The sequence below is a fragment of the Tachypleus tridentatus genome, chromosome 6, assembly GCF_004210375.1.
Source record: "Tachypleus tridentatus isolate NWPU-2018 chromosome 6, ASM421037v1, whole genome shotgun sequence".
NCBI lineage: Eukaryota > Metazoa > Arthropoda > Merostomata > Xiphosura > Limulidae > Tachypleus > Tachypleus tridentatus.
In genome coordinates, this window is record NC_134830.1 from 61,165,306 (window position 1) to 61,227,772 (window position 62,467).

Below are 62,467 nucleotides of genomic sequence, written 5' to 3' on the forward strand. Positions count from 1 at the left end.
AATTCCATTTGCTATGTCATACCTCTGAACTGAAGCTGGGTTTTCGGCGATTGCTGCTATAAAAAGCAAGTACCACGCGAAAATCAATGTGGAACAGGAAATGAGGGTGTCTATGTCTAATCTGATTCCAAATATTGTTTTTACTTTCAATTTACGGCTAGTAAGTTGTTAAGACATAAATACTTATTAAATATTAAGTTGTTAGAACATAAATACTTAATAAACGGAACTAGAGGCGCCGTGAAAAAAATTACTGAGACACTAAGGGCGCCGTGAACCGAGAAAATTTGGGATACGCTGCAGTGACTATGAAATGGTCTTGGCACGGCCAAGTGGTTAGATCATTCGACTAGTAATCTGAGGGTCGTGGGTTTGAATACCAGTCCAACCAAATATTCTCGCCCTATCAGCAGTGGGGTCTTTATAATATGACGGTCAATCCAGCTATTCGTTGATAAAAGAGTAGCTCAAGGGTTGACAGTGGGTGGTGATGACTAGCTGCCTTCTCTATAGTCTTACACTGCTAAATTAGGGACGACTAGCGCAGATAGCCCTCGTGTAGCTTTGCGCAAAAATTCAAAAGAAACCAAACAACCTTTATTGTTTATTGTTACCGTCAGAGCAATTATGATATTGTCATATATGCTAGGTAATGCACCCCCACTAGTACAGCGGTATGTCTTCCGGTTTACGCTACTACAAACAGGGGTTCGATTCCTCTCGGTGTCCTCGGCAGATAGTCGAACGTGGCTTTACTATAAGAAAATACACACATACCTCCGTAATGAAATTTGTGAAATAAAAACAGGAAAAATGACATGGAATACTTTATTATTATGCAATAATTTCTAACCTTGAACTGAAATAAGATAGAATGTATAGAACTTTAAACATTTTGAGAAAATACAGAGTCTGCATCGCTACTCTATCTTTATAATTCGCTACAGTAAAAGTTTAGATCAATTTATGAGTTTATTGGTACCTACCAATAACATTGTTATGAAAGTTTAGTAATATGAAATTTCTAAAACTATAATGAATTATGTATGTTTTTCTTACATAAGCTTTCTTATAGCAAAGCCACATCTGGCTATCTGCTATGTCTACGGTAGGGAATCGAGCCCCTGATTGTAGGGTTGTAAATCTGTAGACTTATCGCTGTCCTAGCGGGAGACGTATAATGAAGATCAGTGGGGATTTACTAATGATAAGTAAAAAATATTTTTTAATTTAGTTTCACAAATATATATATTTGTTGTTATATTTTAAATTCGTTATTTAAATCTTAAAAGTGAAATGGAAAAGAGCTCACCCATTTGTTTGTACCAACCCTAATGAAACCTGAAAGGCGAATCATTAGTTCAAATAAAACGTTCTTTTATAATTATCTGGAGTTTAGAGGTCGTTTATGTTTAACCTTTAATTAAAATGTGTAAATCCTTCCAGTATGCACTAAAGAATTTGAAAAACAGATTTTAATTAAAATATTATCAAACCTATTGCTATCTAGTGAGTAAATGGAAACACTTTACCTGTACAAATAAAAACCCAAAACTATGAAATGAAATGTAAAACTAATTCAGAGATATAACTGATAATTTGTAACACATAATTTATTCAATCTTACTTAGAATTACAAAGATAACGAATAATATCATAAATTCATGTTAAAACGTTATTTAAATGCGAGTTTAATCTATGACGTTTCTTAAGATTAACTAACCTAACATCAGTGTAATTTCCATGATGAATAATAAAAATTTAACCATAGAACAGAAGTTATAACTTTCGTTAAGTTAATTATCAGATGTTTTTCACATTATTCTGCAAGTTACTCTTTATTTGAACATTTAGAAACTTGACTTGAACTTTGTGAAAGTCGTAAACATTTTATTTGTAAATTACATTTCGGTATGTTATTATGTTGCTATAACACTATTTTTATAATGACTAAAAGTTCAATTTAACAGATTCTTAGAATTTTAAAATACTTTTTCCAAATATTTTGACTGATAAAAATACTACTACTACTGTATTTCTTTCTAGTATTTCGTAACATTTAAATATCTTTAAAAAATCGTAATTTCATAAGAAAAGTCAAAAACGAAATTAGGTACAACAGTGTTTAACTAAATCCTATTGCTGAGACTATATATACAATTTTGAACCGTATTCAGAGGGTAAAGAACTTTATTTGGATCTGGAATATATACTGCATTGTTCACATTTTAGTGAACTAACTAAGTTTTTCGTTAATTAGTTTTATTTCTCCTCTCCTGTACCGTTTTTGTTATTTCATGATGATGAGAAACTCATTTGAAGCAAAAATGTATTCTAAATACGACTAGTGTGGGTAATAAAATAAAGTACAGAACAACGTTTCGACCTTATTAGATCATCTTTAGGTTAACAAAAAGAGTCTGCAACTGACTTCTGCTGGGCTCACGTCTCAGGGACGAGAGCGTAAACAGGTACGAGATTGTAAGTGGCATAAAAATTAGATGCTAGGTTATTCATTAATATAGGTATAAAGGTGTTACTTTATATTCGTTTAATTTTAGTTGTAGTTCTTTTATAAGTAGGGCTTCTAAAGAAGAGTTTGTTTTCCTACCTAGTATGTTGGTGTTTTCAATGGTTATGTTGTGCTTATTCGATTTGTAGTGTTAAAAAAACGTGCGAAGGTGTTTTATTGTGTCCTTTGAATCTGCTTTCCATTTTTATGTTTGTTTCTCCGATATAGAAGTCACGGCAGTTGTTGCATTGTATTTTATAAATAATGTTGGTGTTATGTTTGTTAGAGTAGTTTTCACATAGTATTAATTACATACGAGACATACATTTTATTTGCCATTTGGTAATAAAATGACATTAATTTACACATTATAAGAAATGTACGTGTTTACATAAGATGCCATCATGTGTTATAATTGGTGTTGTGTAGGAAGATATCGCATTTAGGCTTAATTCCCAATCTGATAGTAACATATATTTTAAATATATTTAAGCAATTTTTTAAAATATTTGGATAAGCATAAAAATAGTAATTTGGTAATTTTCAAAGCTTTATTGATTAAAAGAGGAGCTAAATTTATACATTTATTTAATATATATATTTATTTATGATAACAGGATACGCAAAATATATATATTTTTAATACAGTTAATTATAAGAAAAAATAACTAAATGTTTTAAATATATTTATTTTTGATAATAGAATAACTATTTAATATATCTAATATATATTTTTATAACAGAAGGACTAAATGTTTAAGTACTCTTAATTAATTTATTTACGACAATAAATCATTTAAAGGTTTAAATATACTTAGGTCCGAAACACAGTGGTCATTTTTTATATTTGGGTGAATGTAAAATACAAGGAAGCTATTTCAAAGGTCAAATCTAATGGTCAATGAAATATTCAGTATTTTGCGTTTAACAAGACTAGATACATAGTTCTCTTGAACCAACTAACACAAACGCTACTATTCTGGTCATTGAGGTCATCCCAAAAATCAATATAAAATACTGATATTTCGAGATATCATACTCACAAACACACAAGGTTTCTATCGACAGAAATAAAACAACTTTGTTTCATTTTAGTAAAGAAATTATTATTCATACATTTAAACTTAAATAGAAGAGTGGTTAGGAGAAAATATAAAATAATTGAGAGAGTACACAAAATAAGATGATACTCTTTCAGTTATTTTATATTTATTAATGTTTCATCGTAAATTTGTATCTGAACATCTCAGTGTTTTTTTTTTTGCTTTCTTCTCCATGTACTGAGTTTGAGTTACTAATCCCATCTAAACCACACGTGGCGTCACTTATGGATCACGTTGATTTTTTGTGTTTTCGGTTGAATCATTTGACAGCAGTACCTGTAATATAAATTAAAATCATTGAATTTTAATGTACGATCTATTTTCTGAAACTGAACAAATAATATCAAATATTTTAAACTATCTAACTTCTGTTGTGATCTGAATAATATTAATCTCGTGTGGCTCTTGGTAAAACTGCTGAGATCCCATGGGATAAATCATTATCCCAGTTTTGACCAACTATCCGTCATCATGTACAACTTAAATTATTATCAACAAATAATATCTTGTCATGTATTATTGATTTTGAGATTAATGATATAGTACCCAGATTATTAATCTATGCGCGTAAACATTTTGCTAAAGCATATTCTGTAATAATTGGTATCAGCGATGTTTTCTGAATATTGTAGATTGACCCTTTCTGAACTTTTGACCATCGCTGTATGTCGAGCACAGTTTAGCCTTACTAAATAGTAAGCACAAAATATTTTTGTTGTAAAGTATAACAACTTCAGCAAGATACTAGAAATGCACTTAACCTTTTCTTTTGTAAACTATATTAAAAATATTACATACTGAACTGAAAGAATAAATAACAATATAAAGTAGAAATGACAAAAGTTACATGAAAGGTTGTGATTTTATCTTTTTTCTAAGCAAGAACTATCAGATTTCATCTTATATATAATAACACTGAACACTTACTTGTATCTGGCAAAAACGATAAAAATATATTTCATGAGCCTTGTATAAATTATAATTGAAGTGAAAGATAATGCATTATACGTGACTATAACATTGTTTCAAAATCTCAGTATATTTGTGAGGGAAATACCTGTTTCAAAACTAGTCGATAAATTAGTTTTTGAGCCTACAAACTGAAATCTTACATGATAAATCTAATTGTAAAATATGCATCGAAAATAAAATATTTTGCTAAGAACTCTTTATATTGGTAAACAGAAAACAAAACAAAACGTAAATACAATCAATGAAATAACAGGAGAACCAGATATTTTTGACTTAATCTAACGAAAAATCTGCCACATGTATGTGTTCCTTAGAATCTGTCAAAGTTTAAAATAATTCCTTGGTAATGTAAAATAGTGGCAGGCTATAAACTAGAGGGGCAAAAGTTTTATTGACCACAATTTCAGTTCAAAGTGGAGAGTGAATTCCTTTATCAATTTAAAGTCCATGATATGTTTTGTAGAGTATTTATATCAAGAAATGTTTCGTGTTTATATTAGATGACTTACTTTAGGAATGTTTTATTGACATTGGTTTATTATATTTGATTACTTACCTGCTAGAACACTTGGATATACTGTAGATATTACACTGGAGTGTACGTATATTGTAGAACCGGTTTCGTATTTTTAAAATGAGGATTTGTCAAGATAGTGAAGTAAACGAGGGATATTCATTTTAAAAAAAATGTTTAAACAATTTAAATTTGAAGATTCTTGTTATGGCTATCACATCGTGAGAATGAAAAACCTATGTTTACACATATTATATCGACTGGTGAAAAGGTTATCCACTTCTAATATTTACAAAAAACAAATACATCAGAATTACTTTATTGACTGATTTTTATTGCAAGTTTTCAATGAATGATTAGCTATAAATCTGAACAGATGATCTAATATCATAATCTACTATTTGAAGCTTGAAGATCTATGAAGACATTTCAGTATGCGTGGGAACAGTCTTATTTTCAGTTTGTGATTCTCCTTAAGTCCATTGGTGATAGCATACCTAAATGGAGACTTGTATTGGCTAGTATTATGCAAGAAATAAGCTTTATACGAAGATTAGTGAACATTTCTACAGAAAGGTAAAGATATTGATTACTTTTGTATTTCGCGCAAAGCTACGTGAAGGTTATCTGCGTTAGTCGTCCATAATTTAGCGCTGTAAGACTAGAAGAAAGGCAGCTAGTCATCACCACCCACCGCCAATTCTTGGGTTTCTCTTTTACCAAGGAATAATGGGATTGATCGTATTATTGTAATGCCCCCACAGCTAAAAGGGCGAACACGTTCGTGTAAAGGGAATTAGAACCTTCGACTCTTATATTACGAGTCGAGTGCTTTTACCACCTAGCTATAGCGGACGGTAAAAATATAATTATGTACAATAATAACAGTTAAGCATAGTTATTTATATAGACTTTTACAATCAAATTTTAGTAAAGTAAATGAACTTATAAATATAAATATGAACATTAAATTATTGCATATTTTGAGGTTTAGCTAAGGGGACTTTTTTTGGGCAAATATATGTTTTACACTACATTAGTTATAAATATGAAGTTGACAAATTACCAAAAAGCGTTTCACATATAAAACGACAGATAATGAAAAAATATATATTCCACGGAGTCAATTACTGAACCAAAGATTTAGCCAATAAACACAGTCTGATTTCTTAAACATCTTCTGACGTGAATGACTAGGATGTTGATTAAAAATTAATTAATATAAAATATCGTCAATATCTGTCAAAATATTAACAATTAAATCATAGCAAATGACGTGCAAATAAAAATACAATATATATATTTAATAGATTCTACATATGAAGATAAATTCTGTATGAAACATATATCAAAGTATGATAGCTTAGATTTTGCAGCGAAAATATTCTAGTTTCCTTGCAGAATATCTGTTGATTGACAAGAGTTTGCATATTAGTTATTTATATCAAATTTTAGTATTACCTGCATATTACACATCTAATTAATTATTCTTTAATTGATCAAAGTTAATTAGATATTAAAGACGTGAATATTACTACTATTTGCATATTACTTCATCAATTTAAATTTACATATTAAGTCTCTAATTCATTAATTAAACACATATTAATTTAATTAAATTGCATAGTAATAATTCAAATAAATGATTAACCTTTGATTAATGAAGAGTTAATTAGACATAAATTAGTATTTCATTTTCATAAGCATATTAATTACATGTTAGATCACTTTTAGCCTCCATAGTGACCTTATAACTAATTAAACTATAGATTCATGAGACAAAAGTAAAAGTTTATTCATGAAAACATGAATGGTGATTAGTTCAAAAGAAATTCTTATTCCGAAGAAACAAACACTTCAAAATACACTTGTTTGATTATGATTTATGATTACAATATTCCACCAATATTGTAAAATAAGTTTCTCATATCATTCTTAAGATAAGGGGCACAAGAGAACGTGTTATGTGATGCACATTGCTAGGAGGAAAATGGAGGTGGGGCAAAGTGTAGAATAGTGAGGTAATTATGATATATAAACTGTTAAGTGATTAACAAGCAAACCACCAGAGGGTATTTTAAATCATCACATATCACCTTGTCACAACATATGCTTTCATCATCAACTTTATGGTTTTTAGCTCAAAATAAAGAACACCATCAATTAATATTTCACCTAATTTCAATAACCTACATTTTACAGTTATACTGGTTTATTTACATAGTCCTAAAAAGGACTATTTTTTCATGTTAATCTAAGGTTTTAAATCTCCAAATATTTATAACATACAATAATGTAACCTAACAATCCTACTATTTTGTGCCACTTTATAACTAGAATATTCGAATTCTTACCATATATTCTATGTGCCATATTATAAAAACATAAACTATTACTTCAATTTATTTAGCTCTATCGTTTTATCATTATTGTCACTTTAATTGCTTTATCTCGATAAACAAATAATAATAATTAACAGCACGTTTATTTGGATAACATAGTTTTCTATATTATAAAGTCCTTAAAAGGGCTATTTCATAAAGGGTTTTAAGGAGGAGTTTGAACTCTAGACATATAAATATATAATGCGTTTTCCTTGATAATCTAGTGTAAACTGGCTTTATATTTTATTACATTAGCAAGTCTACATTATCCAGAAAAAAAAAAACTATTTCATATTGTTTTATAAGTAAATTATTTAAAGTCTACACGTACATATAACAAAAGTTTCTCTAATTATAATTCAGTACAGTTTTAACTTCATTGTTTGTGTTTAATCATATAGTATCACAATACCTATGTAACAATATAGCTCTATTTTACACTCTTATGCCTAATTTTTAGGCCATGTATGTTTATTTTTGATCCATAGAATGGTAGTAATGCTTTTATTTTTCTAAAACGTAAGACTTACTATAAAACAAAATAATATTCACTTAAGTATACTTTTAACTTTTTTAAATATAAAACAAAATACCAACACTTATCAACCAATAGGAACAATGAAAGTCACTATAAATGATAAGGCATGTAAGAGTTATAACTTTTTGATGTATTGAACAATTGAAAATAACAATTCTGTTTACTCTACACCACTTAAGCATACAAGTCTAAAATACATTTACTCTTTAACTAAATATATGCTATAATAAGCAATTGTTTCAACACTGTCACATATAACATGATAAAGATTAGTTCCAAAAGTAGCAACAAAAAAAAATTAAAGGATGAATTTAATTAATTTTATTCAAAATAACACAAAAACTAAAATGCAAAAAAGTAACGTTTGTTATAATTATAGCAAATTATTCATGTATGTTTAAATTATAATTACAACATTTAAGCAAAAGTTAAATGTTTTGTAAAATTCAGGTAGGTTTTATATTTTTCCTGAGTGACATAATTACTGTTGTTTCTTGAGTAATGATGCATAAAAATATCTATATAAAACTTATCATGCGTCAGTTACATTATAATACACTTTACAGCCCTCATGTTCATATGTATACTATTATCTATATGTAAGTATTTGTTTATTATCAAACCTTTTTAAATCTAATTTTTCATTTCTTGTTTTCTGATTCCTAATTACCTGTTTGCTTGTTTGTTTTGAATTTAGCGCAAAGCTACTCAAGGGCTATCAGCGCTAGCCATACCAATTTAGCAGTGTAAGACTAGACAGAAGGCAGCTAGTTATCACCACCCACCGCCAACTCTTGGGCTACTCTTTTACCGACGAATATTGGAATTGACCGTCACATTGTAATGCTCCCACGGCTAAAAAGGCGAGCATGATTGATACGACGGAGATGAGTTGGTAAAGTGCAGACAGTTTATTATATAACTTTGCGCTTGAACACAAAGAAATCATTATTTTGTATATGGAGTTATCAGTTTCAATATTAAAGTTTAAGCACAAATATACATGATTTTCCAGTTCTTAGGTGGAAATGTTTTTTTCTAAGCATTTAATTTGAAAAACATAAAGCATGCATCACAATGTTATGAACTTTTTAACTGATTAATGTACAGTTAATTTTAAGGTCAGGATCACTTTTTACTAATTAAACCATAGATAAAAAATATTCTGACCTCATGATTGATTTTTCGTTTAGCAATCATTTTTAGATTGAAGTATTATATAATTAAAGAACTAAAACATGGGACACAAAGCATGCACTTGATTATCCCAACTTAGCTGTAAGTGATTTTTAGTGAACGTTTATTGAAAAAGGGGGGAAAAGAAATATTAGATAAGGTTTATTTATTAATATATTAGTTAGAGGCTTCATAGTTTACGTTCTGTGTATAATACTACATCATGCTCTAGTTTTTCTAAATCTATTTCAGTTAAGTGTTAAAGTAGGAATATATTTAGGCTTAATTAAGGATCTGGAATTGAATGTATTATTCTCTGTAAAGTAATTCATTGATTAGTGCAAGTAAAAATTATTAATACTCAGCTCAGTTGTTTATTCTTTGATTTGCTTAATAGTTTTCAAATAGTAAATACAAAATTTGATCCAGTATCAAACTTACCATTTTATTCCCAACAGGTAGGTCAAGTTTGCTTAACACTGAGGGAGGAAGCCATTGGCAAAACTTTCCAAATACTGGAGATATCACCTGTGGATCTAAATACCCAGGGTCACTTTTTCCTGCATTTGTAAAAATGATACGGTGCTATGAAATAATAAAATTATCCCGTTTTGTATTTAAAGGAAAAAATACATCAGATTTAAATAACTAGTTTCATTTCTCTCCAAAGTGGACATGTTGAGTTCATTTTCTAGCTAATTTTAATTAAAAGTTTCTGAATTTGCCTCTTTTACCATAAACTGATGACCTAGTGTTATTTATTAAAAATTATGTTTCATTTTGAATAGCTTCAATAAAGATTCCAACATTCTGTTCTAACCTGATAATACTGTCACATAAAGGTTTATTTGTTCTTTTAAGGTTACTTACACTTTATAACGCTGTGTTTGTTTTTAAGCACAAAACTACACATAGGATTATCTTTCCTTTGTCCATCCCCAGTATTCAAATGGCTGAGCCACTGGTGAAAGGGTAATTTGAAAGAGTAATGTGCTGCATATGGAGCTACTTTCCATTTTGTTGTTGTTGTTTTGAATTGAGCATAAAGTTACAGAGTGGGTTGTCTGTGCTTTACCACCACGGGTATCGAAACACGGTTTCTAACGTTGTACGTCAGCAGACATACCGCTATACCACTGGGAGTCTTTCCATTGTAAATCGCCCTCTTTCTGGTAACTATGTTCTTCACTACTATTCAGTACCAAAGTTTTTATTGCAACATACTTCGGTAATGTTTGGAAAAATACATTTTAAACTACGTCTTAGCACACTCTCTACAGACCTTTCATTGTACCTAGACACAGTATTACAAGCCCATTCAAAGCAGTCTGCTTCTTTGACCACAATCTTTATGAAAACTGTTTTTTTATTATAAAGTGTGGCTGGAATATCTTAAGGATTTGGCTCGTGAATCTTCGTTAACTTTAAAACAACGTGAAGAATATTATTAAAGGCACCAAGAGATGCATGATTTTATCACAATGATTTTTTATATAGGAGGGTTTTCTTTCCTAAACACATTCTTCTACTCGAGGATGGGAACGAGTGCGAAATTTTTACTTTTTTCATGGAAAAACATAGTTGTGTGCGTCGGGCTTCTAATATATATATATTTTAATCTAACGTTTCTTTGAGTTCAATTTTTATTTAGAAATGTATATGGCTTGTAATGTTAAATTTGTATTGTGAAATTCAACAAAGTTGTAGCATACTCTTTAATGTAATAATCAGCAATATATGTGTATATCTAAACACCAGTGTATCGCTTGTATTGTTGTGCAGACTGAAATGTCTAGAATCTCTCCTCATGTCTATAATTGTAACCAATGCGTCGCGAAAAGAGACTGTGTATATTATTGGTTTGCTATAGTTGGTATACTATAACACTCAGAAGCTATAACCATTATTAAAGCATTTTAGTCGGAAACCACAGATATTTGACCAGGAACATTTATAGATGTCGAACATGATAAACCGTTTAACTTCAGTGGATTAATATCAGATGTTAGTATTTTTACAAAGCTGTTATACAGCTTTAGCGGATGTTACTGTCAATAGTATAACACATCTACAGTCTTAAAGTGCGGAAAATGATTTTCTGGAGGTAACGGGCGCAAATTACAGACCTCAAATTAATAATAATCTCTGGATGACGCTCAGATGACACCTACTTGTACGTAAAAAGTATGAAATACAGAATCGTGTATAGCATGTTGCGACTGGGGATTCAGTTTCTAAATACTTAAACACCAGTCATCCAATCATCCCACTTTCAACAATACTTATCTAATTATTATATCACTTATTTATTATTTATTTTAGGTAGCGGCATTTTGTTCACAAATTTCATTTATAGGTATCTTGAAAAATATTACCTGTAAAAGTTTTAGGAGATTATTAGCATATGAATTAAATAATTTAAAGACCCAGAGTTATCTATGATCTACAAAAATGTCTAAAACACCGTAGTAAACACTGTACGTTCGCTGTGGATTTAAAATCTACCTGTTTGTTAATACTTGATTAGAAATGTTTATACGTATCAATAATAATAGTTAATTTAATGTACTTCTATTATATTTGTACTGTTAAACAACGTCTGGGTGTCATAAGTATATATACTTATTGACATTAACGACATCTGGTGAGCTCAACTACCTAAGATACTAATTGCGTTTCTTCTATATGAACCACTAAAAACGAAGAATCTTTCCTCAGTACTTTCAGGAAGCTCGACTTTGTTGCAAGCCACTGTTGTAGTAAGTACTCAAATGAAAACTTGCTTGCATCTTATTCTAACGATCTATCATAATTCATAACAGAGATTTGTGATTATCTCTTTATGTTTGTTCAGGAGGCTCGTGCAAAACCACACCAGAGTTATCTGCGTTTGTCGTCCTTAATTTAGAATTGATAGATTAAGGGTAAGTAAACTAATAAACAATAGATTATTAATGTAATCGAAATATTGAATGTGGTCACATCTCTTACAATCCATTCACTGTCCAAATCCATAATGCAGTTTTGCAGCAACTGGACACGAGTCATAGAACCTTAGATGCAGAGATCGACGTGTTAACCTCTTACCCTGCCTGGTCCTTAGGTATGTGATAAATGGATACAGAATTATTTTTTATATGTTTTGTTCCATTGTTTAATAGAATATCAATTTCCTTTTGTACAGAAATCCCAAGAATATTTAATATATTTGATTGATGGTTGGTGCTGACTGTAATTCTTTGACTACATAGTTCATGTAAGTAATAGAGTAAAATTCTTCAAAGTTGCCCTCATATACAATCAAAACACAATATACAGACAAAGGAAGTTAAATAAAACTTTCAAAATGTAGTTGATAAAACGAAAGTTTCAAAAGCTAAAATCATACCTGTCAATAAGCTAATAATAATCCCTGAGAAGAGGACAAAGAAGACACTTATCAAGGTGAACCACATGTACGACAGTCGATAGATGGTTAGGATGTTTTCACTAAATAAAGTAATATATATATATATTAATAATGTTATATTTTTATAATATTAGATCTTTTTCTGTCCTGAAAATGCGTGTGTACTATTCTCTCCAAATGCGAATTTACACTTAATTGCAACGGATGTAAACATAAATCAGATGCAAATGTACTTTGGAAGATTTTTTGTACAACAACATATTAAAATACTATCGAAGTTTTTAAAAAATGTAACATAATGCTCTTCTACGACCAAGTAAGTTTATTTATTGATAGTGCTAAGTACGGTAAAGTTTAGTCCTAACTAAACTAGATCAAAAAACATAGGTTACAGTGTTATGTCTTTATCGAACATAGGCAATACTTAATAAAGGCTTAACTTATGTTAGGCCTAAGACAAGTGGACTTGCAGATTTTGGTGTCTACGACTGCAATTTATTTTTATTGTAGAAATCTTGTATTTGAATAAGTATTGTTGTAATAACGATACCAACTTGATCACAAACATTTTGCAGGTCTCTGCTATACCTGAATAATATTTAATTAGACTTCTGACTTGAAAGTATCTATATAAAATGTAAACATTTACTTATGTGAATAATAAATTATTAATTAATACATTTTATTTTGTTAATATATATATATAATTCATATTTATGCCCCTGTAATTCTCCATCTTATGCCTAGCTAAATATATATATTTCGAAAATGAATTATTATGCTAATTTCAACATAAATGGGAGACATAGGAACACCCACAATAGCATCTCTATATATAAAGAACTAAGCATTTCTTTTTGCAAACCATGTTTAAAATGTAGAAAGTGTTTATACTACAAAGAAAATAAGTTATAAAGTAGTAGTGGTGAAACGTATTCTGGTGTGATATGTACATCAACGCTATTAAAGCGCCCCCTTTATATTTACCGTACATATTGGCGTATAAAACGATATTTCAAGCTTTAAAAAATCTTTCAAAGCTGGAATTCGTCTTATACACCAGATATGAAATATGAACCTTTTAAACCTTGTGTACGGTAAGTTTATATTGGTAGATACGATACAGTGGGGCTGATTTTCAATGTATTGGTGACGGAATAAAATCAGAAGGGCAAGCCAGATCTCCACTGAAGAGTTCGACGAATAATAAAACTTATTCTTATTACTGTTCCACTCGCCAATCGCATGTTAACCAGTTAGATTTGATTTGTTTTGAATTTCGTGCAAAGCTACTCGATGACTATCAGCGCTAGCCGTACCTAATTTAGCAGTGTAAGATTAGAAGGAAGGCAGCTAGTCATCACCACCCATCGCCAACTCTTGGGCTACTCTTTTACCAACGAATAGTGGGATTGACCGTCACATTATAACGCCCCCATGGCTGAAAAGAAGAGCATGTTTGGTGTGACGGGGGTTCGGACTCGTGACCCTCAGATTACGAGTCGAGCGCCTTAACCATCTGGCCATGCCGGCCCAAATAGGCATCCTAACTAGCTAAAATCAGACTAATTGATGAACTTCTAACGTGTACTCCACTGGTACCGCGGTAAGTCTACGGATTTATAACGCTAAAATCAGCGGTTCGAGTCACCTCGGTGAACTTAGCAGAAAAAAAAAAAAAGAACATTTGATGTCAGATGATGTTGTGGATTTTGAAAAATTTTAATAACTCGTAACGATTTTAGTTGAAATTGTCGATAAAACATAAACCTATAAAATATATATGTAAAAACGGCTGGTTTGGGTTAAGAAAATTTGTACGTATATATTTTTCTCTACAAGTAGGTTTTCTCGTCATCACTGAAACCTATAAAATGTTTTAATCGCTAATAAAACAATAACCTTTAAAATAATATAATTACCTATACTGTGTATAAAATGATAATGTATTTATTGTACCGAAAGTATTAAATATATTCAGTAAGCATATACACTGTTTTCTTTCAAATACTAAGGACTATCAGACAGCAAATCCTCACAGGCTCATTTGATTCCACTAATCAAACGCACAATTAGGGTGGGGGATGTCTCATCGACACGAGTATAACCTGAAACTTACACTTTCACTTGAAAACTAGAGGGTCGTCTTATACACCCAGTCACCTTGTACTCCAACATATACGGGTATATAAAATATTGTTATCAGATCTTTTGCTGGTAAACCACAATTTGTTTTTTCAAGCCCAGTAATTTACGGTAACAGTGTACAACAGATTGAGTATCGAACATTCCTAATGACATTATAGAAACATCCCTCATTAAAAAAATAACAAAAAACGATACTAGTTTATATCTAGCTTACAATATCATGCAAGGATGTATGCATAGGAAACCAGATCTTACTCGTGTAAGCTTCTATACAGCTATATTAGTCGTATTTGTTGTCTGTTCGTGTAATTATTGTGTACCGATTTTCACCAGAATTGGTATGGAGGTTCATTAGTGTCCATGAAGGGGGGAAGAGACACGTGCAAATTTTCACTTTTGTATTTTGCGTTTTGCAATTTTTATGGGTATTTTTTCATTTTTACCACTACTTCGCTTCCTGTTCATTAATCTTCATCAAATTTTACAGGAAGGTTTTTTTTGAGTCCGTGCTGAAATACACGCAAATTTAAGATTTCACATTTTGTGTTTTCCATTTTTTATGAGTTTTTCTTTCTTTTCTTTTTTTACAATTACATATAAGGGAAGCTACTTTTCATGTCCTAAGATAACCTTTCATTAAGCACCACATGGTTGTAATGTCTTAATTCTTAAACCTTACGTGTCAAATCATTTAAATATTAAAACTTAAGAGCAGATATGAAAACTCTAGCCAACAATATTCCACATTTACATTAACGGACACTTGTCAACTGTTAGATAGTAGTTGCTTCTAATGAAACAAAAAATCAAAATCAAATGTTATTAAAAATCCGGTCATTGTAGCTCATACATAGATTAAACACACGAGTCAAAAGCAAGTTGAGTGTTGGATAATCAAGATAAAGTTTATCGCTAGACAAAACTACAGCATTTAACTCAGTTAACAGGAGCAATATATATTTAAATTATGATTATAATAAAAATAAAATATGTTATTAGATAAGACTAACAAACTAAATTTGTTCTAAAACCTTGTCAAAAGTACCAAGAACTGAAACCTGTTACTTTAGAATCATCTTGTGGCCTTTGAAACCACTCTGTTGTACCATACATTTTTATTTACTTTAATTACTAAGTTACATAGTGAGCTAACTGTGATGTGCTAACATTAAGGCGGAACCCTAAATCTCTTGCTATAAGCCTTTCAAGCTTAGTACTTAGCAATTAGGGGGGGGTTGATAAATGTAACTACCAGGTAATACGTAAAACACAAGAATAAAGGTGGCAAACGAAAAACTAATAAATATAAACTTTATGACTGTATGTATGTTTACATCACAATAATTTTGAATATGTATGTAAATTACAAAAATACATCAGATTAATAAACATACTCAGGATCTCTCACAATTAATTGAGGATCTGTGTTATACTGTCTGCATTTTGATAATCTTGGGCATGAGTTACTGAAGCTAGTTCTGATGATGTACGTAAGGTCAATGATAACTATGAAGTATATAGCTTACAGTATCACAGATAGAAACAACTATATATATATATTATCTTCGACCAAAAAAACATATATTCACAGAACAGGACTTAACTTCACTGATATGGGATGTGGCAATTAAACCTGTGCATCTGGAATCTGGCCAAAAGCACCAAGTTCGAAATGTGGAGGATTTATGACTACAATATGATAATTCAAACTGTAGATACGATAGACATCTGGGATTCTGGGAGATGTTTTATATATTTTAAATTTATAATCATATAGAAATGTAGCGAGCACTTTAAATTATGGAAATGTTTTCTTTAATCTAGGAGAGCATATAGTGTTGCATTTGTGTTGTAGTAAACAGTAAGAGATTTACTTTGTATGTGGATTAAATTTAAATGTTAGAGGTTAAATAAAGAAATCGTATTTTGTTTGTAAACAAAAGCTTGAATCCTTCAAGTGACCATATGTAATAATAATGAATACAGCTAACAAAGTGATATCCTTCAAGTGACCATATGTAATAATAATGAATACAGCTAACAAAGTGATATACTTCAAGTGACCACATGTGATAATAATGAATACAGCTAACAAAGTGATATCCTTCAAGTGACCACATGTGATAATAATGAACACAGCTAACAAAGTGATATCCTTCAAGTGACCACATGTGATAATAATGAACACAGCTAACAAAGTGATATCCTTCAAGTGACCATATGTGATAATAATGAATATAGCTAACAAAGTGATATCCTTCAAGCGACCATATGTGATAATAATGAACACAGCTAACAAAGTGATATTCTTCAAGTGACCATATGTAATAATAATGAACACAGCTAACAATGTGATATCCTTCAAGTGACCATATGTAATAATAATGAACACAGCTAACAAAGTGATCTTCTTCAAGTGACCATATGTAATAATAATGAACACAGCTAACAAAGTGATGATAAAGGTGTTGCTGTTGCGCTTTCTAGTTCTCAAAATCGTTACATTCCATCTACAATGATGTGGTCGGATTTATTATTGGTAGATATAAAAATAGAAGAAAATAAGTTGTGAAGGGCCACCAGAGGGCTTCTTCTTTAACTTTATTCATACTAAAAATAATAACACGAAGTTGTAGTGATGTAGCTGTAGATATTGGTTCTAGAACTCGATATTTGTTTCAGTTCTATAATAATACTATTATCAGTAGTAGTGAAATATTAAAGTTAAACCTTTCCAACTTTACATGCTAGTTTCTAATATCTATACTACTTACATTTAAACTATCTATTTCAACATTTGATTTCATGATTTTTTATAATTTATATTAAACGGTAAAAGAAATGATTAAGTTTGGTCTTTACAATATTCAGCTAATCGCTTATAAATAGTTAATATTATATTGTTTCTATATTTTTGTAACACACTTCTAAGTGCGGCTGGTATTTTACAGTTCTTACTTGTGTCTAGGGTCAAGGGTAGGAGACAGAGTAACATTAGTAAGACACCCATCAATAGAAACTGGAGGCATAGGAATGTCAGGCTTGTAAACGATGGCTCCAAAACCAATCCAGGATGATAGAACTAAACCAAACAATAGTCCACAAAGTGCTCCCTAAAAAACAACATATTTGTATAAACTATTATCAAATTAATAAAGCAAAAAAAATCGAAAAGGACGTTTAGATTTTAAATGAAACCGTTTGTTTTTAGTTAAGCACAAAGTTACACAATAGGTTATTCGTTCTCCACCCACCACCGCTATTGAAACCTGGTTTGTAGTGATATAGATCCGCAGATATACCACCGTACCACTAGGGGACTAAATGAAATTGAACGTAAGAAATACATATTTCCTCACCTTCGAGTTGGCCCATGGACAAAACATTCCTAGAGTAAATAAGCCAAGAAGAGGACCTCCAAGTATTCCATGGAAGCTCCATGTTGCCTGAAAATTTTGAATTAAGATGTAGAAATGCATATAAGTTGTCATCTTCTAACTTCAATCTTAAATTTCATTTAATATTCTTGAATAAATACCATTGGTTTTTAATGTGATTTTTATGAGTATAGTGTAACTAGAGTCGTAGCCAAAATGTTTGCATATTTTTAACAAATAAGGTTGCTATTATTAAGATAGAATACACATACACTTAGTGGTGTTAATTTAAGAAATACTTGTTATATTAAACATATACATATATAACTTGTATAATGAGACACAGGTTCTATGGATATCATGAATGATTTATTAGAACAACAAACAATTTTATCAAACACCTGTAGAAAGATGTATATTTCAACATTTTACCGATCGCAATAAAACCTCACCAATAATACAGTGGTACCTCGGTTCTCGAACAATTCGGTTTTCGAACATATTGATTGAGAAAAAAATGTCTCGGTTGTCGAACCAAGCTGTCGTGGCCCGAACCCCCGAAATAACCCGACTGATGACCCGAAGGATCCTTCGACCATTTTCGGCCCACGCCAAGTTGCCCAAAACATTTTACCCGCACCTGTCGCTCAGTCCACACCCCCGCTAAAATCTGCTGTGAACGTTCTCGTTTTTCTTTTTGTTGTTTTTCTAAATATTCTGATTAAATAAGCCACCATGGGGTCAAAGAAGGATAATGAAAGTAGCAAACCAAAAAGAAAAGTTGTTAGAGCCATGAAAACGGTGAAAAAAACCTCATAGCGAAGTATGAGAGTAATGTTCACGTGTCTGACCTTACTACACATTTTGGTATGGCGAAGTCTACAGTCTGCACCATACTGAAAAATAAAGAGGTCATCAAAGGAGCTGATGTTGCAAAAGAAGTGACAGTGCTTACGAAACAAAGATCATAAACAATGGAAGAGGTAGAAAAACTGTTGTTGATTTGGGTAAACGAAAAACAGTTAGCTGGTGATAGCATTTCTGAGACCATCATTTGTGAGAAAGCAGAGCAGTTGCATGCTGACCTCCTGAAAAACACCCCTGGAACGAGTGCTGATACAAGTGATGCCTTTAAGGCTAGTACGGGTGGTTTGACAAATTTAGGAAAAGAAGTGGCATACATAGCATAGTGTGGTGAGACATGGGGAGGTGCCAGATCTAACAAAGACGCTGCTGATAAATATGTTAGGGAATTTAAGGATTATGTAGAAGCTCAGGGTTTAATTCTCTAACAAGTGTTCAACTGTGATAAGACAGGCCTCTTTTGGAAGAAAATGCCAAAGAGAACCTACATCACCAAGGAGGATACGTCATTGCTAGGACACAAGCCAATGAAGGACAGGCTAACTCTATTGTTATGAAGTAATGCAAGTGGGGATTCAAAACTTAATCCTTTGCTTGTGTACCATTCTGAAAACCCGAGGGTTTTTAAGAAAAATAATGTCACGAAGAGTAAACTAAATGTCATGTGGAGGGCTAATAGTAAAGTATGGGTAACGAGGCAATTTTTATGAAGTGGGCTCATAAAGTGTTTGCCCCAAGTGTAAAGAATTACCTCGCGGAAAAACAGTTGCCACTCAAGGCCCTTCTTGTGATGGACAATGCACCTGCTCACCCACCAGTCTTGGAGGACGGGTTGGTGGTGGAGTACAATTTCATTAGGGTGAAGCTCTTGCCCCCTAACACGATTTCTCTCATTCAGCCCTTGGACCAGCAGGTCATATCGAACTTTAAGAAACTCTACACCAAAGCACTGTTTCAAAGGTGCTTTGAAGTGACCTCTAACACAGAGTTGACCCTCAGAGAGTTCTGGAAAAATCACTTTAATATCCTCCATTGCTTGAGGATCATAGACAAAGCCTGGAGAGAAGTATCTTTGAGGACCATGAACAGCCTGGAAGAAATTGTGGCCAGACTCAGTAGCAGATGGAGACTTTGAAGGGTATTGTCTCACTAGGCAAGTGTATGGGCTTGAATGTGAGTGGTGATGATGTGGAGGAGTTGGTGGAAGACCACAACACTGAGCTCACCACGGAATAACTCCAAGACCTTCAGAAATAGCAGCAACAGAAGGCAACTAAGGAAGTGTCTTCAGATGAGGAGGAGGGAAGAGAGGATGTTTCTAGTTCACTAATCAAGGAAATGTGTGGAAAATGGGGAGAGTTACAAAGGTTTGTGGAAAATTTTCACCCTGACAAAGTTGTAGCAAACCGCAGCATAAACCTTATCAATGACAATGCCATGTCTTACTTCAGAAAAATTTTAAAATTCAGGCAGAAACAAACCTCATTAGATAAGTTTTTAGTGAGAAATAGGTCCAGTGAGTCTCAAGCAGGTTGTAGCAGTGCAAAGAGACAGAAAAGAGAAAGAACACCAGAAGGAGAGTTACCTGACGTTTTATGGAAGGTGACTCCCCTTCCAAACAATAATAACCCTCCTACTCTCCACATTCCTCACCACCTTTCACTTACGCCATCAGCTCTTCTCAGCACAGGTAAAGTGCAGTTAAATTTTCATTTATTGTTTTTTTATTGTGTTTATAGCTTTTGTGGTTGACTTTATGCATGTAAGCATTATTATACAGGTATAAATAAGCAATATTTTTACTTAAAATGCTTCATAATGCGTAATTTTTGGAGGTCTCTAACGGATTAATTTAATCTACAGTATTTCTTATGGAAAAAATTGTTTTTGCTTTTACTAGTAGACTTTCCTGGAACGACGTGTCCTGTAGTCCGAAAACGTTAAGATGCTGGATTTTGTACACTTGGAATACTCTATCGTTTTGGCAATGTCCGTTTGCTTCATACCATTTCTGGACAGTCAAACAATATAATGCCCTATAACTTCTGACACCTGATGAGGCATGATGAATATAGATAAATTGTTTGAACAAAGTTTTGATTTGTTTCGAAAAAAGATTGAGCCAAAAGCACAATCTTATATTTAAAACAAAACGATGTGTATGTGTGTTGTGATGAAGAAGTGCTTAAAACAGCTTACACAAACCAGAATAACAACTGACACATGTTTGTCCGATCATATACTACCTTTTCTATCACTACTCTGGAATTTACTCAATACTGACTTTATAAATCTAGACCGTTACTTCAACACAGAAGAGCGTTTAAAAATTTTGGTCATTTATAGATATACTGATTATAGACTTCATTCTCAGTTTTTCTCTGAAGTACATACCTTGTTCGTATCGTTAATTATTATTATCAATAAGTCAAGAATCGGTTAAATGTCTCAATGCATATACTAAAAATGTTTCTATATATATTAATGTATTACTCACCTTAGAGTATAGGCAGTTCGCTGACCTGGGATATTAGATATTTCTTTACCAAATATTTAAAACGTCAGTACATTTGACATCAACATCGGGTATTTCAGCTATATTTTAACAGTTTAATAAATGATTCATACAGAGCCTTCATTGAAAAAAGAAAAAAAAAACAAGTAATTTAAGGAAAACATAGTTTGTATTTTCTCAAAGGTATCAAAAATTTAATTATTACGTATGTTTGTTTTTGAATTTCGCGCAAAGCTACTTAAGGTTCTATCTGCGCAAGCCTTCTCTAATTTAGCAGTGTAAGACTAGAGGAAAGGCAGCTAGTCATCACCACCCACCACCAACTCTTGGGCTACTCTTTTACCAACAAAAATTGGGATTGACCGTCACATTATAACGCCCCTACGGCTGAAATGGCGAACATATTTGGTGCGACGGAGATTCGAACCCGGGACCCTCAGATTACGAGTCGAACGCCTTAACCCACCTGGTCATGCCAGGCATTATTACGTATGACAACAAAGGAAACGAGCTATTTGGAAAGACTTAATTCAGTTTAAAGATAGATCGAAGTATGTTGTACGTGACAATATGGCAAGTAATTTGGAAGGTTAAAATTAAAACTAGCCTTTGTGTTTGTGTGTGTGAGAGTGTTTTTATGCATTACGCAATTAAATGACTATATATATATATATATATATATATAAATGCATGAATTTGAATACCAAGGTAGGTGAATACTTTACTAACTTTATATAACACGGATTTTTGTTTTTTAAACTCTGAATATGAGAAGCCGACACGAGTTATTTGTAATTTTAATTTAAATGCTCAAAACTGAAATAAAGATTTTGTTCTGGAACACATCATGAAACAGTAGGAAGGAAAATGAAAGATTGTCAAAAATGTTTGAACCAAATTCACCAATTTATAGAAATGTCTGACGAGGTTGGGACCTGAGACTCAGTTATTTCATTACTGTTGTTAGGTTAATGAAAAATTTGTAAGGTCTTACTTAAAGCCAATTAAAGGGTAGTTGGGTGAAGGTCATTTGACTCAAGCCTCAAGCTCGAAAGAGGTTTCAAATTTAGATGCTTGCTACGTTTTTGCACTTGTTAAGCTTTACGACTTGTTTTTATGTGCCTCTGAATCAGATCAAAATATAATACATTCTCTGAGCTTAAAGCTGCAACTTATATGTACGAATTAAATATTCAGATTATGTTTAACTTTTCTTTGGCTAATGATTGTTTTATTTTGTTATCATGCATTACGAATTTGTTTTTTTATTTTTATCATGTCCAGGGGCATCAAAAGATAGAAGTGGCCAGGACCTCTCTGAACCTATGAGAGGATGTGGTTATACTCAAGTATTATAACGCGTAAAAAGACGTTTTTGTGTATGATAAACCGTAAGAACATGAGTGGTCTGCTGATGTCTAGAGATTGATGTGACTGAATACCTATCAAGAAGTCCAAGGTTCGAGTCCAAGATATGCCACTGAACAAGCTCTGCTCTTTCTGCATGGGCTCGTTAGACAAGTAACTGTTAATCCCGCTATTCATTTAAGAGCAGCCATGTATGTTGGGGGAGCTGCTAACTGGTTACCTTTCATTCAGCAATTTCTAAATCAGGGAAAGCTAAACCTGAACTTTGATCTGGCCGCTTGGGCCATTTTTCACTTAATATATCGTTCAGTTGACAAGACCAAATACTAGAACATCGATGGAGACCTATTATATTTAGTGAATCATCCAAAACAAAGTAGAGGATTAAACTGTGAAATACATTTTAAAAGCAAAGTTAGATCATGTTGCTCTATATTTACTTTCTATTAACATTCGTAGATGTATTAAATGTATGCTTACTTGTAATACTTCTCCTAGCAGTTCAACTACAGCTACAAGTAAGATTGTAATAATACCGTACAGAAGAGCTGGAAAAAGTAAAACAGCACTAATGTTAATTTTGAAGAAAATACATTTAGAAAACAGAAATTATAAAATAATTTGAAATGTATATATAAAAAGATGATCAGTTATCGAGAATCGACCCCAAATTAACTTTTTTTTATAAGTGGATTTAGTAAACGAAGACTTCCAAAATTTTAGTGCTAATTGACCTTCTGAATGAATAAATTAATCGTATGTAAAATTAAACACAACAGCTAAAATTGGATAGAAAAATATCGAATACAGTAACGTTTCGCCACCATTAACGTGGTGCCATCATGACCTGAACACAACTAAGCCATACTTTATATCTTTATTCTGCAATTGTTCCTTCTTTGGCAAGTAAAATTTTCTGAGAACGAGCAGCGAGAAACAATTTTGAAAGTCGTGGTTCCAAAAAGGATGGTGAACTTTACTTGTGAAAGAATATCATAACTGTATATTTTAAACTAACAAGAACATAGATCTATTGGCAAATTCCATTCATTTAGCACTACTCCTCAACTCAGAAACGTTTATAACAATGTTCCATGAATTTGTTAACAAGTTATTCGTTCATTCTGATTAGAGAATTCCAAGTCATACTATAATAGAACTCTTGCTTATATGATACTGGAAAAACCTTTTTATTACGAAATGTGCAACCCTCAACTTTGCGTAATTTTTATTATGTGCGCATGTAGATTTGCAACAGGGGTGACGATATTCATATATTGCCTCCATTTCCTGTCACAGACAATTTTATTTTCTCTATTCTCAGAGTGCAGATATGACGTCATGAATATGTCGCACGCTGATCTAATGCACTGGCGCCACGGGTAATCGTCTAGTATCCTATAATTCCAGCCTTACAGTTGAAAAATAAAACTTTTTGGAATTATTTGTTTAAAATTATTTTACTCAGAAATTTTCTAAGAAACAATAAATTGTGGTTAATTGTTAAGTGCTCTGCCCTCCGAAGCTACTGAAACCCAATTTTTGGCGTAAAAAACTCTAAGATTTATCACCGGGAATGGGATGAGGCTGTAATTAATGGTTTAATAGATAATTAAAATATAATATATAATAATAAACTCTATATATTTAAATATTCTTTTTTCATTAAAATTGATTTATATGTTACACATGTACTTTTACTTTTTTTGTAGAATTCGAAAACATCTTAATCATTTTATTTCTGATAAAAAAATACATATCTAGTACTCAACACATGCACTATTTTCAACATGTTGAAGCTTAAAATCGAAAGATTATTGGAGAGAACATAGTAAATGAATGCCCGTGTTTTTAGTTACTTGTAAAACAACTGTAACTGTTAAAATCTTCATTTATTTCTGTTCAGTAAGATTAATGTTTTGAACTAATTGTTTTCAACTGCAAGTATTTAACAGTTTTTAAGCTATTTTCTCAACACCTACTTAGTCCTTTAGTAATCCTTGTAGCCCAAAGCTCTGAGATTTCTTTTATTACACAGGTCTTTACGATATCTTCTAGTGTTACTGCAGCCAGGGAGTTAATTCCAGACGAAAGAGTGCTGAAAGTACGTTATCGTATCGTTTAACTTTCGTTAATACAATCTCTTACATCCAAAAACTTCACAAGATATTTAAAACTACATTAGAAATGATTTAATTTACCTATATTCACCTACTGTACTACATACAAACATTTAAACGATTTTTGTTATAGCGTTTGAAATTCGTCTGGCACACGTGTTACACTGTTAAAGTTTTCATACAGCAATAAAAATTACCATTTTAAAATATGTGCAGCAGTGCTGCTATCTGTCGCATGTAACGTTTTTAATCTCCAAATAAGTTTTTTGTAGCTTTGAGATTTTTACGTAAGTACTAAGAATTGGTTGAAGTTGATAAATAAAGGTTTTTGCTAAATTATGAAAACCAAGGTATCAGAAAGATATTTCGAAATATTTTTATTCGTACAATTCACTTTTCGATTTAGATTTTGTTAGGTGTGATCCACTGATGAACAATTCATACTTGTAAACAGTAATAAAAATATCGAATAGGGAAATTGAAACCTGGATTATAAAAGAGTCACATTTAAAATGTGACTTGATTGTGTTATCTAAAAAGTCAGTTATTAACCACAAAGCCACACAACCTGTGCTCTTTGCGCCTCGTGTATCAAAAACGATTTTTGTTAACGTTATAAAACCTCAGACTTGCCGCTAAGTTACCAGATAGAGACTAGATGAAGAGAAGTTCCTTATTGGCACTTCGTTTTCAATTCGTCTGAAACGCCTACCTGAGGGCAGCACTGTATACACCAGAAACAAAAAGTCCAGGTAGCCCCGGTAAAAATCGTAAGACATCCATAACGAATAATGGAAGTAACTAGTTACAAAATATATCAAAACAGACAAAGTTTAGACATACCAAAAATAAACTAAAATTGAATAATTTTTCGAGTAAACAAAACAACTTTAACTCCACGATAAATAGAGGATGAAACAATTCCAGTCTTCAGGAATGTGAAATAAACATTTTATTGTTAAATAAGTCAAAACATGCATAATTTAACGCAAACATTTTAAACTTCTACCACTAATTGCTCGGTTTAGCATTACAAGAACATTTAAAAAACTGGAAACTGAAATTGTTTAGACAAAACAACTTAATAAACACAGTTACAAACCTAATCATTTTTTTTAATATCTATCATACGAACCAGCCTAGCATCTTTCAATAATGAGGTTAGAATGGTCAACAGTTGTGGCGTTGGGTCATTCTTGAAACCATTAATTTAGGCTTATTTTGATAGGTTTAAATGAAGGAAGTTTGGCACAACTCTTAAAGCGAAAAATAGTAGCTAAATGTTAATGAAAATATGACATTGTAAAATCTGTACGGATTATACGATGGTGGTGTTATACTGGGCTTCATATGATCCTTATTATATTTACTCATCGTTAAAGAAATGGCATTTTCAATTTGAGAATGGATAGGGAAGTCATATGGTAAAGCATCGCGCATATGCTTTAACTTCAACTGCATTTTTGGGCTTAATAATGTTGTTAGTTTTACAGAATATTAAAACTAATGGTTTATTATATATGATTTCAATCCCGCTTTTGAAGAAAGCGATTCTGTTGTGCTCGTTTTCCTTTATAACGTTGACCATATAGAAATCAATTGAGGAAATTCGATTCCGCTGGTATATCAAATCCATTGAGGTACCTTCGAAAAAAGCTCTTGCTTCATCTGATCTGGATTTACGGTTCAGCTTAATTGCTATATTTAAATCACAACATCCATAAACACATCTAGAAAATCACATTGTTTTACTTCACATTTACAAGTTAACTTATCTGTGTTGGCTTTCATAGTCTCGGGTCAGGTCAAGGGTTTGGTCCAGCGACCTAAATATCGAAAATAGTGCTAAACGTCTTTTTGCTAAATCAAAACAACTCAGATTCTTTCGGATAGACAAAAGTCTATATGATAGATAGTGAGGCAATGAAACACCTGTATAAAACTGCTCGTCCTAAACACAAGGCATTTAAGAAAATAAAATAAAATAAATGTTTGTCCAAACGAAATTACTCTATTGGTAGATGATGCGTAGACAACTTACATCTTTCTTCGTGTAATTTACACAGTCTTTTAACTTGATTACTTTAGGTGCTTAAAAGTACATCATATTTATCTATTATTCTTTGTAGGTGTAACAATTTTTAAAAATAAACACATTTTATACTAGCTAAAGACATGCAATGGATACACAGGCTACCTGATCCGGAGCACTGACAAGTCCAGCGGTGATGGGGTCACATTCGTGATATTTGCTATAAATAATAAGTCCAGCAAGACATGAAGCTGTTATAACAAAAATCCCCCCAGGAAGGTTGAGCCATATCGTTCTAATAACAACAAAAGAAACGAAAAATAACCATATATTGTTGTAAAGAATAAGAAATGAAGTTTCCTTTCAATAACAAACTAATTTGTAAGAAACATGAGAAAAACTCAAACTTTATTTAACTGAACAAAATTAAAATATTAAGTATGATGTTTAAACTGTTTGTTTTTAGATGTGATAGGATATATCAGATATACACAGTATAACATTTTCATTAAATATTTATTGGTTATATTGTCGTTTTGAGGTTCTTTCATCAGCAAAAATAACATTTTGTTTAACATAAATATAAGTTGTTGTTTTTGTTGGGTTTTTTTGCAGTGTAAAAACGGTCGAAGAATAGATGACTAAATCATTATGTGAACAATAGAACAATGGAATCTTTGTATAGTTACTGATCTCTGGCTATAGAACAGTAGATAAGACACTGAATAAAGGCCCTTGAAAACATTGGAAATATTTGTCAGATATTGAGGTTTATTAATAATGACTGCACATGCTTTATCTAAAGCATCGAAATTTATTTTGTGTTTTCATTTACAATAAAAGATGTTTACGTACAAAATCATTAGGTAAAACTAAACTATAAAAGTGTTTAATATTAATTTGCTATTGCACATTTTAACATTTTAGTAACATACAAATGCTGAATGTTCTTTCACCTAGGTAAAACATCACCTATCTCATGAAAATTGCATACTTGACAAGAGACCAAAAAGGTAGACATATTTTCTAATATTTTGAAAGCAGTAAATTAAGTTAAACAGTGTAGAATAGAAAGGGAGGACAATGAAAATAAAAAAAAACTTCCCTTATCACTTCCTTTGTTCGTTGGGCCAAACAGAAAGAAGAAATCTTTATTCATAGGAGCCAACAATATATTGAAAACTCGTGTTTGGTGTTATCTATTTGCATAATATGGTTGGTTCACAAGGCTCGTGCAAAGTTATTAATGTTTATATAATTAATACTTGGAACTGTTGATAAGTAATGAAACTCCATAATTACTGAATTGGGAAAACAAAGATAATTGGATGTTTCGCAAATATTTCATTTATTACGATCATGGTTTCACCAATAAAGGAATCATTAAGTACAAAGTGAACTAGTTTGTAAATAGGTATATGTATTATGATGTCAAGGAACACACTTGAAATAAGCCTATAGCAGAGACGGCTGACATCGGTATAAGAAACTTGTGACTTGTGTTTAAATATCAGACATCTTTGTTACATATATATATATATATATCTTAGTGAAAATAATTACATTTTAATGAAGTTAAATGAGTGAAATCATAAGGAAGGACTGCGTTAAAAAGAACAAATCCAAACCTCTAAAATAATTTGTTGTTTTAATTCAAAACATGCCGAAACAATTGCTTAATTTGTTTTTATTTCGGCTTGTTTTTGAATTAAAATAACAGATATATATATATATATATATATGTTGTAACTTGCCACTCGCCCTCAAGCAAATAAGGTGACACGTGGGGAACTTAAGTTAGTTTGGTCGCTTGGAACTTCGACTGAATCCGTTTTTATAATTTTGTTTATTTCTAACACTAGCAGAGATCCATACAACATCTACAGTCCAATGAGCATCTTTATTACAATAGCACTTCTTTTAATAAAGATTTCTAGAATAATACAAATGAATTCTAATAGCAACTAGACACTGAAATCTGTGTGCCCATTTGTCTTAGGATTAACTTTATTACGTCATTATTAATACTGGTTTATATTTGATAAAGAGATGAATTAACACTATCTTGCGTAGTATATATTTTTTGATTTAGTGTAGATAGGGCAAACTTAACTGTATTCAATACTATCAGTAAATAAGCTTATAATGCTATTCTACGACCTAACGTTAGAAAGTGTTAAAAACGTTGATAAGTTATAATATGTTGTGCAATATGTCTACTACAGTATATTTACATCCGTCTTTTATTTACACTCGTTGAAATTGATTTTGTTCTATATCAGAAGAAATTGCTTTTTATTTTCAATAAGGTCATATAGGACGTTTCTATAGAAACAAAAACTGGGGAATACGAAGAAGCTGAAAATTGAAAAAAATGGACTTCTGCGTCACATATTATAGAAATTTTAGAAATAAAGAAACTTCTACGAAACGAGTAAAGACAAACTTCTAAACGACCAAATCAACTCAAGTTCCTTCATACTTCACTCGGGATGAGTTACTTCTGGCTCTTGGTTAAACAAATATACATAAATTGACAAAATTACTACTGATTCTATGGTTAAACGTTTATATACACATCTGTATAAACTAGTCTATTCTCTATTAGATGATGTCTTTACTGACAAAACAATGGTCATAATAAGCAAACTTTCTGGAACCGTACAGCTGTCTTTCTATTCCTGATTTCTGTTACTAATGTTTTCTTTCAATAAAACAAGTAAAACTATCAGTTTCAAACATTAATAACCTTAAAAGCATTTGTTTGCTAAATTTAGCACAGAGTTACTTTAAGGCAATCTGTAGTAATCATCTCTAGTTTAGAAGGAATAAATTAGAATGAAAGATAACAAATGAAGATCGCCCACCGCAAACTTTTAGATCATTCTTTACCAATGAAGAGAGGGATTGGTCGAAATATTTTAACGCCACAAAGGTTGATAGAAGCACGAGATTCGAACGTGCGAATCAAGCTTGTTGTTTACTAGACCATACCAAACCAGTAATTCTAACATAAAATATATACAATAAAAAAACATGTAAACTCTAATGCATTTCTGCGACAAAATTTGGGTTTTGAAGATGAAAAGATAGCCATATAATAGCCCTATTATTTTAAACTTTATAAAAGCAGTGTTGATTATTATATTTAATTTCTTCTTATAAAAGGCTTAAGAACTGTAATAGATATATTATTGCTTTGAACATTTTCTTCTGTCATTAAGATAATAAAAAGGTTATAATCATATGTGATGTTTTATTTACTAATGGTTCTACTCTGCTAAATATATCTGTTAAAACTACTTACAGCTGAGCGGCCTTCAGTGAATGTGTGGTTAGATAACGTTGCACCAAGATTTGGTTAACTCCGAATCTAGTTAGCAATAAAAAACTTCCTCCAAAGATTAAATTCCACACGGTGTGACGAACGGTAGGGTCAAAGTCAGTGCTATAGGAGAATGGGGAAATATTAATTCACGAAGAGCCCTTAAGTAGTATAGAATATCTCTAAATCAGGTTTTATATCAAAGCTAGTAGTCGTTCTGTTTCTGAGAAAAGAAAAGAGATTGGTTCATATTTTTAGATTATCAGAGTGAAATGTTTTCAGAATAATAGAAATTTAAACTTGTATATATGCATATATATCAATAACAAATCATGAAATAATCCATATTTCATACTGAATAAAATATTCGAAACTGAAATAAAGAGTTGAATGTATGCAGGTTTAAAGGTCAAAGACTAGAGGAATTGCTATACGACAGTTTAGAATCAGTGGCTATTTAAAACCATAAACAATATATCTTGATTTTTATAGGTTATGTTACTCATTATAATTTAGCTCGGACTAACCTCCAATTTATTATGTTATGTATTACGGTTTCAGATAGCCTGAAACTGAATCAAATTTTAATTTGGATAAAGGAGTGAATTAAATGTCAGCAAGATTCATAAACACAGTTTTCTTTTTAATACAAATATATTTTAATATAGAAAGAATAATACAACTTATAATAACGATTATTGCAAATAATGATTTATATACAAGAGTTATCACAAACTTACACAAAATACTGAGTCTTATATCTGGTCTGGATAGATAAGCGAATTAATTTTGAATTCATATCGGTAAAGTTCGCTTAATGGATGGTTTTCACAGATGAGATTAACTAATGTTTTCGAAGAAATTAACGTCCGACGGTGTCCGCTAAAGTTAAACGGTTTATAATATTCGAAATATATAAACGTTTCTGGTCAAATAACTTTACATTCTCGGTTAATAAGTGTTAATCACAGTTATAGCCTACGAGGGTTATAGTATACCAACTGCAGCAAACTGATAATATATACTTCTCTTCAAGCATTGCGATAGCTAACTTTTATAATAGTTAGGCAAAATTCTAGAAATTCTAGTTGGCAACATTGTTGATTCTTACTCTCGAGAATCTTCTGCAAATTTAGGAAATGATCAGGAATTTCGCAACACACATTTAAGAGTATAAGTTATATGCTTTTCTAAATATATATTTAACTAAAACAAACGTTGATATCAAAGTAAATATATAATAGTACATCCGTTAAGGTTACAACTTAAAATACGAGTAATACAAATTATTACATCAGTTGTTCGATGGAATTCAGGAGTTTTGATGTCAGCAATTCTTAATTTCCATAAAATGTACTTTGAATAGAATATACAGAAAACTTTAACTTTTATGTACAATAAAACATTTTTAACACCCTGTTTCTAGGTGCTACCTTAAAACTTTACAACTTTTAAAGTTATACACAGTAACTCACTACGCTACTTCCTTTTTCTCTTTTATTTCCCACTTTGAAATAGCGATAAGCCTGCCGAGTTACAGTGCTGAAACCTGCAATTTGATTGTTTGTGGTGGACACAGCAGCTTTGCTTTAAAAACAATTCCATTTTTAATATTTTAAGCCCATTTTAACAGAGAAGTATATGTAAATAAAACTTACTTTAAAAATTCAATACGTTTTCCTTCTAAATTTATTTTCCACACTTTGTCAAATCCTCCCTCGTGATATGCGCCTTTAAAGACAATCACAAGTAAAGACACCACCATCAACGTAACTTGGAAGAAATCTGTCCACACAACGGCTTTGATTCCTCCCTTAAGTTTGTGGAAAAATGATATCAATATTTGAAATTATTGTAACGAAAGTAAGCAAGAAAAATAAGTTTGTTTTGTTTTTGTTTTTGAATTTCGCGCAAAGCTACTCGAGGGCTATCTGCGCATGCAAGAAAAACAAAACTAAATACAAAGAAATCCTTATACATAACTCGGTGTATATTCGATACTATAACATAATATTAACTGATATTAAGTAACAAATAAATTAAGAAGTAACATTTGAAGATGACAACATGCAGATAAGTTTAGAAGATAACTTGTTATTTTCTATGTAACAGTAAACATTTTATAAAGATGTCGCTAGTGTAGGGAGTTGTTAATTAGAAGAATATTCGTCAAAAGTCTAACAAAGGCCAACTTTGCTTTTAATAAGAGTTGATTTTATCATTATTTTTATATATTAGCGACTTCAGGTTTTACAAAATTAATGGTGAAATTTGTTCACACACTAAAAAAAATTGACACAATAAAGGAAAAATAATTCGACAATGTTTATGTTTCCTTTAGCAACATAATAAACAAAATAAAACAAAATAAATCAATAAAAATTGATCACATAATTGTTTATCAGCTGTCAAAATAAACACAGCAAAACCACACGTACGATTTTATTTACGACAGAGTAATTTGCCAAATTAGGGATGGCTATCTGCGCTAGCCTTCGTGTAGCTTTGCACGAAATTGAAAAACAAACAAACAAACCTTCTTAAAAAAGCAAACGTAAGAAAATCGTGCGTTACTTGTTTAGAATAAAAACTAAAGTTTAGACAAAGATAAAGAATTCGTTAAAATACAACCTGCCTAATCCCGTAATAACTATATCCATAACATCTGTAACTATTTATATGCAAAAACGGCTCGTTTGGGCTGAGAAATAGACCAAATAAACACAGCCATAAAACTATGCTCACCAGATAAAATTAACGATGAATTAGACAAAATAAAACAATACTTCACCAACATCAATAAGTTTCCTCCACAACTCGTAGAAAACATTATACGCACACACCTAGACAGTAAGCAAAATCAACCAACTAAAGTAAATACAGCTCACGAATCAAAAAACCACGAAACCATATACTGCTGTATACCATATATTCCTGTCATCAGCAAACAAATAACCAACATTTGGCAAAAATTAGTAACAAAATATGACATTCCAATTAATACCAAATTTATTCAAAAACCCGGCACAAAACTGAGGTCTATACTATGTAAAACTACACTGACAAACACCACACCAACATTATTTATAAAATACAATGTGATAACTGCCACGACTTCTATATTGAGAAACAAGTAGAAAATGGAAACCAGTTTCAAAGATCATAAAAAGTCACCTTCACACGTTTTCGAACACTGCAAGTCAAATAAACACAACAAAACCATAGAAAACACTCAAATACTAAATAAAGAAACAAACATAAACAAACGCAAAATTAAAGAAGCCTTACTTATACAACAACTTAAACCCAAAATAAACCAATATAAAGGAACGCCTTTATACCTATATTAATAAAATAAAATAAATAAAATTATATATTCAAACATCTAATACCGCCCTCTACATTTCGACACACAGTTACACAACCCCTTTCAGACATGTGGTCGGCTTCCGGTCAGTTACCTCTTTCTTTGTGAACCTGACGATGACCGAAGAAGGTCGAAACGTTGTTCGCTCTTCTATGAAAAGTGTTTTCTCAGCCCAAACGAGCCGTTTTTGCATATAAATTTCTCAACAAGTGGGTTTCTCGTCATCACTGATCTGTAACTATTGTTTGTTACTTATACATGTGTTACTAATATGGAAACAAGACTTAGAAGTAGTGTTTATGTTGAGGTATTATGCTTTATGCCAGGAACTGAGTGTTTTGAAAAAAAGCTCATTGCAATTTGTCGAAATAGTTAAGCGTATAGGATATTCTGTACTAAGAAAGACAAAGAGCAACACTATAACTTACTACTGTAGTGTAAAAGATGCAAACGGCTCCGGTGGAGAGAATACAAACCCAGATGTTTATTCCTGTAACTGACGAACACAAAACAACACAACTTTATGTAAAACGTAAAATGTAATATAATTTACTCAAGAAAACAGAGACTTCGATAGTAAAATACAGTCAGTAAACTTGAAAGTTTGAAAAACTACATTTTCTTTAACTCAAGTTTGTTTGTTTTTTGAATTTCGCACAAAGCTATTCGAGGGCTATCTGTGCTAGCCGTCCCTAATTTAGCAATGTAAGACTAGAGGGAAGCAGCTAGTCATCACCACCCACCGCCAACTCTTGGGCTACTCTTTTACCAACGAATAGTGGGATTGACCGTAACATTATAACGCCCCCACAGCTGAAAGGGCGAGCATGTTTGGCGCGATAGGGAGGCGAACCCGCGACCCTCGGATTATAAATCCCACGCCTTAACACGCTTGGCCATATCAGGCCTTTCTTTAACTCAAAGTAAATAATTAATTTACCTGTCTTTTATTTTATATAGTGACAAATATCTTTCTATTCAACATTTTCTAAATCGAGAAGATAGAACATTTTAAAGTAGAAGATTGTATGATGCAACGTTTCAGAGTTTTTGGTAATGAATGGTAAAAAAGAAGCTCTTAGGTGTATTTTTATCTGTTGATTTTTAATTGAAGGATCCACTGAGGGTCAGAATAACAATAATTATAATATTGTTTTGGGACTTGATCACCGTAAAGTGAGAATGAAATTGAATATTTTTTTCTATAGTAATTAATTTACATGTTATATATTTCTGTTATTTTAACACAAATAAACTGATATATATATATAATATGGAGCTACCTATTCAAACTCGCATCTGACTTTTTACATCCGCTCAGTCAAAATGTACTCTATGTTTTTCAAAATGAAAGAATGTCAGTATTATAAAACTAAAGTATAAGTTTCCCTGATGGTTAAGCGTTAACTCTCAGGACCTGTAATAGTAAAAATCAGGTTTAAATACCTGCAGTCTTAGAGTATTGAAAAGCTCTGTGCTTAACAATAAAGAAAATAGCCATTAAATATATATATATATAACTTTAACTATTTATTAAAAATGAGAATCATAACATTTTTCTTTCAATATAATGAGTAATTTATAATTATAATAATGTAATGACGTAAAACATAAAAGTATTAATATATGAGGCGTTTCTTCGACATTAATATACCTCCAAGTCATAAAGCTGGCCCCCCAGTGGCACAGCGGAATGTCTGTGGACTCACATTGCTAAAAAAATGGTTTTCATACCCGTGGTGGGTAAAGCACAGTTAACCCATTGTGTAGCTTTGTGCTTAATTCAAAATAACAACAAATCATGGAACTGAAAGTCATAGAATATAGTCTAACATAATATTTAATTCTACTTACCTTGATAGAGGGCTAAAGACGGAGTGTAGAGTACAACAGCCAAATATATCACCTGTAAGACAAGAAAATAATTACAGATGATTTGAAAATTGTTATACAAATTTCAGATTTAATGAAATTTCCTAATCAAAATACTAAAATAAATCACTGCAAGATTTATATAATAAATTCCGGATTTTATATAATTTCGACTTCAACGCCTATACGTAATATGTTATTAGTGGTTGCAACTAACCTTGGATAAATGTTATTTAGGTACTCGAAGAAGACAATATTTAATCATATCTGTATTACTTTATTCCCGGCATGGCCAGATGGTTAGGGTGCTCGACTCGCAATCTGAGGGTCATGGGCTCGAATCCCTTTCTCACCAAACATGCTCGCCCTTTGAGCCGTGGGGGCATTATAATATTACAATGGTCAATTCTAATATTCGTTGGTAAAAGAGTAGCTCAAGAGTTGAGGATGGATGGTGATGACTAGCTGCCTTCCCTGTATTCTTACACTGCTAAACTGGGGACAGCTAGCGCAGATAGCCCTCCTGTAGCTTTGCGCGAAATTTTAAAACAAACAAAGTTTATCTGAGAGGCAAATTGAAGCTACAACTTGACAACCTTCGATGCATGGGAGAAAGCTAAAGGAGATATTAATTACAAAATATTGGATTGCCAAGAAGAAATTAACTTTCATACGATACTAGTACATTTCAGCTAGTGTACAGTTTTTGTATACGTTCTACTTAGCTAGACTCTTCTACTGGTCTTTGTCCATTAACTACATGGCTGTTAATAGTCTCAATTTGAGAGTCTGCCATAGAATGTGTTATTTATATTGATGTTATATCACTCTATCACAAGAACAATAAGTACCGTAAATACCAAAGTGGAAAATTTCAATGTCATTATGCAGGTGTAAGTTATGTGATCTTACGAGAGAAAGTATGGTCTACAAGAAAACAGACTTGTGTGTTGTATTCTTTTAAATGAAATTATTTTATAAAAAGCAGTCATGTAAATTCACATGTCATACATGTCATACATTCCCCAACGTGGTTATCTTTATCCACAAAAATCATTGTTCAGAGACCATGCTTATTACAATTAAGTTAGTAATGTTAACAAAAAAGTTATAAGATTTAGAAAAACGTATAAAGTTCTTTACAGTAGCAGAAATAAGATAAAGTCATAATATGTTATTCAGCATTAAATTACAGCCATAAAAAGTATGTTATTACATTATGGTGTGTGTGTTTTCTTATAGTAAAGCCACATCAGGCTATCTGCTGAGCCCATGGAGGAGAATCGAACCCTTGATTTTAGCGTTGTAAATCCGTATACTTATCGCTTTACTAGCGGGGGACTGTCTTATATTAGGGTGTCGAGTATAGATAAAAGAAGGTTATTTAATCTTCAAATTGTTTTGTAGTCATACATACAAACATCCTTTTGATAGTAAAAAGATGCACAACTCGGTATTTCTTACTACAACAGTGTCTTTTTTTGTGTAAACGAAACGAAAACTTCAAGACGGAAGACTTTTGAAACGTCGTCCTCTACACTTGTATCTCCACAACATGCAGTTTCCGTTCGTTCTACAAAGTTTTATCATGATACTCTGCCTAGATAATCTATCAAATAATAATTAGTTTGTTTTTGAATTTCGAGCAAAGCTACACGAGGACTATTCGCACTAGCCCTCCCTAATTTAGCAGTGTAAGTCTAGAGGGAAGGCAGCTAGTCATCACCACCCACCATCAACTCTTGGGCTACTATTTTACCAAAAAATACTGAGATTGACTTGACATTATAACGCCCCCACGAATGAAAGGGCGAGCATGTTTAGTTTAACGTGGATTTGAATCAACGACCCTCAGATTACTCTCAGTGTAAGATGAATATAAGTTATATTTTCCGATTGGTTTTGTCAAAGCTTTTGTATACTTGTTGTATGTTAGGCACAATTTAATCTTAGTATGTATTAATTAATAAACGTTTCTATTAAAAACATGAGAAATTAGCAAAATTTAAGAATTGTACGCTAAATTTTTGTGCATAAACTATAGCAAAAATCTTACATGTTGAACTGAAATGTATAAAAGTTGTATGAAAGCTAACCCAGTATCTTCTAAAATGTGTTTCAGTATGTGATATGCCTGTTAAGTCTCTAATTTTGCTCCCTCAGTGTGGATTCCTGTACGTGGTGAGGGGACCTCCCAGGGAAGGTTCTGTTCTTTCTGGTTACCTTCTCTGGGATCTTAAACATCCACCCACGTGTTTGCCGTGCGTGGCGACCCGTGAAGGGGAGGAGAGGATCCTGGTGATTGAGGGGTTCAACCGTAACACACCACTTTGGCCTTGAATTCCTGTAGACGGGCAGCCTTTGGGTGGCCCTCCCTTGAATTAATCGGCTGGTCCACTTGGGCTAGAGTCAACCAAGTACCAGTGTTGGAAGTTCTCAACGAGTGTTGTGGACATTGTGTCTGATGCTGGTGTTTGGTTATAGTGCTCACAAAACCCTGGCGTTGATGCAATGTCCTTGCATGACATTGTAGTGAGTCTCCTCGTAGGGCTCCATGGTGGGTGGAGTCAGTGGGTACCGAAATTTTCCTTTTTTTCTTATGGATCTTCCTACGAAAATTTTAAATAAAATAGTGAAAAAACAGTCAATAGGTAAACGACCACATCTTGAAGACTCTGAGCAGCAATCTTCAACATCTGTAACACACGTACCTCATTTTCTTATATTACATTCTCTTTCGGAAAAACCTTTAGGGCAAATGTCCCCTTTTTTATTCAGAAGGGACTAGAGAGACATGCTGGTTCTCCAAAGTCAGTAAAAAAGCTTCAATCTGGCGACATGTTGGTTGAAACATCCACATCCGAACACAGTGAACTTTTTGAATTCAAAGGCAATTGGAAATGTACTTATTGAGGTTACCCCTCATGCTACCTTGAATTCATCACGAGTAATTATTGTTGAGAGGGATTTGAAGAACGTACCCGAGTCAGAGATCCTCGCTGGTTTCTCCACTCAAGGAGTTTCTGCAGTAAGGCGCATCTCCACTCGCAAAGATGGAGTTACACTGCCTACAAATAATCTCGTTTTAACATTTACATCACCACGTGCACCTACCACCATCAAGGCAGGTTATCTAAAGTGCAGGGTACGGCCGTACATTCCAAGCCCTCTCCGATGTTTTCAATGTCAGAGGTTTGGCCAGTCAAAGACATCATGTCGTGGTTCCCTGACATGTACTCGTTGAGTGGAAAGGACGACGATGCCTATGAGTGTGATACGGACCCACATTGTGTCAACTGCAATGGTTCTCACCCTTCCTACTTTCGTTCTTGACTAAAATGGTTGGAGGAAAAAGAGGTCCAGCATTTGAAACGACTCATAACATTAGTTATCTTAAGGCTCGGAAATTGCTGTCCGCCACTTCATCTCGGACATATGCTGCTGCACTTCGTTCCACTACTACAGTGGGAGTGCAGACAGATCTCTCTGTGCCTCCAAGATAATCGTTTTCAAAAAAATGAAAAGCCTTTTGACCTCCATGGTTAAAAAGGCTGATGAATCAACTTCTACACCCATCTCTGTTCCTCCCATACATTCCAACAAATCCCAAGATCCACATCATTTGGTTTCAAATACAGGCATTCCTTCAGATACATCTTTTTCTCACACCCCAAGATGTCCAATCGACCAAGAGCAAGATCCATAGAGGTCGATAGACCTTCGAATAAGGACAGTAAGGAAAAAAGACGTGGTCATAAACAGAAGGGTTCTCCAGCCACTTTGTCTATCCGTCATTAAATATGGCGGAATATTGATACAATGGAAATGTCGAGGTTTACGTTCTAATCTGAATGACATCAAAACACTGATTGCTTCCTGCTATTCTGTATGTCTTTCCTTACAAGAAACATTTCTGAAACCTGCCGATACAGTCACCTTTTGGCAGTTTTTTCTGTACAGAAATGATAGGCTGTGTGATGGACGAGTACATGGAGGGATGGCACTGTTGGTTGATCTGCATGCGCCCACTCTGTCTTTGCCACTCAAAACACCCTTGAAGGCCGTAGCCATCCGTGTTTCCTTGGGTCACACCATCACTATTTGTTCTCTGTACCTGATGCCTGGAGGGTCATATGATCAATCAGACCTTGGTGTTTTCGTTGAACAGTTGCAGTCTCCCTTGCTAATCCTGCGGAACTTTAATGGACATCATTCCCTCTGGGGAAGTGCTGTTATTGGTAGGAGGGATCGCTCTGTAGAGCGTATGCTCTCTGATCACAATCTTTCTCTTTTCAATACTGGTTCTTATACTTATTTTAACGCACCTAGTCAGTCCTTTAGCGCTATTGATCTCTCGGTTTGCTCCCCTTCACTATTCTCCCATTTTCATGGAGGGTTGACAATAATCCACAAGGCAGTGAGCATTTTACTATAATCTTGACAGAGACTGGCCGTGATCGACTATTGGATCAGGCAGACTGGTCCACTTTCACTGCTCTCGCAGAACTTGATCCTGCCATCGTGAATCAGCCATCAAAAGACGACTCTGTGGCAGTGGTAACTGACTGTATTATACAAGCAGCTGCTCAGTGTATTCCTAAAGCCTCGACACGTTTTCCACGATATCCTCGTCCGTGGTAGAATCCTGTTTGCCACATGGCACGGACAGCACAAAAACGGGCCTGGGATACTTTCCGTAGATATCCACACTTCCAAACGCATCGCTTCCCAACGGGCCCGTGCACATGCTAGGGCGGTAAGACGTCAAAGCCAGAAGGAATCTTGGATTAAGTTTACAATTAGCATATCTTCTACCACCAGTTCCAAGGTCATATGGGACAGTATTCGAAATGTCAGTGGGCACTACAATTCTGTTCTCCTCTCGATCTTACTCTCTGATGGCCAAAAGGTAGCTGATGTCTGAAGCATCGCCGATACTCTAGGTGAAAGCTTTTGCCGGGTATCTAGCACTTCTGCTTGTTCTTCAACTTTCTTGCCCATCAAGACTCGGGCAGAGTGTTCACCTCTTTCCTTTCGAACTGACTGTCTCTTTTACTATAATCGTCCCTTTACACTGGTGGAACTGAAAATGGCCTTTCATTGGTCTGGCATTACATCTGTTGGACCTGATGATGTACACTATGATATGCTGGGCTATCTCTCTCCTGCATCTCTTGATATTCTTCTAATTGTTTTTAACCGGATCTGGCAGGAGAATGTTTTTCCTAATGCCTGGCGCCAGGCTATTATCTTACCTTTCTCTAATCCTGGGAAGGATTCCAAGATTCCTTCAAACTACTGTCCAATTGGTTTGACGAGCTGTCTCTGTAAAACCTTAGAGAGAATGGTTAATGCTCGTCTTGTTTGGTTCCTCGAATCAAACAACCTCCTCTCGCCCACCCAGTGTGGGTTCCGACGACAGCACTCCACCACGGACCAATTAATTCGATTTGAAACATCGATCAGAGTAGCCTTTCTCAAACGACATCTTGTATCAATATTCTTTTACATTGAAAAGGCTTATTACACAACATGGAGGTATGGCATTTTGCGAGACCTCCATATATATGGATTACGTGACCATTTACCCATGTTTATTAAAAAACTTTTAACGGACAGGAGATTCCAAATTCGTGTGGGTTCGACACTTTCCCGTTCTTTTTTACAGGAACTTGGGGTCCCTGAGGGCTGTGTTTTGAGTGTCACACTTTTCAGTATAAAGATTAATGCCATCACTGAACAACTCCTTCTCACTGTTGCAAACGGGCTCAATGTCGACGACTTTCACATCTCGTGTCAGTCGTCGAGCATGAGATATATTGAGCGGCAACTACAAACTGCCCTCGATCGTGTACCACGAAGTAAACCACGGAAAACGGCTTTAATTTCTCTCTCTCTAAAACCGTTTGCATGCGCTTTTGCCGCCAACGGGGTATTCATCCTGATCCTGAACTCCGTATTGGTGAAGGTTTGCTGCCAGTAGTCCCTTAAACCAAGTTCTTGGGGCTTATCTTTGACCATAAGCTGACCTTTATACCACACTTAAAACAACTACGGGTCAAATGCACAAGAGCACTGAACATCCTCCGTGTCCTCTCTACCACCAGTTGGGGAGCGGATCGATGTTCTATGTTAAAGATATATCGTGCTCTTATTCGATCAAAACTCGACTGTGGATCAATGGTCTATGACTCTGCCAGACCCTCGGCCTTAAAGATGCTGGACCCCATTCATCATCAAGGACTTTGACTCTGCACTGGGGCTTTATGCACCTCCCCAGTTCACAGCTTATACGTAGAATCTCATAAACCTTCTCTGCATCTTCGTCGTTTGCAACTATCTTTACTATATTCTTCGAAACTTCGTTCCTTACCAAAGCATCCCACCTGGGGTTGTGTTTTACTTCCTCGGTGGGCCATACTTTTTCAGAACAGACGATCTACCATTGCTCCTTTTGACCTTCACATCCAGGCGCAATTGGCTGAATTGGTTCTGTCCTTGGATAACATTGCAGAATCCACTGGTCAGCCCATCCCACCATGGCTTATTACAGCCCCAAATGTGATATTTCTTTAAGTCATCTGAGAACGGCAGATACTCCCTATTGGAAGTACCGTCTTTTATTCACTGAGCATCTTTCGAACAATCTTCCAATTCCAATTTATACGGATGGCTCCAAATCAGGTAACTCTGTGGGCTCTGCCATGGTTTGTTGCGGTTCGGTGGTTGCGCGCAGAATCCCCTCTACAGCTTCTGTGTTCACTGCTGAACTGTATGTCATATCTCTTGCCCTGGATCATATTGAAGCTAAGTAGTACTCCAACTGCACTATTTATACTGACTGGCCTTGGAATCGCTTCACGTTGGCTCACACCCTGTTCTCGCTGATATTCAAAACCGACTGGCCCATTTCTCATTAACTGCTACTTCTATCCAGTTTTTCTGGATACCAGGCCATGTTGGTATTCGCGGGAACGAGCTTGCAGACACGGCAGCTAAATCTATCTGCTCTGGAACTATCACTACTGTGCCTATTCCGTACATGGACTATGGTCTTGTATTCAAGGCTCGGCTCCGTGCTAGCTGGCAGTCAACTTGGAGTGAGCAACGCGACAACAAACTTTTCCACATAAAACCCTATATTGGGCTTTGGCCGTCTAGCTTCTGTAAGGTTCGGAAGGAGGAAGTTGTCCTAACTAGACTACGCATTGGTCACAGTTTTTTTAACTCATCGTTTTTTTTTATCTGGAACTGTTGCATCAGTGTGTAGTTTATGTAACACTCAGATCACTGTAAGCCACATTTTACTTTCTTTCCATCGTTACGACTCTCAACGACGGCACTATTTTAAACATATTCTGTACCAAGGTTTGTCCGTAACATTAGACAGTGTTATTGGTAACAGTGACACTGTCCACTTTGATAAAGTTTTTAATTTTTTAATGACCATTAATCTTTTTAATGTCATTTAAGTGTTTGATATTTATTCATTACACCTTTTTAATTATGGTTCCCTTTTAAGAGTCTCAATCTATCTAGTTCGATTCGAAATTGGAAAATGGCCATAACATTAAATAACTCGACACCAGGACTGGAAAGGCCAACTTCAGGTGACTAACGCTGGTGTTTGAACTACCCGTTTGTCATCCTGGCGAGTTGTTATTACAATTTTGTTGCATGTGTTTTAACACTTTTATTACTTTACTTTTTGATACTAGTCATAATGACACATAACCCGGAACCAGGACTGGAAAGGCCAACTTCAGGTGACCGACGGTGGTTCTTGTACTTACCTGTTAGTCTTCCTGGTAGGTAATGGTCATTACCATTATGCTACAGAAAGTCCTTTCCAACTTTGTAGACTGGATGTCAACATTGGTTTTATGCTTTTCCTGTTTTTAAATGATGTTTTGTTTTACCTTCATTTCATTTTCTGTATTTTACTACATTTAATGTGTTTTTACCTTTTTACCGGACGTTTGGCTCAGACAGCCTAGCTGCTTTGTGCCATAAAACACTAAATCAACCAACCAACCTCTAATTTTACTTACATATATTAGTGATAGCAAGCTGAGATACGATGAAACGTGAGTCTTACATAAGGAGCCCCCACTGGCCTAATAGTACGTCTTAGGGCTTACAACACTAGAAACCGGATTTTGATAACTGTGGTGAGCATAACAAAGATAGTCCATTATGTAGTCTTGTGCTTAATTGCATACAAACAAGCTTACATAAAAAAATCACAGATCACTGACTTGTAATTAATGGTTAATATAGTTGATGATCTTCTTATAAAGTCATAAACAATGTATCATATATTACTGTAACAGTGTTTCAAAATCTATGTAAGAAAAATATTTGAAATATAAAATTGCTTTTTTGAGTCTGCAAAGTAAAATGTCACATGTTTAGTTTGAATTTAATTCTTTATTCGTTTATTTATGTAGTAACTCGATTTTAGTACTATGTCTCATGATAACTTCAGTCTTTCCACATAATCTTACACAAATGAAAAATATAAATTGTACCTGGAATCGTAATACGAATTTAATTTACAAACGTTGTATGAAGACTATTGCGGTATTTCATAAGCTAAGATGTTTACAGTATATTAGTGTATTTTGAAGTTTTGTTAATAAATGTATTATTATGCTCATCGTTTTACATTTTTGTTGTTATGATAAACAATAAATACGTTGGATTTGTAAAATGTGATAGAGTAATTACGTGATTTGTAATCTAATGTTCTTTTAAAATTATGATTTGCAACTATATATTTCCAGTTATATTCATTTGTGAAAATGTATTTGGTGAGCTAACAAGCTAAACTGTAAATAAAGTGAAGCTACAGAAATAGAATTTCTAGTTTTTCTGTCAGTTTTATAAAAATGAGGGCATTTCTTGTTTTAGCCTTAGCCAAACACATGGGTCAAAGCTTTCTAAACTAGCCATCAGGTGGGATGCATCAGTAATAGGTTGAAAGAGTGACCTATCAGGCCTTGTATTATTTTATTAATGCCTATTACTGAAGAAAATTCATTAACATCTGTATGAATATGTTTTAGGATAATTCAGTAAACATTACATCTAATCCATCAAGAAAAAGATCTGTGAAAAGTTATCTACAGAAAGGTATGAATAACACATTTATAATATTACTAGCTGAACATAGTTATCTACATAGATCCTTTAAACTTAAACAGAACAATTTAGGTTTTGAAGCTAAACACGAGATTTAAATAAGCGTACTTTTCAGGACAATTAAATGTTGTGTATTAATCATAGAAATGATTAACAATAAGTGTTTTACCAATAAATGGTCAGAAAATGCAAAAGGTATGTCATGCAAATTAAATGTGGGAGAAAAATTTATAATCAGCAAGTTAAATGCATACAAAACTATTAAAAATATATTCGGCTGTCTCTTTCAATATTTATAAAGGTAAAACACTAGGAAGGATAAAGTTTTCAGGAGAGATAATTGTAAAAGTTCGTAAGGTATGTAATTGGCTACAATATTTCCCTTTCTTAAATAATAGATAATATGCATGAACAATCTCACATGTGTAACAGTATTATAATAGTTGTCATTAAAATAATGGTTTTACTTGTAGCTTTTTAATTCAGTCTGGACAGTGATGAAGTAGTCAGATGTATAGACACCATTTGCCAGCTCATCATCCCATTGAACAATCCATAGAGTAATACTATATACCACAGCAGTACTAAGCCTAATTTAATCTATCTTTGTAAAATATATGTAATAGTGTTAAATATCTAAATAAAAATTATGAACATAATCTGAAACAAAACCAAATCTGTATGCAATCGTGCAGAACCACAGTTGCGCTATCCACCTATAAATATGTTATCTGTCTTTTTAAAATGTAATTAGTATTATACTTCTAAAGCGAAACTGTAATTGTAATAATTCTAAGCATAATGTTATACAAATTAGATTAAATTATTAATTCGAAGAATGAATGAGATTATGAAGTTTATGACTCATTCTATATCACCCTCTGTTGAGTTTATTATATTAACGTGGAATTATGAGCCTAAGACATCAGCGTTTTTTGACGCCTTTATGTAACAGTTATACAATCCCCATGTGTATTTATAACCTAATAACTATGTAACCCTCAGGCGTCGGAATATTATGTAATAGTTATATTACTCTCAAGAGACATCACCCTTCTGAAGTGGCATCTTTGGGCGGTCAAATGCGCGGATAATTACTTTGGTCTCTAACTCCTGTAATATCTCAGGACGTGAGATCAGTCTAAGATGTTTCAGTTAGTTCTAATTAAATAAATCTTTATGGTGATGTTATAAACACTGATTAATAAATAGATGCTACAAATAATGCAAACACTCTACCTTTCTACCAATTGTTTTCGAAATAAAGTCATTATTAATAACGTCTACTTAAAGATAGTTGTCTATATAGATGAGAATCACAAATGAATCCATTAAACATTGTAGCTAATTTAACTCTGTACTGTTAATATAAGGAAGCTGAGATTAGAGAAAATATCTTAGAAAATTAGATTTCAGAGAACGAGATATTCTACTAAATGTATCAATGGGTAATCTGACAACAGCTGTTTATTCTGTTCCGAAAATTTGGAATAGCAGAAATTACTTGTGATAAAAAAGAATACCAAGATGTACTTTATGTAATTCATGTATCTCTGATTTAGTCTAAGTAGTACTGACAGGAAGAAATGTTTGCCGAAAGACCTATCTAAAGAGTACACGACAAAACTAAAAGAAAAACTATGTTTTAATATTTTTATCTCAACTTAAATTTATATAAAAAACAGAATAAGAACCTTTGATATAACTTAAAAATTTTTTATCGTGTAATCAAAATAGTTTGTAATTACGTAAATTACTCACCATTTCAACTATGAAAAGCGCAGAGCCTATAATCCTGAGAGTCAGAGAGAAACGTTTCTCTAAATACTGTGAAATAAAAATAATTGTCTCTTTCAAAATGTTGTTAAACTTTTCTGTGTTAACAAAAATATGTAATAATAAAAAATAAAACTTGGATTAAATGTGATAATATTTGGATTCAGAAAAAACGCTTAGGATGTCATTTCTACCACTTGTGTACGGTGACGTCTGGAAGGTTTTTTTGTTACTTATGTTCTTTTCCACTCTAATCAGTCGAATGTGTGACATGATTTAATTTGATTAGTTTGATACCGTCTCTAATTTTAATTCACATTAACTTAGAGAACGAAGCCAAAATCCCCTACTGATTGTATTGAGAAGAACTCTTAAATAAAATGTCATGATACAGGACATCGGTTTGAAGTAAAACGATTTTTATGACCAAATTTAAGTGTGGTGAACTCCACTGGATAATAATGTTAAAATAATGGTTTGTTGCTAGAATAACAACGTACTTTTACAAAATACAGCTATGTAAGACAATATACACTAAATTTGATATTCGTGAATTTCATTTTGTAAACAAAAAATTCATTATAACTTAACATGAGCTCTAAGCTAAGGTTTAACAAGTTCTCTTTAAGTGTAGTTACGTAGTTTGAGCTAGAAATGTTGTCATATTATCTTAAAACTTTAGAGTTGGAAGATGCGTCATAAGAAGACTTAACCATTCGTACAAAATCAATTGTTAATTTCTTATGTATATTTTATATATTTTTCAACTCCACAGTGTTTATAATAATTTGAAAAAATTCACACCTAAGACTATTTATTTTTATCTACAGTACAGCGAAAGAAATAATAATCAGGTTATCTGATTGTCTATTGTCTTTAAGTTAAATTAATCAAATCATACATGAAGATACTTTGATCTGTTAGTTGCATCAGATAAACATGATTTGTACAACCTTTAGGTTGTTTGTGAACGGAAGAAAATAATACACAATCATAATGTTAATATTAACATTCTTGTTTAATTTTAACTCTAAAAAATTGTCATAATTTCTCAGAAATGGAAAAACAAACGAAGTCTTCAATAGATTGATCTGGTAACTGTATGTTACTTTTACACGGTATGGTCATTATAAACTGAGTGTGTGTGTGATAGAAAGAGAGAGAAAATTAATAAATAAATCAAAAAGTGTGAACTTTTAACAACAGAAATAGACAAGGGGTCTTTGATAAAGTTCTACACCATATAATTCCTTTTGTCTTAATGTCATAATGTCCACTAAAATCGATGTGTCTCAGCTATAGTAGCCTAATTCAGAACGTCGTTTTCCCTTTAATTAACAATCTTTATGGGCAATATGTTAGAAACTGATAATGGTAATGGTGAGACTGCAGAATTATTTAACATATGTGTAGTCTATTCTATCTTATAAAACATATGTGTAGTCTATTCTATCTTATAATACCCCGTTGGTACAGCAGTAAGTCTACAGATTTACAACGCTTAAAATCAGGGGTTCTATTTCCCTTAGATGGACTTAACAGATAGCCTTTGCTGTAAGAAAACACACACACTCTATCTTATTTATTTATCAGTTGATTATTTAAACACTATCACGTGAAAGGTTTTCATACATGCTTCACAGAACTGTCAGAAACTCTTAATGGTAACGAAGGTACTGGGTTAAACATAGTGTACAGCTTTCTAGAAGTTGGCCGTGGTCTAATGTTAATCGTTCCTGAACAGTGAATCCGAGAGTTCATGGTTCGCTCTATGAATGCTTGCCGTGTTATGCAAGCGTTGGTGTACCATAAGAGTGACAGTCAAACCCCACTAGACAAGAGTAACTTTAGTTTATCAGTTCACATTTAGGTATAGTTATGTGACAAATTAATTTATGTCACTTTAGAGTAAACATAAATAAGCTTAACTACCTCATAGACACTAGTCACTCCTAAAGTGTGGAAAACAGGCAGATAACAGTAAGCAGTCAACGGCATTACAATGAAGTAAGACATACAGATCATCCAGTATTGCGTGCCGTGCTGATACACTTCTACAGGGGTCCCCAGTAACGTGATGGCTGATAAAAAGCTAGCCAGTACAGACACAGACACGGGAAATACACTCATGGACCGATCACCCATCAAGAATTCATTGGTGGTACTTTGTTTGCTTCCACTACAAGCGTAGTAGATACCGATGGCAGCCGATACAGTTAACATCCCTGCAAACACTACGTAGTCTGATATACCGAACCTTCTGGCCAGGTCAACGGCCGAGACGACTGGGATTGGAGTAGACATGATATTCTAAAAAGGAAGACTCAGTTACTTTGTTTTTCATCTTATCTCATCTAAGAAGCATATAGCTACTTTATTGTAACATTTTCTTTAATCTGTAATCTATAATCTTAACATTTTCCTATGCTATCTTTATGTAAACAACGGATATGAGTTTAACAAGCTACAAACTAACAAATAATCACTTTTTATCCAAACAAAGAGAAATGTGTAATAAGTGTAGCGTAATAAACTTTTATACAACGTAAGTTGCAACTTCAAATTTCAGTAATGCTTACCTTCACCCATACAGGTTTTACATGAATTTATCGTCACAAAAACTGCTCTATTCTACACATTTGCACATATCGCTATTGAACATTGTCACATCCACTTTCTAGTCTCATGATTACAACTGAAAGTCCAGTATTTCATGCTGCTTTTACACATTATTACGTTCAGTATCTGGTCTCATTCAGAAGAAACAAAAGTTTTAGCCTGTCAAGTTATTGTTCAGTATTCTAGGTAATATAAATGTTTAAAACGTCATATTATAGTTTAATATTGCCACATTCTCTCTATATATATATTTAAATATTAGTCAGGTGTTACCACTTTCTATGTAGGGATGGCTCAGATTGTTACGCGAAATGGCATTATCTCTTGAATAGGCTATTAGATCTATACAATACTTTATGGTGTTTCCTTTTATAACAATATCTATATAATGTATTTATCCATACCATTGGAATGTCTGTAAATATCATAGAAAAAAGTTTGAATTTCTCGTTTTTCTTTCTTTTGTTTCTGTTTTAATTACATGATAATTCAAAATCCAAAAGAATAGTGCCAACTAATTTCACTGAGGTGACTTAGTTTCAAACGTTGTATCAGTTTTTTATAGTATTATTAATAATTTTAAAAAATCATAATTATAATGTGAACGATGTTATCTTTATCCTTTAAAGTTAGCTTTCCAAGAGAAATTTGATACCCATTAAAAAATGTGAATACCAATAATGGATAAACAATAAATATTACAACTGGAACCTCATTGTGTTTAATAGTTGATTATAAATACAACCTTCATATGTCTCTAAAATATTGGAAAACCAAGCAACCTAGTAAAGAAAAACTTTGAAAAAAAAAAAGGTTGTTGTTTGTAATTGAGCACAAAGTTGCACAATGGGCTATCTTTGCTCTGCCCACCACGGGTATCAAAACTCGGATTCAATAAAGAAGTAAATGTAGCGGTGGCTGATTTCTGTCCTTCAAAAACAATGCAAACAAGATAGTAGGGATGGCAAGTTAATTCTAAAATAACTGTGTGATAAAACTTATTTATCTCTTAGTATACTTCGAGTTCAATATGTTTGTGATTTTTTATTGTGAAGAAAAAGATTCAACTTTATTTGACGTATTGTCAAGCGTCTGGTTTATTATATCATTGTACAATGTTCACACCGTTTATTCAGTCGCACGCATTACTATCCAATTTCAACACGCCATAGAATCCAAATTTTATATCACAGCTTAGAAAACTGTCCCATTCAAGCTCAGATTTCTATATCACAAATAAATTGTTTCAACTGCAGTCCAGGCTGATTTATCGCTCACAATTAAACCGCTTTGTTTTGTTTGTTTGGGAATTTCGCACAAAGCTATTCGAGGGCTATCTGTGCTAGCCGTCCCTGATTTAGCAGTGTAAGACTAGAGGGAAGGCAGCTAGTCATCACCACCCACCGCCAACTCTTGGGCTACTCTTTTACCAACGAATAGTGGGATTGACCGTCACATTATAACGCCCCCACAGCTGGGAGGGCGAGCATGTTTAGCGCGACGCGGGCGCGAACCCGCGACCCTCGGATTACGAGTCGCACGCCTTACGCGCTAGGCCATGCCGGGCCCAATTAAACCGCAAAACGAAACTTGCCAGTCACTTTTAGACCTCCTTCGTCATGAGAGACATATGGTTGAGGGTAGGTTTTCAGATGCGAGTGTTATATGTCACTTCCTCAGAATCTACATTTTTTCCCGCATGTTGAACGGGCACGTCAACAAGTGTTTCTATATCAATTCTGAATTTCTACATTCGTGAAGCTGCTATATCACCGTTGAAGTATTGTACTTCAGTCTGTTGCATACCAAATGAATTATTGAACTGAAACATCCATCTGTTGGTTATTATTATATTGTAGAAGACATAATGTATCCTGTTGTGTTACTTTAGAAATGTTATATCAACAGCTGGTTTTATTACGGTGTTGGATGTGGGTGAGTGGTTACCGTGACGTACAGTTGGTACTTCTATGATGTTCGTCTGCCGCAAAATCGCTCTCTGCCATTTCAACTTACATGTACATTCTAAACATCACACCCAAATCCTGCTATTCAACTGAAATAGTTCGAGAGCTCTTTAAGTCTAAAATTACGGACAATCAACTCAGTTATTCCTTTTTGGCCCGGCATGGCCTAGCGCGTAAGGCGTGCGACTCGTAATCCAAGGGTCGCGGGTTCGCGCCCGCGTCGCGCTAAACATGCTCGCCCTCCCAGCCGTGGGGTGTATAATGTTACGGTCAATCCCACTTTTCGTTGGTAAAAGAGTAGCCCAAGAGTTGGCGGTGGGTGGTGATGACTAGCTGCCTTCCCTCTAGTCTTACACTGCTAAATTAGGGACGGCTAGCACAGATAGCCCTCGAGTAGCTTTGTGCGAAATTCCCAAACAAAAAAAAAAATATTCCTTGTTTTATTTAGCACAAACATCCGAAAAAAATATTTTGTTCTGTTGGGTACTGTAATTTCTTAACTCCATCATTAAATTGTGAAAACGTTTCCCATGATCTATCAAAGTTAGGTTCATAATATACTACGAATACTGTGTTATGATTGAACTGAAATTTTCGCTCATTAGGCAACTGCATCATTATAAAACTCCCAAATACGCTGTCCAGGTAGTTTAAACAGTACTGAATAATGGTACACGCTGTCCAGGTAGTTTAAACAGTACTGAATAACGGTACACGCTGTCCAGATAGTTTAAATAGTACCGAATAACGGTACACGCTGTCAGGTAGTTTAAATAGTACCGAATAACGGTACACGCTGTCAGTAGTTTAAACAGTACTGAATAACGGTACACGCTGTCCAGATAGTTTAAATAGTACTGAATAACGGTATATGTAGGTTAGAGTTTTCTTTCATGTTACGTATATTTCACTTGTTAGTTTCGCTGACAAAATGTCTATTAAAACTGTTCACTTTATACTGTTCATGTTACTCTAATTTCTATTTATAACACTCATGGTCAAGTGTGTTATATCACTGTTCAACTGTCAGTCGGATAACGAAACCATGTTGTGTAATTATTATATCTTCAGCCTTGATAATTAATAGTTCTCTAAACAAAGATTGTGAGAGAGATATTGACAGAAACCTAAAAATATGAGAAATCGAATTTATCTAGTTCTCTAAAATTTAGTACCTGGAGTCAAAAACAGAAATAAAGTTAACTACTTCCTACTAGTGACCTTAAAAGAGTGAAAATTAGGTGGTAAATGAGTTTGTTGTATATCATTATAGTGGGTGTATTTTATGTAATTAAAATTTGTTAAGGATTAATGAGTGTTTAAAACAATCATGATCCAATTTGAAGTATTGTATTTGGAACTATTTCTTCCATTGTCAGTATCCTAGATCTAATGGTTGTGCTTTCTCACTATACTTCAGTTTTGTAACTTAAGTAAGTCAGGTGATATACACTAAAATACGTCACAAAAATCCAGCCTCATTATCCATAGATACATAATTGTCGATAAAGTAGTAATTTCTTGAATTCTTGTTACGATGCTCTTATTCATTACTGACATCCTTGACATGATTGGTACCAGTCCATTTTTCCCTAATGAAACTAACGTTCATTGTGATAACATTTCACTGTTCAATGATTGAGAATTAATTGTGAACCAAAAATATTAGTGCAAAACACGTCACCTGGGGCATGATGTTTCTATTTGTGACGCTTCGACAGTACATTGGCACATGTGAAAAGTTTTATGAAGTGCAAGTGACCCGTTGAAGTATAAATACGTCCTAATTACAGTATAGCTTAATGATAAGTAACATACAAGGTATCTGATACCACTAGAAAAACATTAAGAAATATCTAGAAGAAAAGTTAATAATTGTTTTGGTAAGAAAAATAGATTTACTTAATTATATCCTTTCAAAAAAATATATTTATTTATTTACGTATTTCATAGATTGAGAAGTCATCAACTTACTGTGTTTCAATGAGGTGACGTTATATGTACACTGAACCTTTGCGACTGGTAGATTTCAGATGAAATAACAGTTGGTAACGGTAACACGAAGCAGCACTGACAACAGCATCTAGTCGACCTAGGCTAAAAGAGAAAATTAAAGCAACGTATTATTCAACTATACTGAGTTTAATGCACATTGATATCTGTAACTTCAGACAAGTGTTCTCGTTTCACAACTAAATTTATAATTTGCATCAAGTCAGGCAGAAGTTTTCTAGTACTATTTTAAACCGCTAGGACAATATTTACGTGAATCTTGAAAATGTAATTTGCACGTTTAGTTTGGTTCGTTTTGAATTTTTTTCGCGCAAAGCTACACATGGGCCATCTGAGTTAGCCGTCCCTAATTTTACAGTGTAAGACGAGACGGAAAACAGATAGTCATCATCACCCACCGCCAACTCTTGGGCTACTCTTTTACCAACGAATAGTGGGATTGCCAGTAACATTATAACGCCCCCATGCCTGAAAGGACGAGCATGTTTGGTGTGACGGGATTTGAACTCGCGACCCTCGGATTACGAATCGAGTGCCTTAACCACCTGGCCATGACAGTCTGCAGGTTTAGTTCTAATCTAGTTTTCCTGAGCTGAAAGAAAAAATAAAGTAACGTATTTTTCAACTGTACCGAGTTTAATATGCATGGATACAATGTAAAGGTACTGTAGTTAGTAGATGTACATTTCATCTGGTGGTAGAACTAAGTAGCTTTAAAAATTGTAGATAAAACAGTAACCTAGAAAAATAATAAAACAGTTGTTTAATTTTATTTAGAAAGAATTTTTTTTAGAACCAATTAGAATATCTCAGAAAGAAAGGACTTTTTCAAGGCCCGGCATGGCCAAGCTTGTTAAGACGTGCGATTCGTAATCTGAGGGTCGCGGGTTTGCATTCTCGTTGCGCCAAACATGCTCGCCCTTTCAGCTGTTGGGGCGTTATAATGTGACGGTCGATCCCACTAATCGTTGGTAAAAGAGAAGCCCAAGAGTAGGCGGTAAGTGGTGATGACTAGCTGCCTTCCCTCTAGTCTTACATTACTAAATTAGGGACGGCTAACACAGATACACCTCGAGTAACTTTGTGCGAAATTCAAAAAAACAAACAGACATCTTCAATCTGTTTTTTTTCTGAAAATCAAGTTTCATGTCGAAGATATCAAAACTTTTGCTAATTCAATATGCCAAACTCCAATCACAATTTTGATTTACTGCATTAAGCTCCAAACTATCGACTTATTGTACTAATCACTACGGGTGTAGTCGCTGTGCTACATTGTACTGAGTAATCTTATATTTATTTCTTGCCGCACTAGTGTAAAAAATTAAACAAAAACGATGAAAACTCCCATTTTTTAAAAATGTAAGATACATAGTTAATCACAACGGTATTGGGTTGGGGTAACTGTGATAATTATGGTACCTTCAGGAACCCTGCAACTATAACCATATCAGTCATGAGCACGTATGTACATGCATACATAACTTATAAGATCTTTAAAAACATTGTGGTTATATAGACATCAATAATTCTAAAACTAAAATGAATGTTTGAATCCTGAGAGCATTTACAATGCTATTATTGGTTGTCTTTTAAGACAAACACCACACAGTTGGACTCATATATTCTATCACTCGCCATACATACGTATGTAAACCCGTTATGTATCAGTAACTTCAGGTTTCTATAGCAATTTAGTGATATAAATATAATTATACTTTTTAATAAATTTGTAGACATCCAAGTGACAAGTTATCAAGGCAGTGTTACAATAGGAAAAAAAACATACATTACAAACAAAGGACTTTAAAAAGCTGACAATTAACAGTAACAATAAATGTGAATGTTTGTGCACATGCTACTTCTTTACAAATACAATATATTAACGTGGAAAAACTTAACGAATTTAACAAAACTGAACTTTAGAAAAATGTCCTTCACCTTTACCATACTAGTTCTTTTTTTATTTTCCTAGGTGAACTTTGCTTCAAGTCAGCTACGTATCCATATCCTGTGGGTATCCGAGGTAAGCTAATTAAGTAGACAATTAGTTCCTGGGGTCAGGCAGTCGTCCTTCGCTCTGCTCGTAAGGTTTTAGCAGTTTTGACAAACAGCACCTTTTCAGAGCGGGGCCAATCTTTGGATCTAAAGTCCTGATTGGAATTTCTCAACACACTGCTAGTTCATTTTTCATGTGGATGGGTAGGAGGGACAGGAGTGCCCACAGGAAATCCGTTTTCACCAGTCGAAGCCGATAGTGCCCAAGATGTTTATTTGAAGAGGTTCGTGTGAGAGGGTATTGTGGCAGTTTGTTTCTCTTTCTTATCTATTTTTGAATTTCGCGCAAAGCTACACTAGGGTTATCTGCGCTGGCCGTTTCTAATTTAGGAATGTAAGACTAGAGGGAAGGCAGCGAGTCATCATCATCCACCACCAACTCTTGGGGTACTCTTTTACCAACGAATAGTGGGATTAACCGTCACATTATAACGTTCCCACAGTTGAAAGGGCGAGAATGTTTGACGCGACGGGGATTCGAACCCGCAACCCTCATATTACGAGTCGAACGTCTTAACCCACCTGACCATGCCGGGCCGGTACTGTGGCAGAGTAATTAGAAAAATAAATAAAAACAGTAACAGTTTATAACAGGAGATAGCACTGACAAGAGCATCTAGTCTTCATAAGCTGAAAGAAAAATATAAACCAAAGTGTTATTCATCTATACCGACTTTATATTATTCATCTATATTTCTCATTAAATCTTATGTTTAGTCACGTCGTGTGAGAAACGAGAGTTATACATCGATGTCTGAAATATTATGGTAGTGGATGTAGTTACACATGTCGTTCCTTAACTGGTAAGTAAATAAGCTATCAGGGGATCCTTGGCCTTAATCGCTTTAGTTTTCATCTTCATGATGCTTTGAAGGATTGGATGAAGTTGCTGGGGTCGTTTGTTTCAAATTACGAATGTTATTGCGTAATGTTTTCCACATTGTATGCCTAAAAATGCACAAAAATTCTTTAACTTGAGACGAATCTGAAACATTTCGTTACGTACAGCTTGTGACATGGATTTTTTGTTACGAAAACCATTTCTTTACTGCACATCCAAGTTACCATCACATCGTTACGAAAGGTTTCGTTTCAAGTGTTTTCTTGTGATTGGTGAACTTTGTTAATAGATTTACCACTAATTCGCTCCTCTCTCGCAAAAGGAAATAAAAGTTTTTGAAGTTTAACATTTTTTTCTTGCAGACAGAGATCAAGATTTCTTTATTGATGGACATGGCGTGTGTACACTTGAAACTTGTACTGCCATCAAGGAATAGCCAGACAGCTATCAGAAACGGTTTCACATACATCAAATTAAGGTATTGTGGTAATGTGTGCAACGACTTACGCGTAGAATTCAAGTGTACGTTAAGTATGTATATTTGTAAAAATCTGACTAAATAAATTATGTGAAACAATGATACATACATTATGTTTGCAAATGTCCGCATTTAAAATTTAAAAAATTGTGTATATTTGGAATTTAGCACCAAGCTACATAATGGGCTATCTGTGGACTCTCCATCATGGGTATCTAAACCCGATTTTTAGCGGTGTGAGTCTGTAGACATACCGCTGTGCCACTGGGGACATGTTCAATTTTTAAAGGTGTTTTGAATTGAAATCAAAGTATGTTGAAATACAGTAAATGTTTTTGTAGACTTAAATCGTTTTCGCTGTAATTTAATGTTTTGTATAACTGTTCATAACACCCCTGTCCTACATCGTGCATACAAAGTAAGACACCCTCTCACTCTATTGTGTTATGTGATTCTTGAATGGTCTCCATACGACTGTACAATGTGCGATCTATCATTATTTTTCATTCTCACTATTCCATTTTCTATTTAAAAACTAAATGCCACAAAAATAGTGTTCGTCACAAGAAATGTCACGTAACAAAAATTATGTAACAAGAATGTCTGTGTCACAAGTTGTTCTAGTGACAATGTGACGGTAAAGAAATATTCAGTAATTAAATATACGTAGCAAAATGTCCAGATCCCCTTTAAACAATTTTTTTAAATATTAAATCCCATGTTAAGTTATCCACGATAGTTTCTTCCGCGGTTTTGGGGCCAGCAGGGCTACATTTGGCATACAGACTCGAGATGTTCTTATCTATAGCACGATGGCTGAAAAAAACTTGTTGCATCACCAAATTATTTTACACTTTTATTTGGAGTCGTCGTCAGTTTCTGGACCCTAATGCATGGAAAAATATGTAATTTTTTCCCACCGAAATATGTATAATTTTAATTATAGCGGAAGAGAAGAAATAATAATAAATATTTTACAGCCGCTGCACATGAGGTCCAGAAACAAGATATCTTGATTATTCGTCGACTGTAGTCCAGAGAACTGCCAAGAAAGAAATATTTCCTCTCTAACAAGATGAGGCTCATCTATGTCAAAACAGTATGCTAGCTGCACTGTAAAGTAAGCTCTTCTTAAATGAACCAAAGCTCAAGACGCATGGGTCTGATGGAGAGAACTTTGTACGATGTCGAAACGAAAAAACAGTTTGTCTTTTTATCCAATCCATCTTCCTTGGAAGTAGCTGTGAGGGATTCATACAGTTATGTGATATGGCTACGCGTTTCTGGTCAGGATGTGGGACTCCTGCATTTTGTGAAAGGTATTATTGTCAATGCCAATGGCCAGTGCACATTCCATAATGATTCTGCTTCATCCCACAGGGTTGTATGTTGTAGAAGGGAAACAAAGAGGAAATTTTGCTCTGCATTTCATTGCTGTAGAGAAAGGCTCAAGACACAATACTGGCCAGGCATCAGCACAGATCTTGACCTTATCAAGGTCTTCTCAAAGGTAATGAGTGACAAAATGTAAAAGGAAAAACCAAGAAACACCTGGGAACTGCATGAAGACATATTTCAAGTGTGGCATCGTAAACCAGTTCCTAACCACATTCAATCTCTTGTACAATCCATTCCATGGGGTTACCAAACAGTTTTTAGACCAGAGGAGTCAGAACCAAATAACAAAACAAGAAACGTGTACAATGCTGATAAACCATTTGTGGATAGTGAATTTTCCAGCATTAATGACATACCGTGAAAATTATAAACTCTAGTGAGTGTTTTTCGACTTACAATTTCTGTTAGATAAAAAAAGAGCAAATATGGAAGAGAACTTAATATTTAATCCTAAGTTAAAAATATTTCTTCAATTAGTTATAATGTTGTTTCAAATATAGATTTCCCTTTCTTCAGATAAAGGAAATACAATCATAAACAAAAATGATCAAGATGACCGAATGTTTTTAAACCCATTAAGCTTACCCCCTGCTACCTTTCAAAATATCAAATTCATATGTACAGAAATACCTGAGGACAGTTGCTTAATTGTTACCAAAAATGTTTCAGCTAAAAAGAAATTATTTTGAAGATAAATTTCATTCATTATTTTAATATTTTTACATTAACAGAAGAAATTCAAAAGTATCTTCCATTATCCCTGTTATTCGTTACATTCCAGTAATGATAAAATTTTACATGGCTACATCTGTGAATGACGTTTGACATTAACTAAGACGAAACTACACATGCAAAGCAATAAGTCTGAAAGTTTATAACAACCAATAAGGACCGGTATAGCCACGTGGTTAGAACGCTTGACTCCTAATCCGAGGATCGCAGGTTCGAATCTCTGTCACACCAAACATGCTCGCTCTTTCAGCTGTGGGAACATTATAATATGACGGCCAATCTCACTATTCGCATCATATCATAAACTTAAGACCCTTGATCAGAGATGCTACACTTGGCTCCTCTTATGATTTAGGGACAGTAGCATCATGTCCTAAACTTGAGATCCTTTGATCAGAGATGCTACACTTGGCTCCTCTTATGATTTAGGGACAGTAGCATCATGTCCTAAACTTGAGATCCTTTGATCAGAAAGGCTACACTTTCTTCTTTCTCTGAGTTAGGGAAACTTATATGATAGGAAAGGTAAACAACTGGAACCTGCAATTTCGAAATAATTAATATTTCACGAGATCTGCGAAATCGTTTGGTACTGATATTACTGAAACAATAACCCTCAAATAAGTATGTTAATGACCGTTGTTCGTAGTATGAGCTCAGATGTTTTCCTACTACAGTTTCGTACGACATTTTGTATCCTTCATACGTTAATATGGAACTACATCTTAACCTCAAACTGTAAATTGTCCCACTTTTCTTCTTTATTATTTTTTTATTCGTAAACAACAAAACATATTACAAGTGTGTAAAATTCAAACCTGGAATATAAAAAAGACTACTTTTTTAATAAGCTAATCTGAATTAAGTATTAACACTGATTGAGCTCATGACTATTACGACCCTAATACTGAGTCGAAAGGCACGCGTTACTAAATAGTGTAACTAGGGATAATGGTCTGTGCAATAATGAATAAGTTTACATTTTTTTTAGTAAAATTTGATTACCTACTGTGTGTTTAAAATATTTACGTATCTCTCACTTTAGTTTGTATTTTGTACTTATGATTAGGCTAGTGTAATTATCTCGTAATTTTGAAGTGCTGACCACAGGGAAGGCTGCTAGTCACCAGCACTATTATATTCACCATCTACGCTAGAGAATTTTCTGTAATTCTTCTTACACGCCCAATATTTTGTGGAATCGCAGGGTTTCAAAACGGGGTTCGCCACCTTCGACATTCGTAGCCATACCACGGAGCTAACTTTCATCTTATTATGTCAGCCATGTTATGTTTTCTCTCTGTTACGATATAGGTAATCAAACAACCCTGAGTGCTGGTATTAAACAATGTATATAAGAGAGATGTCTCGGTTCTTTTCATTGCTTACTTTCAGTTTGATGGCCGTGTTTATACAATGTTGCCTAACTATGCAATATTAACAGGAACAAGTTTCTGGAAAATACTACATCGTTAAGCCTAATTTACACCTCTCAACAAAGCACTCACTCCACAGACTTTTCCATTCTACGCAGATGTCTACTTCCAATACTACGTTATAGTAAACTACCACGGGAAGACTTCACAGTTGTGTAGTGCATTGCTGCGTCTCAAAATTCGTCGATCATATTTCTCAAGAAAGAGGTCGTTGGCTTCGAGCTGCAACTTTGGTATTATTCTATTGTTATCTTGCTAATTGAACCAGGAAGTATGTTCAACTTCACCGCATTGAATTTCAAATATATAATTATCTCTAGTAGTTTCAGTAACACTAGAAGTTGTTGTCATTTAATCTTCCACTTGTACCTACTTATAATATTGTATGTATCTATGACAGCTTCAAATATTCACACAATATTTACCTTCACTAACAAACTAAGTACAAGCTGAAACCACCACAATTTAAATTGAATCTAATTATAGCAAGTGAACACACATGACTGTTAAAATCTAAACTTTAACTGTAATTTTGATCCCGCCCTTTTTAACCTGGCCATGTGGTTAAGGCACTCGTGTCGTAATCTGAGGATCGCGGATTCGAATTCCTGACACACCAAACATGCTCGCCCTTTCAGCCATGGGGGCGTTATAATGTGATGGTCAATCTCACTATTCGTTGGTAAAAGAGTAGCCCAAGAGTTGGCGGTGGGTGGTGATGTCTAGCTGCCTTCCCTCTCGTCTTAAACTGCAAAATCAGGGACGGCTAGCGCAGATAGCCCTCAAGTAGCTTTGTGCGAAATTCAAAACAAACAAACATCTCAAAACAGCTAATATGGGTATTAACACTTTTATGGATAAGCAGAGAACGACGTTTTGACATTTTAAGGTCATATTTAGGTTAACAAAGAGAGAGTTTACAACTGACCGATGTCGGTTCTTTCATTTTGCGGGTTTCCATTGAAATCGTATAAATAATTGTTTTTCTGTAAAGTAAGTTGCATAAATACTGTTCAATTATTTTTATAGGTTATTTGACATTCAATGTAACCTTAGAGGTTTTAACAATACACTGTTTTATAAGTTTCTTAGTTCCACTACCACCTGAAATGTATATGTACTATATCCAGGTGTAGAATATGTCTGCATTGCATCCATCCACATTAAAGTGGATAAAAACAAAATCAACACACTGCAAGGTTAGGGACGGCTAACGCAGATGGCTCATGTGTAGCTTTGCGCGAAAAAAATTCAAAACGAACCAAACTAAACGTGCAAATTACATTTTCAAGATTCACGTAAATATTGTCCTAGCGGTTTAAAATAGTACTAGAAAACTTCTGCCTGACTTGATGCAAGCTATAAATTTAGTTGTAAAACGAGAACACTTGTCTGAAGTTACAGATATCCATGTGCATTAAACTCGGTATAGTTGAATAATACGTTGCTTTAATTTTCTCATTTAGCCTAGGTCGACTAGATGCTGTTGTCAGTGCTGCTTCGTGTTACCAACTGTTATTTTATCTGAAATCTACCAGTCGCAGAGGATCAGTGTACATATAACGTCATCTCATTAAAACACACTAAGTTGATCACTTCTCGATCTATGAAATACGTAAATAAATAAATATATTTTTTGAAAGGATATAACTAAGTAAATCTATTTTTCTTACAAAACAATTATTAACTTTTCTTCTACATAATTCTTAATGTTTTTCTAGTGGTATCAGATACCTTGTATGTTACTTATCATTAAGCTATACTGTAATTAGGACGTATTTATACTTCAACGGGTCACTTGCACTTCATAAAACTTTTTACATATGCCAGTTCACTGTTGAAGCGTCACAAATAGAAACATCATGCCCCAGGTGACGCTTTTAGATTCTGTAGATAACTATTGGGGATTTGATATCATATAAAAAATTATATTATGCATAATTGATTATTTAAATGTCGTAATAAATGGGATAAAATGCAGATTTTTTTCTCTTTATTTCAAAAAGTGTAGTTGTTTGAGCTCTTGACGCCCATGCTAATGTTTACCTAACTTATCAATGATGTATTTCTACCTCTTAACCAAGTATTCCTCGAATAAATTACATAACCTTCTTGAAAACTTGTTATGTACCAATTCATTCAAATTTATGTTGTGTTATATCGAGGGAAGTTACCATAAACGTATTATTATTAAAAAACAATGAATTCGAATTCCAAGTTAAGAAAGCAATAGTAATGCATCCGTCTAGAGAATTAGTGTATAACAATAAATAGTAATATGACTGAGTGAACGGTGGTTAAGGCACTCGACTTGTAATACAAGGGTTGCGGGTTCGAATCCCCGTCAAACCAAACATGATTGTCCTTTCAGGCGTTATAATGTGACGGTCAATCCCACTATTCGTTGGT

At 33.6% G+C, this 62,467-nt stretch overlaps 1 protein-coding gene across 2 annotated transcripts; it reads right to left on the reverse strand.

Moving 5' to 3' along the window:
• Positions 1-3,273: 3,273 nt before the first annotated feature.
• On the reverse strand, positions 3,274-55,666 carry LOC143252655 (sodium-coupled monocarboxylate transporter 2-like). 2 transcript variants are annotated; one of them, XM_076505133.1, is made up of 17 exons: positions 55,057-55,666; positions 53,077-53,199; positions 48,449-48,826; positions 46,502-46,567; positions 35,579-35,630; positions 34,153-34,220; positions 32,016-32,170; positions 30,340-30,480; positions 27,198-27,327; positions 25,713-25,801; positions 24,863-24,978; positions 23,361-23,428; positions 18,116-18,202; positions 17,715-17,869; positions 12,588-12,688; positions 9,641-9,759; positions 3,274-3,891 (listed from the first exon to the last, which is right to left on the reverse strand). In XM_076505133.1, the coding sequence occupies exons 3-17, from the start codon at positions 48,818-48,820 to the stop codon at positions 3,838-3,840; spliced, it is 1,773 nt and encodes a 590-aa protein (XP_076361248.1). In that variant the 5' UTR covers positions 48,821-48,826; positions 53,077-53,199; positions 55,057-55,666; the 3' UTR covers positions 3,274-3,837. The 2 variants fall into 2 exon arrangements, with proteins under 2 accessions (XP_076361248.1, XP_076361247.1); XM_076505132.1 differs by lacking the exon at positions 55,057-55,666 and adding an exon at positions 53,514-53,723.
• Positions 55,667-62,467: the final 6,801 nt, after the last annotated feature.

Coding starts and splice junctions, on each gene's coding strand:
- LOC143252655 (XM_076505133.1), bottom strand. CDS start 48,820: ATGTCTACTCCAATCCCAGTCGTCTCGGCCGTTGACCTGGCCAGAAGG. Junction 34,221..35,578: donor GTCTTTAGCCCTCTATCAAG/GTAAGTAGAATT, acceptor TGTGTTCGTCAG/TTACAGGAATAAACATCTGG. Junction 17,870..18,115: donor GTCCATGGGCCAACTCGAAG/GTGAGGAAATAT, acceptor GTTGTTTTTTAG/GGAGCACTTTGTGGACTATT.